General features: G+C 35.0%; 10 protein-coding genes across 18 annotated transcripts in view; 3 read left to right on the top strand and 7 right to left on the bottom strand.

The window, feature by feature from the left end:
* Positions 1–345: 345 nt before the first annotated feature.
* Positions 346–3,094, bottom strand: LOC122291790 (cysteine-rich receptor-like protein kinase 10). The gene is made up of 5 exons (XM_043099770.1): positions 2,820–3,094; positions 2,235–2,465; positions 1,839–2,076; positions 887–1,043; positions 346–787 (listed from the first exon to the last, which is right to left on the bottom strand). The coding sequence occupies exons 1-5, from the start codon at positions 2,962–2,964 to the stop codon at positions 455–457; spliced, it is 1,104 nt and encodes a 367-aa protein (XP_042955704.1). The 5' UTR covers positions 2,965–3,094; the 3' UTR covers positions 346–454.
* Positions 3,095–3,772: 678 nt separating this feature from the next.
* On the bottom strand, positions 3,773–4,561 carry LOC122301297 (cysteine-rich repeat secretory protein 38-like). Its single transcript, XM_043112537.1, has one exon. The coding sequence runs from the start codon at positions 4,559–4,561 to the stop codon at positions 3,773–3,775; it is 789 nt and encodes a 262-aa protein (XP_042968471.1).
* A 3,085-nt stretch (positions 4,562–7,646) lies between these two features.
* Positions 7,647–9,897, bottom strand: LOC122291777 (60S ribosomal protein L35a-1). 2 transcript variants are annotated; one of them, XM_043099754.1, is made up of 5 exons: positions 9,771–9,897; positions 9,604–9,639; positions 8,955–9,183; positions 8,822–8,864; positions 7,647–7,947 (listed from the first exon to the last, which is right to left on the bottom strand). In XM_043099754.1, exons 1-4 carry the CDS (start codon positions 9,800–9,802, stop codon positions 8,823–8,825), a joined length of 339 nt encoding a protein of 112 aa, XP_042955688.1. In that variant the 5' UTR covers positions 9,803–9,897; the 3' UTR covers positions 7,647–7,947; position 8,822. The 2 variants fall into 2 exon arrangements, with proteins under 2 accessions (XP_042955688.1, XP_042955697.1); XM_043099763.1 differs by lacking the exon at positions 7,647–7,947 and adding an exon at positions 8,427–8,734.
* On the bottom strand, positions 7,647–15,084 carry LOC122291757 (60S ribosomal protein L35a-1). 4 transcript variants are annotated; one of them, XR_006236757.1, is made up of 6 exons: positions 14,958–15,084; positions 14,792–14,827; positions 14,150–14,378; positions 14,017–14,059; positions 12,980–13,093; positions 11,687–11,931 (listed from the first exon to the last, which is right to left on the bottom strand). XR_006236757.1 is itself a non-coding variant. In XM_043099739.1 (5 exons), exons 1-4 carry the CDS (start codon positions 14,987–14,989, stop codon positions 14,018–14,020), a joined length of 339 nt encoding a protein of 112 aa, XP_042955673.1. In that variant the 5' UTR covers positions 14,990–15,084; the 3' UTR covers positions 7,647–7,947; position 14,017. The 4 variants fall into 4 exon arrangements, 2 of the variants coding, with proteins under 2 accessions (XP_042955673.1, XP_042955661.1); XR_006236760.1 differs by having other exon boundaries at positions 11,687–11,928; XM_043099739.1 differs by lacking the exons at positions 11,687–11,931; positions 12,980–13,093 and adding an exon at positions 7,647–7,947.
* Positions 15,085–17,993: 2,909 nt separating this feature from the next.
* Positions 17,994–21,270, top strand: LOC122291694 (immediate early response 3-interacting protein 1-like). 3 transcript variants are annotated; one of them, XM_043099595.1, is made up of 3 exons: positions 17,994–18,157; positions 19,652–19,900; positions 20,889–21,270. In XM_043099595.1, the coding sequence occupies exon 2, from the start codon at positions 19,656–19,658 to the stop codon at positions 19,887–19,889; it is 234 nt and encodes a 77-aa protein (XP_042955529.1). In that variant the 5' UTR covers positions 17,994–18,157; positions 19,652–19,655; the 3' UTR covers positions 19,890–19,900; positions 20,889–21,270. The 3 variants fall into 3 exon arrangements, with proteins under 3 accessions (XP_042955529.1, XP_042955513.1, XP_042955522.1); XM_043099579.1 differs by having other exon boundaries at positions 17,996–18,157; positions 20,855–21,270; XM_043099588.1 differs by having other exon boundaries at positions 17,997–18,157; positions 20,880–21,270.
* A 678-nt stretch (positions 21,271–21,948) lies between these two features.
* LOC122291687 (proline transporter 1) lies at positions 21,949–26,486 on the bottom strand. Of its 2 annotated transcripts, none has more exons than XM_043099567.1 (7): positions 26,091–26,486; positions 24,635–24,813; positions 24,442–24,536; positions 23,832–24,021; positions 23,213–23,337; positions 22,654–22,869; positions 21,949–22,559 (listed from the first exon to the last, which is right to left on the bottom strand). In XM_043099567.1, exons 2-7 carry the CDS (start codon positions 24,780–24,782, stop codon positions 22,182–22,184), a joined length of 1,152 nt encoding a protein of 383 aa, XP_042955501.1. In that variant the 5' UTR covers positions 24,783–24,813; positions 26,091–26,486; the 3' UTR covers positions 21,949–22,181. The 2 variants fall into 2 exon arrangements, with proteins under 2 accessions (XP_042955501.1, XP_042955491.1); XM_043099557.1 differs by having other exon boundaries at positions 24,635–24,859; positions 26,091–26,485.
* Positions 26,487–47,427: 20,941 nt separating this feature from the next.
* Positions 47,428–50,799, top strand: LOC122291679 (transcription factor MYB1-like). The gene is made up of 2 exons (XM_043099546.1): positions 47,428–47,861; positions 49,484–50,799. The coding sequence occupies exons 1-2, from the start codon at positions 47,546–47,548 to the stop codon at positions 50,488–50,490; spliced, it is 1,323 nt and encodes a 440-aa protein (XP_042955480.1). The 5' UTR covers positions 47,428–47,545; the 3' UTR covers positions 50,491–50,799.
* A 1,490-nt stretch (positions 50,800–52,289) lies between these two features.
* On the top strand, positions 52,290–55,500 carry LOC122291666. 2 transcript variants are annotated; one of them, XM_043099519.1, is made up of 2 exons: positions 52,290–53,010; positions 55,022–55,161. In XM_043099519.1, exons 1-2 carry the CDS (start codon positions 52,610–52,612, stop codon positions 55,086–55,088), a joined length of 468 nt encoding a protein of 155 aa, XP_042955453.1. In that variant the 5' UTR covers positions 52,290–52,609; the 3' UTR covers positions 55,089–55,161. The 2 variants fall into 2 exon arrangements, with proteins under 2 accessions (XP_042955453.1, XP_042955444.1); XM_043099510.1 differs by having other exon boundaries at positions 52,307–53,010; positions 55,027–55,500.
* A 714-nt stretch (positions 55,501–56,214) lies between these two features.
* LOC122291674 (17.8 kDa class I heat shock protein-like) lies at positions 56,215–57,027 on the bottom strand. Its single transcript, XM_043099534.1, has one exon. The coding sequence runs from the start codon at positions 56,903–56,905 to the stop codon at positions 56,429–56,431; it is 477 nt and encodes a 158-aa protein (XP_042955468.1). The 5' UTR covers positions 56,906–57,027; the 3' UTR covers positions 56,215–56,428.
* A 2,611-nt stretch (positions 57,028–59,638) lies between these two features.
* Positions 59,639–60,434, bottom strand: part of LOC122303737 (UDP-glycosyltransferase 76B1-like) — a 1,709-nt gene continuing 913 nt past the window's right edge. The window contains exon 2 of the mRNA XM_043115669.1: positions 59,639–60,434. This exon is cut by the window's right edge and continues 289 nt beyond it. Coding sequence (XP_042971603.1) covers positions 59,846–60,434 — 589 coding nt within the window. The 3' untranslated portion in view covers positions 59,639–59,845.

The following is a 60,434-nucleotide window of genomic DNA, read 5'->3' as shown; positions in this document are numbered from 1 at the left end:
GTGAGAAAACGCTGTAAATAATGGATTAGTTTCAGCGTTTTTGGTCTATCGCTGGATTAATTTATAAGTGAGTATACAATTGCGACTAACAGCCGGCATTGTAAAAAACGCTGCGAATAATTATTACCAGCGTTTTTTGGGGTTATTTGCGACTATACGTGGTGCTGGAAAAGACGTATTTTCTTGTAGTGAGTTGAGAAATGAAATTATCAAAATTCTCAAAATAATTTCATTTTCAAACATTATTTAAACACAAACATTAAATTTTTTGAACTTTTTATATTTTTATTGAATTCTATAATATCTAAAATCATTTTACTGCTATTCTGAAATGCTGTACAAATATAGATTCTCTCGATCAAACAATTACAAAAAACAGTATTAAACAACCAGTTAAGGTATGAAAACGTTACGAAAAACAGATCTTGATCAGCATGTAGCATGTTATTATTAATCAGACAGTGGACACGACCCTTCCTGCCTCGGCCCCAATAGTTGAAGATTGATCAGAACCGGAAATTCCTGCCTCGGCCCCCGTTGTTGTAGATTGATCAGAGAAGGTAAATCTAGCAATAGAGAATGGAGGTGCGGATGGCTGAGGTAGGTATATCGATCTGCTTGCAAGCATGAGAACTACCAATGACATGGTAGGTCTATCATTAGGGTCTTCCTGAACGCACAACAACGCGATATGAATCAATCTCAGAGCTTCACTCACAGGACAGTCGTCGACCAATGTTTGATCTATCAACTCCACTCGCTTGCCTTCATTCCAAAGTCGCCATGCCTGTTTGGTATTGATTTTCATTATCTCAACTTATATATATACATATCGTATATAAACTTTATATTTGAGCTCGAGAAACAAATAAGAGATCAGGCCTACCTGTGGCAGAAGACTTTGTGCACGCTCTGGAATTGGATGATACAAGCCACTGTTCTTTTTCCCACTTATGATTTCCAGCAACAGAACTCCGAAGCTATAAACATCGGACTTTATTGAGAATTGTCCCTCCATTGCGTACTCAGGCGCCATGTACCCGCTATTGTATAAAGTTTTTATAGCACAGGATGGATTCAATCAGTAAAAAGCTAAAAAAGACGAAACGTATCACTGTTCTAGATGTAATATACTATCGTTAGGGGCAAACGTGAAATAACTATGACTAATTGAAAGCGGGCTTCCCTCCTTTTTAAGTTCTGTTTATTGCAGTTTTCAAATCACCATTGGAAATGTAATTTCTAATGTGTTTAAAACAGGAATTGAAGAATAAATAGCAATAGGAATGAACTGTCCCTTCCTCGAAATCATGCACACAGAGGGCACTAAAATTCGTAATACAATTGTTCTCGTATATTCTCAAATATTTTATTTCTAAACATTATTCAAATATAAAATATTTTCATTTTTAAATATTTAATTTTTTCATTTAATTATTACAATTTTTCAAAACTCATAAACAAAACATAAAATGCACAGAATTCTCAAATCATTTCACTTCCCAAACGAGCCCTAAGGATTTATTTGAGTTTTTAACAACACAACTATTCTTAAATATTCTCAGATATTTCCTTCCAAAATATTAGTTTAACAATTAACATAGATCATTTTTAAATTTCAAATCTTCAAATAAAACACAAAAAATAATATTACTTTTTTAAATTTAAAACCAAATATAATATTAAAATTTTATATTCAAATAATTTTTTAAATTTATATAATATTTGTATTCAATTTTTCTTTTATTTTTCAAAATTCAAAAAGATTATCTTAACTTAAATTATTTTGTTATTATTCAGAGATATTCTAACATATATCCTAAATGGGTTGGACTTACTATGTACCCACGATTCTGTTAGTGTTGGCCTCGATTTGATTGCTACCAAAATTTCTAGCAGTACCAAAATCCGATATCTTTGGGTTCATCTCATCATCTAATAGTACATTACTTGCTTTCAAATCTCTATGGATGATTTTGAGACGGGAGTCCTCGTGTAAATATAGAACGCCCCTTGCGATCCCATTGACGATATTTGCTCGTTTAGCCCAGTCTAGGTCTCTACGTTTTGTTGGATCTGCATTGTAATAATAAGGCAAATTTCACTCGATAAGATATTTTTGCCTTGCATTAGAGAAATAATTGGCAAATGATGAACAGGTGCTAAATGTAGCGTGTGAGCCTGTGAGTGTGTGTGTGTGTCAGTCATGAGAGAGAGAGAGAGAGAGAGCAAACCAAACAGGAAGGCATCTAGACTAGTGTTGGCCATGTACTCGTAGACAAGAAGCTTTTCAGCTCCTTCCAGGCAGCATCCCAGGAGCCTCACCAGATTTTTGTGTTGAAGTTTCACAATGAACATCACTTCGTTCTTGAACTCTTCAATACCTTGTCTGGATCTGATTGAAAGCCTTTTTACTGCTATTTCCTTTCCATCTATTAGCTTGCCCTGGAAACATTTCGTTTTTGAGCCGAAGAAAAAAATTTATCGCTGAGTAATGGTAGATGTATGCGTAGAAGTTCTATATCTTACGACATTAAGAGTTGTGTGGAAATATAACTGCTCTCAGATATTTTTAAATTATTTTACTAGTATTTCATTGATATTCATAGATATTTTGAGATATTCTTAATATCCTAACGAGCCCTAAGGTTCAGTGGCAGAACATTTCTTTTCTAAAATCAAGTGATCGTAACAATTATTCAGATACCAGTGATCTCCAACAATTTCTAAAATTTCTATGTGTTATGTAATCATTTATTTTCAAATGTAAATGTTCAAATAAATTTCTGACAATGGATATGTAAAAAACTAGATGTTTTTCACCTTATAAACAGGGCCGAAGCCACCTTCTCCAAGCTTATTCGAGTCAGAAAAATTGTTTGTAGCAGTCTGTATGGTATTGAGATTGAAGTACTGCATTTCTCCACTCTTGTCATGATCCCCGACATGCATACTTATGTCCATTGATGGTGAACCTTCAAATTCTTGTAATGGAATTTCTTGTTCTGAGTAGCAAAATAGATTAATCGCTAAAGGCAGTCTAGAACTACAATTATGTTTTAATCGAGTAAATTCACTATAAATCTACCTCGACTCTTCCTCCTGCCATGGAATGAATAAAACCACAAACCACAGAGAGCTACAACTACTGCAATTGAGGATATAGTAATGATTACAATCATTGTTGTATTTTTTCCTGCAGTCTCGTCATACAACACAACTGTAAGTTTTCACAAATCAACGACAGATCAATAAAAATATATAGGGACATGTCCTGCTAGCTCAAAATATGATAAATAAGGCAATTCTATGCTCAAAAATCATTGCTATCATTTGAATAGAGAATAGTTTCAGTACCCATACTTAATTCACCCGAGGAGTGGAAATAATACAGTAAACCCAGGGGAGAACTGCCAACTACATTCATGGTTGTAATCTTTATTGAATGCTTAATCAGCCTGTTTGTCCCAATTACTCTCTGTTCTGAAGACTGTCATTTCCTACTCATCTTTATATCATCAGTTTAGATCTCTCCCTCCCCTCCAATCACACCCCTCATTTAACATATTTACTTAGATTTACCGAATCTTTGTCATTTGAAAATTTTAAAATATGATAAATTGTCTAATATTCGTACTTTTTAATAATTAGAAGGTCTTAGATAATTGTTTCGTTTTTAAATTAGTTAGGGAATGATCAGCAAATAGACCTATAAAAAGTCAAAATACGCAGGGGAAAGGTTGAACTCGTATCTGAATCCCAATTTTCAAATTTAGGGCGCCAGCTTACCATTGCCTGGTTGGGGCATGGGCGGTGGAGGCAGAGGTTGGGGCGACGGTACTGGTTGCGGCCGAAGGAAAGAGTAGTTCTCATACCTTATAGTGCAACTCGGGGAGTAGAGTCCCCACCCTACTTTCGATATGCAACAAGTTTTAGCTACGTTTATCAAATCCTCTAAACAATTGGCGCAAGACGTACTATTGAGATCTCTAGTGCACTGCACCATCCCATATCTGCTTCCAGTCCCATCATCCAACGGGTTGAAATTTGCCCCGAACAACTTATCATTTGTTTTTGCTTCGGCCACTAGTTTGTCCATTAGAGATAATGCTACAGAATTAGGGTCATCAGAATTCATGACATTCGTCTTTAAAAGCGCTGGCGTCGTCTCTACCTTTCCAAAAAAGTTGCTGCCCGAGTACCTTAACATGCATTCATCGAACCATATAAAGGCAGTTCCACTGGATGGACACATACGTGCGATTTCTTGAGAGGCAAAATTGACACAGTCTGGGCAGTTCTCAACAAGAACATCGCCTCGGCAGAGGGCGAGGCCGTAGATACCATCAGAGGTACCGTTGAAGAAGCCATTGTTTTGGTTAACTCCGGGGGCTAATTTAGACACAAGGGCGCTGATCGGGTTCCCTTGGTTAGAAGTTTCGTTAGATTGCTCGAAACAAGAATGCGTAAGATAGATCCACTCGCAGTTAACGAGGCTGATTCGCGCGCATACTATGAATGATAGGAAAACGAAGGCTCTGGAGTTGCGAAAGAAAATCATTTTTTTGTTGTTGTTGTTGTTGTTAAATTCAATCAAATATGTTATTGTAGCTGATTTATTATAATTACAAAGTGTTGAAGGAAGTCAACATTCAACCAGGGCTGGCTGGCCGACTTAATAGGTTGAGGGCATAAGGGAAATTTTGAGTCACGCCTTTTACATTAAAAATGTAAAATACAATCAATTTATTTTTATTTTTATGTTATATTTTTATTTAAAAATCACTCGTATCATAAATCCATTTTTATTTAATATTTTTACCACCTTCTCGAGAAGTTCAATAAAAATTAAGTTTGAAAAATATGATAATCTAGATAGAGAATAAATTACATAAAATCTATTTGATACTTTTGATATTTTTTTCGTTAATTTATTCAATTGTTTTTAATTATGACTTTTTTTTCTTTTAAAAAGTTCTATTTGAAATATTTTTAAGAAACTTTCTTACACTAGGGAGTTGCCTGACTGGCCTAATGAAAGAGCCGGTTCAGAACTCTTTCCGAAGAATTAATCATCCACGCCATGTTTGGAAAATTCAACATTGACAATTTATAATAGTTTCCCACGCAACGCACTACTGAATCCGAACCCCCCTCTCATTAGGATCTCTTTTAAAAAATTCTGTTTAAAATATTTTTAAGAAACTTTCTTGCACTAGGGAGTTGCCTGATTGGCCTGATGGAAGAGCCGGTCTAGAACTCTTTCCGAAGAATTAATCATCCACGCCATGTTTGGGAAATTCAACGTTAACCATTTATAATAGTTTCCCACGCAACGCACTACTGAACCTAAACTCCCCTCTCATTAGGATCTCTTTTAAAAAAATATTGTTTGAAATATTTTTAAGAAACTTTTTTTCACTAGGGAGTTGCCTGACTGACCAGATGAAGAGCCGGTCTAGAACTCTTTTCGAAGAATTAATCATCCACACCATGTGTGGAAAATTCAACTTTGACCATTTAGAATAGTTTCCCACGCAACGCACTACTGAATCTAGACTCCCATCTCATTAGGATCGAAATCGACGGCAGTGATTCAATGAAGTTTTCGTTTTCTCTTCATCAAAGAATTAGAAAATACTTGTTTACACATCAATCCTATAAAAAGAAAGAGAAATTTTAAGAATATCATTTGTTGAATGATATTCTTAAAATTTTAAGAGGAAAAAATATCATTTTAAGATAGATATTTTAGTAATTTAAAAAAATTTTAAAGATAAAATTACCTATATGTATATTGCAATCCTCAAATGAAGACTGTATGTAGCATTGAAAATATATAAACTATGTCTTTTGACCACGTACCCAACATTGCGGGATTTTTGTCTATACCTTTATTATACTTTCCAAACAAGTCAATTTGGTGGAATCCTTATGCCAATGGCAATGTCTAGCTTCGATACAAAAAGAAAACTACCAACAACTTTCACTTGACTTTTTCTTCAAAAACAATACGTAGCTTATATTCTGATAACAAGTTACTAAACTTGTTTGGTTGAATGGATCATGAATGTACGAAATTAATTATGAAAATGTTTGGGTGTCCTCCAAATGTGTCATCTAGAAGTGCCCCTAGTGTATTTTATTTTATTTTTCACTTTTTGCTTTTTTTTAAATGATTTAAAAAGTTATCATTAGTGAATTTGTATGTGTATTTTTTTAACATTAGAAAAAAAAAATGTGGGTATTCCTCACGAGTTTAACTTGTCTAAAGATATTCCTCACGAGTTTTCCTATTCATCATTCCCAAGTTCATCAGAAAGTCCTCCCTCTATTCTCCTCCTTACTCCATTAATAGAATCTTTCCTTCCTCTAGGTCTGATCAGTTTTTAACACGGCTCGTTTGCTAAGTTTTATTTTTTATGCATTTCATTGGCGTTTTCATTCGAGATCCCTCATCATCTCCTCTTTTATTCCTAATTTAATTAATCTATTGCTGATAGACCAAAATAACTTAAGTAAAAAATAAGAAACTCCAATGGATGGGAGGGTTCAGAATTTTATTTTTTGTTATTTTTTTATTTTGGAGGAAATATCAGGTCATATCAAGCATTCTTCCAGAAAGGCACTAACATTGTCAGTCTCTATATGTACTTAATAATTTATTTATAATAAGCAACCATGAGTTTACTTAATAAAACAATTGGCATCGCCCATAGGAGATATTTGTACATCTTAATCGTACACGTATGTATCATTCAAAAACATTTTATAAGCAACTTTATGTACGTGTATGTAATCCAAAAACGTATGTAACCAGAGCTTAGCTTTATATTTTTTGATCGAGAAGTACAGCAGACATGAATGTATTACCGACCAATATTGTATAATTTTTTGGGACAATGCTAGGGATTCGGGATCCCGTTCACTTGTCCCGTTGATATTTTTTTTTTTTTAATTTTTTTACAGAAAAATTTAAAAAATTATATTTAATTATATTGTAAATTTTATTCATTTTTTTAAAATATTTAAAAGTGTTAAAAAAATGATATGAAAAAAACAAAAACAAACACTTCTAAATATTTTTTTTAAATTATTTTTTTAACACTTTTAAATATTTTAAAAAAAATAATAAAATTCACAATATAATTAAATATAATTTTCTTAATCTTTCTGTAAAAATCAATTTCAGAAACAATACAAATAAAAAAATGCAGCGGGACAAGGGAACGGAATCCCCTACCGGATCCCTAGCATTTTCTAATTTTTTGTGATTAAAAAGTTCTGCTTTATGCATGGATGTTCATAACTTCATATCGGTGTAGATTTTATCTTTCACCTCATAGGGGCAATTCATGGACCTTTATCCACGAGCTGACGTGGCAATTTGACAGCCACAAAATAACTACACAGAAGAATTAATTATATTTGAAATCCTTTATACCACATTCCATCCAAAAGGTATAATTTAATTTTAAATATTAGTTTTAAATCTTACAAATCAAATAAACAGATTACTTAGCGCCAATATCAACCATAATTTTTCCCTCCCCTAAAGCAGCTATTTTATAATTTCAAAAAAACGTATTACATTAACATAATATGAAATGAGCAATCAAACAAGCATAACGCGAGTAAAAATATACTTTTTCGGAAAAAAGGAAAGCTAGCAAATTCATAAATATCTAGAAACAATGTTGCTAAATATCCATTTCTATGAAATACTGATAGTCTAAACTCTGAAAGCTTAAATCAATAAACAAACTGGTGGCAATTACTTCTTTACGAAACTAGAAAATTCAAACAGTATTCCATCCACCAACCTTAACAAACAAAAACGATTTGGCTTCAAAATATGACATAAATTTAGCTGATAAAAAGAAGTAACTGCATAATTCTCAGTCTCAGTCATCTCTACTCAATCTGGCATTCTACAAAATCTGAGAGCTGCAAGAAAAAAACAAAATGATGCATGAATGACAAGAGGAAGCCATTCCAACTATAAAACCATTTAATTGCCAATTATGGATGCACACGATAGTTACATGAGATGAAAACAAGAACATAAGAGCAAGCACACGCTTATGATATCCCTCATTATTCTGAGAATTTGTCACCAAAGGAGAACAAATTCTGGGATAGAGAGACAGATCCAAAGTCGTCCTTGTGGATACACCTAGTTTTGGTTATGTATGGTTAGTCCAAATCAAACACATCAGTTAATGGCAACAAAAACAGGATCTCTCATCATCTCAAATGGTTGCTACAAATAGTAGAGACACGGTGAAACAGTGCTAGAAAAAACAAAATCAATGTTCCACACATGGTTATTCTTCCCCCCTCAAAACTGATAAACGGATGCAAAACACTCTAATACCCATTCTAAGAAAAGGGGAGACTCGAAACACATTACAACTACATAACCCTTCAAAGCAAAATTAAGATGGAGAAAATAGAAATTTAGAATGATATGATCATTGACAAAGGATCTTAAGAAACAACAGGGTAAATACACATACTCGAAATCAGAGACACAAGCCTAAACCACATTAGTACAGCTCGTAGGATAATCATTGAAAATGCTTGTAAATCATTTATAATTTATATCTGCATTAATATGACCACGGAGACCATGATTTGGCTTCTTCTTCTTTTTTTTTTTCCAATAAGTACTTGAGGATTTGATTGATGGGGAATTTAGGTGTAGCCCACGTACACTGTCATAGCTGCCTACCTATTATAATATTGAACACAACAGAAAAATAAACAGAAGGGCGAAAATAAAAGAGGGAATTAAATGAAGAAAAGGGCCTACAAGTACCTCATATATTGCTGGGGTACATGAAAACCCTAACTCTAGCCCCCTGCACAAGAACCAAAGACAAAATAAACGAGGAATCTCCATATAGAAAGCCATTTGATAAACCATAGAAACATCTCTTCTTTTACAATACCATGGATTTCGGTGGAAGATTCGACTTGAACTTAGCACGAACAATACCGCTGTTACCATGAGGCCTGGTCACCTTACCCCAAATGCAGCGGTAGTGAGTTCCATTCTTCTTCACCTTGGCCTTGTAGATATAAGCCATGCGCTTACCAGCGTACCATGCAACCTCTTCCTTTGTGTTCACCCCCTCAACCTGGATGAGGGAAGTGTTCGGGTATTGGTTTGACTTGGACCTGGACCCATAATCCCCATCAAACATTTAAAGACCAGCTGAATAAATGCAAGTGAAAATAACAAAACTACAGAAACAATCTTAAGTCCACCGCTTTCACTCTTTCTGACTCTGGAATAAAATAAAAAATAAAAGAATCAACCCAGTAACCCCTCGTTCTCTTTTCCTATATTTCTCAGCATACAAACTGATGCTAAAATAAAGCAATTACCATCTACCTAACCCATCTATACAAGATCGTCCTCTCACGTTTATAGATTTGGGCACCGAGGAAACAGAAACTCCAACTAAAATCAAAGTAATAGTGATTTTCTCCCGGTTTTCTGAGTGGCCCAACAGAATCCAGAATAGACATGAAAACAATTCCCGTGAAAGAAATATAATCGAACACCATACCACAGAAGAAAATGAAGTCTAGTACCTCTTGTAGCCGAGGATTGTTCCTCTGACATAAAGCCTGATAAAAAAATACAGGGTCAAGATGGAAAATTAGAGAGAATCTATAGGCATGAAGTGAAAATAGGCGTTTGGAAGTTGGATCTAGGGATTTAAAAGATCAAATGAGTGCGGGAAAAATGGAAGACAGACCTGACTCGCTCTCCTTGGCGTCCCTTCACCATTTCCCTTCGCTTTGGAGGCGCTCGCTACAGAAAGTAGAATCCGGAGAGGCCGAGTAATTAGAAGAACCTAAAACCCTAATTGGTGGAAGACATCGATTCGAGTATATATATAAAAGAGATGGGCTGAGCTTATAGACTGAAAACCCTGGCTTAGAAAGCTTTTGGGTCATAAGATCCGGAGTCGAGGGCCCAGTATTGGTCACGACCCATGCGTCGCGTACAATGTAAAATAAAAAAGCTTTCTAATATAAAATAAAAACATGTTTCAGTGTCTCTGTACTTTCAAAATAAATTTTGTTAATGACCAAAATATACAAAACTTGGATTTAATCATTATTGCTGAAATCTTAATTATTACTAAAATATACAAAACTGTCGCTGTAATAATCTCAGAATTTATGTTTAAAATGATGGATATTTTTTAACGCAGCAAAATAGTGATGTTTTTGTTTATACCAAAATATGAAAAACTTTTGACTTAATAACCTCATTTCTCTCCTAGTGAGGTTGAAGATAATCTCTATGTTTTTATAATAGTCACTCTAAAGTCTCCAACTCGTCTTCCTCACATATCAGATTTTTTTTATTAGGACTCTATCAATAATAGGTGAGAAAATCAATTTTATATTATTAATCTTTTACGTGTCTAACTTGTCTTTTTCTCTCACATTTAGCTTTTTATTTTGTCACTTTCTTGTCTTTTTTCCTCTTACTTTTTTATGATGATCATTTGATAGGTTGAGCTAGTTATTTTTATCCCATTTCAATAGGAGTAGTAATTAAGTAACGCTAACTATAAATTTTAGGATATAGATGTCTTGCGCACTTCTATACAAGACATGCACATCTTAGAATTATAAATATTATTTCTCATAATTAATTATGACAAGTTAATAATTGGATTTTGTTTGTATAATTTTCACATTTATGGGAGATTTGGATAGTAAGTTGAGTTGAAATGATATGAGAGTTAAAAAATGAATAAAATATTGTTATAATATATTTTTTTTAATATAAATTTTATTTTGAGATTTGAAAAAAGTTAAATTTAAAAAAATAATAATGATTAGACGCAATGAAATGAGATGAATTGAAATGATTTTTTAATCGGAACGAAGATTAATCATTTGACAATTTTCTCTAAATATGACTTGAACTTGTCTAAAGATATGCCTCAAAACTCTCTTCCCAGAGCAAAATCCCAACCAATCTTCCCAGTCTTCCCCCTTGAGCCCACCAGAGACTCTTCCTCTATTCTCCTCTTTACTCCATTTATAGAATCTTTTCTTCCTCTAGGTCTCTTCAATTTTTAACACGACTTGTTTGATCATTTTTACGTTTTATGCATTTTATTGGAGTTTTCATTTGAGCTTCCCCATCACCTCCTTTTTTATTCCTAATTTAATTATCTATTGCTGGTTGGCCAAAAAAAATCCAAAAATTGAAATCGGCATTCAATTTTATTATTATTATTATTCTGGAGGAAATATATGATCATATAAAGCATTTTCCTCACACAGAATAGGATATTTAGTGTGAGCAGAAGAACCAACTGGGTGCTAAATACCATTTATTATCTTAATACTCGATCAATCCAACTAAAAAGTGAAAACATATACCACCATAAGTTCCCAGAAAGACACTAACAATGTCAGTCTATATATGGACTTCTTAATTTAATTTTAATAAGTAACCGTGAGTTTACTTTATAGGACAATAGGCATCGCTCATAGCATAAATATTTAGTTGTTAACATACATGTATGTATCATCAAAATATATTTTATAAGCAACGGTGATTAGAGTTTTGCCATATTTTCTCATGGAAAAGTGAACAGAAACCAAAAAAAAAAAAAAAATTATTTTAAAAAAATTATACAAAATGTAAACTCATAAAATAACTTCAATAAAAATAACGTAGCCGATCACGCAGAATTATGCATGTATGTTCATATCGGTATCTTTATCTCTTACGGGCCAATTCACGGATTTTTATCCACGCGCTGACATGGCAGTTTAACAGGCGCGATGACAAAACAATATCCAACACAGTTTCTCTCTAACAATGCAACTATTTTATAATTTCAAAAGAGCTATTCTCCTCATTATTTCTACACCACCGCACACCTGCTGAGTAAAAAAAAAAAAAGAAATATTTTTAAAAGTGCAGAGTGTGGAAATAATGAAGTAGCATTTTTCTTAAAAAAAAGTACTACAATTAATTAACATATTATGAAAACAGCAGTCGAACAAGCATAATAAAAGTCAAAATGCAAAAACTTTTTCGGAAAAAGGAAAGCTAGCAAATTCTTAAATACCTAGAACTAATATTGCTCGACATCCGTTTCTATGAAGTATCGACAGTCCGATTTCTTTAATCAAGAAACAAAGCCACTATTGAGATCCACTTGGGGAGATATATCTTGGTGCTCTTCTGGTCAAGCCATTGCAGTTCTCAAAGACACAATTTTCGGCAGTAGATGCATTGACAGTGTTTTAATGCCATTAATGGTTCTAAGGAGAAATGGAATTCAGTGGAGAAGTTTATCCGGCATGGTTTGGTTTCACAAATATTTAAAACCATTTCTTCTAATCTAATCTCATTTTATCTCATCACATCATCTAAACACTACTCAATCATTTTTTTAATTTCAAATTTTTAAATTTTAAACTTTTTCATCTAAGTATTACCTAATCATTACAACTTCTCCAAACTTCCAAACAAAACATAAAAATAATTCAACTTTTTCAAATTTTAAAACAAAAATTATATTAAAAAATTATATTCTACGATTCTTTTAACTTTATAATTTTTTTACTCAACTTTTTCTCCCTTTCCCAAAACTCCAAAAATATATTAACTCAAACTATTTCATTACTATTCACAAATGATCTCACTACTATTTACTTATTTCTCATCCCTTAACCAAACGGGAGACCTAAGAAATGTAACTAAACTGCTAGAAAAGGTGAACAATTGGTGTGTGTAAGGCATATTCCTAGAAATGTCAATAATGTTTCACATGTATTAGCAAAGAGTACACTAGGACTCTCTGAGGAGAGTATTCAGTTTATCCTCCTTCTATTCAAATAAGGATAGATTTTCTCAAAAAATAAATCAAGAAACAAACAGGTGTTTACGAAACTAGAAAATTCATACAATATTCCATCCACCAACCTTAATAAACAAAAACGATTTGGCTCCAAAACCTGACATAAATTTAGCTGATATAAAGAAGTATCTGCTTAACTCTCAGTCACCTGCTCATCTGGCATCTACACAACCTGAGAGCTGCAAGGAAAAAAAATACAGTGCATGAATGACCAGAGGAAGCCAGTCCAACCATAAAACCATTTAATTGCCACGTATGCATGCACACGGTAGTTACAAGAGATGAACACAAGAACATAAGAGCAAGCACACGCTTATGATATCCCTCATTATTTTGAAAATTTTTCACCAAAAAAGTTAACAAATTCTGGGATAGAAAGACAGAGACAGAGTCACCCTTGCGGTTACACCTAATTTTGGTTTATGTATGGTTAGTCTAAGTCAAACAGATCAGTTAATGGCAACAAACAGGATCTCTCATTATCTCAAATGGTTGTTACAAATAGTAGAGACAGAAACACTGCTAGAAAAGACAAAATCAATGTTCTACACATGGTTATTCTTCCCCCCTCAAACTGACAAACGGATGCAAAACACTCTAATACCCATTCTACGAGTGGGGAAACCCAAAACACATTATAACTACATAACCCTTCGAAGCAAAAGTAAGATGGAGAAAAAGAAATGTAGAATGATATGATCATTGATAAAGGATATTAAGAGACAACAGGGTATATAAACATTCTCCAAATATAGAGAGAGATAGAGAGAGAGAGAGAGAGAGGGGTGGGGGGGAGGGAGCACAAAGCCTAAACCCCATTAGTACAGCAAGTAGGATCATTCATATGATATGATAATCATTGAAAATGCTTGTAAATCATTATGATTTATATCAGCATTAATATGACCACGGCGCCCATGCTATGGCTTTTTTTTTTCAATAAGTAATTGAGGATTTTATTGGTGAGGAATTTAGGTGTAGCCCCCGTACAATGTCATAGCTGCCTACCTATTATAATATTGAACACAACAGAAAAATAAACACAAGGGCGAAAATAAAAGAGGGAATTAAATAAAGAAAAGGATCGGTAAGTACTAATTACCTCATATATTGCTGGGGTACATGAAAACCCTAACTCTAGCCCCCTGCAGAAGAACCAAAGACAAAATAAACGACGAATCTCCTTGTAGAAAGTCATTTTATAAACCATAGAAAAATCTCTTCTTTTACAATACCATGGATTTCGGTGGAAGATTCGACTTGAACTTAGCACGAACAATACCGCTGTTACCATGAGGCCTGGTCACCTTACCCCAAATGCAGCGGTAGTGAGTTCCATTCTTCTTCACCTTGGCCTTGTAGATATAAGCCATGCGCTTACCAGCGTACCATGCAACCTCCTCCTTGGTGTTCACCCCCTCAACCTGGATGAGGGAAGTGTTCGGGTATTGGTTGGACTTGGACCTGGACCCATAATCCCCATCAAACATTTAAAGACCAGCTGAGAAAATGCATGTGAAAATAACAAAACGACAGTAACAATCTTAAGTCCACCGCTTTCACTCTTTGTGACTCTGGAATAAAATAATAATAATCAACCCAGTAAGTCCTCGTTCTCTTTTCCTATATTTCTCAGCATACAAACTGATGCTAAAAGAAAGCAATTACCATCTACCTAACCCATCTATACAAGAAAATCCTCACTTCTACGTATTTCGGCACCGAGGAAACAGAAACTCCAACTAAAATCATAGTAATAGTGATTTTCTCCCGGTTTTCTGAGCAGTCCAACAGAATCCAGAAGAGCCATGAAAATCATTCCCGAGAAAGAAATAAAATTGAACAGCATACCACAGACGAAAATGAAGTCTAAGTACCTCTTGTAGCCGAGGATTGTTCCTCTGACATAAAGCCTGATAATAAATACAGGGTCAAGATGGAAAATTAGAGAAAATCTATAGGCATGAAGTGGAAATAGGCGTTTGGAAGTTAGATCTAGGAATTTAAAAGATCAAATGAGTCCGGGAAAGTAGGAAGGCAGACCTGACTCGCTCTCCTTGGCGTCCCTTCACCATTTCCCTTCGCTTTGGAGGCGCTCGCTTCAGAAAGTAGAATCCGGAGAGGCCAAAAGGCAAAAACCCTAATTGGTGGAAGACGGCGATTCGGGTATTTATAAAAGAGATGGGCTGTGCTTATAGACTGAAAACTCTGTCCTAAGAAAGCTTTTGGGTCATAAGAGCCCGAGTCGAGGGCCTGGTATTGGGCATGGCCCATGGGTATTATGGATATTTTTTAATGCACCGAAAAAGCGATGTTTTGTTTTTGTTTATACAAACGATGGATAAAAAAGATGTTTGTAAAGATACTTTTAACAAATTTAAATTATCTCAACTTATTTTATTATTATAATAATTTTTTAATTTAAAAATAAATATAATACTCAATTCAATTTTTTTAAATATCAAAATAATAATAATATTAAAAAATATTATTTTATTTAACTTTTATCTAAAACAATCTCATCTCCTATTATTATCCAAAACCTAATTTTCTTTCCTTCTAAGAAATAATGATTGCAAACATTTTCTGAGGTCTTGTTTAATTTCATAAATGAGATGAGATGAGTTGAATTGAAATGAAATTAAAATTGAAAGTTTAATAAAATATTGTTAAAATATTTTTTTAATATTATTTTTATTTTATGATTTAAAAAATTTGAATTATTTATTTTATTTTGTATTAAAATTTGATAAAATTATAATTATTCCCTTTTTGGTATATTAACCGTTAGAGTCATGCTAGGCCTTCCAACAATGCCTTTTGGGCGTACCGTCCAGCACAAATTTTAAAATTTTTATTTTTATATTTTTTTATTATATATTTTAATATTTTTAAAAAATAAAAATATATACCAATATTTTCTTAATTGAAATTGATGAGCGGAATTTGTTACGACAGACTATTATTTCTATTTTAGATTGGATTTAGGTAATGAGAAGTGTTGAGAAGTATTATGAATAATAGTAAAAAAATAATAAAAATGTAATAATAGAATATTGAATAGTAATGAAAAGTAATAATAAAGTAATGAATAGTAATTAAGTATTATAATAATATTTGAGATATTTTCAGTACCCAAACATAACTTTAAGGTGGGTTTGTATAGTGAAAAGTGTTGAAAAGAGTTCTAAATAGTAATAAAAAAATAATAAATAATAATAATAATTAAGTAAAAAGTAATAATAAACTAACCAATAATAATAGAAAATTATAGAAGAGCTTTGCTATGGATCAGCCACTGTTCACGGCTGATCCGGAACACACCTTACGTGTTAGTGTGTTTTTTTTCTTTTTCTTTTTCTTTTTTTAATAACAAAATCCCGTTTCCCCCTCCCCCACCCAGTTCCCTCTCCCTTCACCCAATTCCCTCTTAGCTCACAGCCTCACCCAGCCTCGCCATGCTTCACTTACAGTGCCACCGACCACCACCATTCGACTCCCCATCATGCCGGCCACCTCCAACCACCTTCAAACTTTCACGGAAGCCCTAACGCATAGCACCCTCTCTTAACTCGAAATGAGTTCTCCTCCACAGTTTGCCGCTACTACCGCCGCCATCGTCAGCCTCTAGCTCCACCGTCGAGCACTACCAAGCCCGCAGATTATGCCGCCACCCACGGCTTCCAGACTCGAAATGGGTTCTACCCCTTACCCCACCGTATGCCGCCACCCACGGCTTCCAACCTCCACCTAGAGCCTCCCTCAGCCACCACCAACTCCACCCCACCTCTCTTAGCCCCCTCCATGCTCAGTCATGTCTCTCATTTGGCCTAGATGGGCGATGGAGGTATGAGTGGGGGAGAGGACGGCATTGCAGGTTGCGGGTGGGGGAGAGAATGCCGACGCTGGGTGAGAGTGAGGGAGAGGATGCCGACACGGGTGGTGGGGGTGAGGGTAGAGGAGGGTAGGGGTGAAAACCGATCAATCGGTTTGGGTTTTGGTCCATTGAAAGATGATAAATTTTGACCAAAACCGGCCGTTTAAAAAGGAGCAAACCATCTACATTGGTCTCAGCGTCACTCCGGTCGATTAGTCGGCGTATTCGGTGGCAATGGAACCTATTTTCAGGCGATGATGCCGCAGTGACTGCCGACTGGATGAGACCGTGAGAGACGACGCTGAGAGCCAGGAGGTGCGACACTGCGATTTGAGAGTGAGAGAGAAAGGCCCTTCGCCCTGCCAATTGCCATGGCTGCGTGCACACAGAGAGAGAGAGAGAGAGAGAGAGAGAGAGAGAGAGAGAGAGAGAGAGAGAGAGAGAGAGAGAGAGAGAGAGAGAGAGAGAGAGAGAGAGAGAGAGAGAGAGAGAGAGAGAGAGAGAGAGGTACCTAAGGGACTTTGAACCCTAGAATGAAACTGTGCCGTTTGGCTTAACATTAAGTTTTTTTTTTTTTTTTAAACTTCAGATATTTGTTTAAGTAAGGTATATATCTTATTAAATCGGCCGGTTCAGCGGTTTGAACTAGGGTTAAACCGTTGCCGAACTGACGTTGATCAGTTTTGAAGAATATCTACCGTCTGCCGACCTGTTCACAAGCGGTTCTGGCCAGTTCCTAACGCGGCCAATCGGTTCATGTTGGAGGCGGCAAGTGGCGTCGGTTTCTGTATACCCCTAGAGGAGGGGTGGGGATCGGGGGGGCTTTGGCGACACATGAGATAGAGAGAATGAAAAAAAAGACTTAATTTTGTTATAGAGTATTTTTAATATTTTTACTCCATGACATGTAAGGCGTGTTTTGGCTGCCCCAAAACGGGACGAGAAATACTTTTTGCAGTTGGCAGATGCAGTTGGCGTGCAGTCAGCTGTAAAAAAAAATTAATACGGGACCTACATGAAAAAAAAAATTATTTTTATAACTTTTTATAATTCATGTAGGTTCCCTTGAATATAAGAGAATTTTTTTATAATTTTTTTTTATTAATTCCGTATAGCCGACTGCACGCCGATTACATCTGACGACCGTATGTAGCAAAGCACAAACGGGACTCATGCCAACACTTTTTCATTATAGAATAGCTTCTCGGTGCCCAAAGGTAGCCTAATCTCACGTTCTCACGTTGCGCGCACGAAGGGACGGCACGTACTTCCGCTCCTCTCCTCTTTTCGGTGAAGCCTCTGCTTCAGACCGACGTCGATCCTTCCCAAAGACCAAGCCTCTCCGGAGATCAGGTTCCACAATCAGGTCAGCGAGAACACAGTTTTTGTTGCGCCTCTGGCGGTTTCCAACAGTTTTCTATTCTGCCCCTAATCCTACACATCGCAGATTTACCTATCAATCTAACTTCGTAAATGTCTCAGATTTTAATACTTCTAAAATCGTCTCCATTATTTTCTTAAGGTTTTTATTTGGGTTTTCTTGAGCAGTCACATTTGCGTCTCTCAAAATTGGGTTATTGTTGAAATCCTGTTGCCAGCTTATAGTTAGTTGTATGAGAGGATCTTACTTCCCGTTGGGTTGTTGTCTTCCTTCCGTGGTAACATGAAAATTTAGGTCCTTCTTGTTGTGGGGGACTCGAGTAGGATTTTAACAAGAAGAGTGAGAAGGTCGATACCGTTTTGGTTAAGGATCTGTATTGTGCTCGAAAAAAGTACATATTTGGAACTGGTTTGTGAATCCTTAAACTGTTACTTTTGCGGCAGAACAGTGTATGCAAAACGTAATCCGCTACTACTTGAAGTCATGGAAAGGGATTACATTTTTAAACCTTATAAGCTCTAATAACATATGGATTAGTTATCTTTTTTTATTTTTTTGATAAGACATATGGATTAGTTATCTGATTGTTGAATGATGAACAGTCTGATTATAAGCATGGATACACTTGTTTCCTTAAAATTGTTGTGCAACGCAACAAGAAAAAGTTGGGTTTGTGGGTCATGTTTGTGTAATTCATAATTTTTTTTTCAGATAAAAAGAGGCTATACCCCAAATTTAATTCATGAGTGAGTTTGGTTCTTACAGCTCAAAAAAACCAGATACGTGAAGCTTAGGAAATTGAACCCCAACACTTAAGTTGCATTTGGTTGCTGAGGTTGTCTCAGATGATCTAAGTTAATCTGTGAATATTAGTATTTTGTGGATTCCATTGAGACGTGTTTGAATGTAAATAGGTTGAAATGTGTTTGAATGTATGAAGTAGGTTGAGATGTTTTTATTTTTATTTTTTGGAAGTTGAAAATATAGTGGGCCTCATCAATGATTGGTTTGAGATGGGTTGGGCTCACTTTGGCAAAGCACTTAACATGTGCCATGTGCATGACACCATGAAGAACACATGATTCTTTTTATCTCATATCAACAGCTTGTAGATCGACTGATTCATGGGTGGTGGGGGTTACAACTTCGCAGCGGCATTCAGACTGCTATGTCATAATAACTTTTGGCTAAAGTTGCATTTTGCTACTTGGAAATCATCTATTTGTATTTTTTTACCTATCAAAGAAAAAAGGAAAAGAAATCATCTGCCTGTGTTACTTTTAAAGATTGTTTCTTCAAGTAATCATGCTAGCATTTGTTTCCATTTGTCGTGTCTTTTCGATAGATGCAGAAAAGGTACTTTGGCAAGTCCTTTAGTAGTTTTATGTAAGGAAGAGGAGGGGGGGTGGGGTAGTTGTGAAAAATGCCTACAAATTGAAGTACGACAAGGTTTTCCATGATAAATTCTTCATTGCACAGGAGAATGGGTTTATGGACATTATTGGAGGGATGTCTGCTTCTTGCTAATGCATTGGCAATATTAAATGAGGACCGCTTCCTGGCACCTCGTGGATGGAGCTTCTCAGAATTCTCAGGGGGCAAGACAAAGTCATTTAAGGGGCAGCTTATAGGTCTTATCTATGCAACCCAGTACTTAAGAGTTCCCCTCATACTGCTAAATTTCATCTGCATTGTTGTGAAGTTGGTATCAGGATGATACCACACAAAGTAAGATATTTTTTTAGTAGTGGTTTGGACACTTTGTTTTTATAATTTAATTTAAGTATGACGAGAAAATTTCGCTCTTGCATTTCCATTGAAGTATCTAGGATATTTTACGTTTCATGAAAACAGAGAGTTTGTTGTTTTTTACATGCATATAAGATGTAAATTATTTTCTGATTTTGAGAAATGATGTCTCTTTAAGAAGCAAAGTGTACGAAATGATCTTTGGAAAATCCATCTTCCCCTTCCATATGGGTTGGTTCCATTTAAACCCTAATTTAACAGCCCAAAAATGTTGAAGCCAGTTACGAGCTTATACTGGAAAATGAGTCAATGTTACAACTAGAACCCCTTGGAATTCTTGATAAACTATTAAGCTTTTTTCTCCTGGTTGATGTGGGATCCCATTCACCACCCTTTTCCATACTAAAATTTGGATGTACATCTAGTAACAGTAGGATTTACAGTTTTTTTGCACAGCTTTGATTTTTTTAGCTTAGTTTTCCTTGCAAGACTATTCTATTGGGCTTGAGTGGTGTTTAAGACAAATGTAAGCAGGAAATGAAATTCCTCCATTGTGAATTTGTAGCATCAACGGTAATAGAACAAAAATATATATATATATATATATATATATATTGTTGAATGGCAACATCCATTTGTAAATCAGTGATTGAATCTTGCTGCTTTACCCCTTCCAAAAAAAGGGGTGAGAAGTGGAAAAAGAGAGAGAAAAAAAGACCCTCTCTCTACAATATAATGAGAAAGCACATGTTTTTACTCTTCTTGGATAGGAAGGTTCTTTAACCATGGGAAAAGTAGCTCTTTCGAGTCTTTTTTATATGATTTTGACCCCCATGAGTTTTGTTGTCGTCCTCTCACGTGTATGCTAACATGCTTGCTTGATGGTGATAAAAATGTTGACCTCTTATGATTTTCTCGTTCTGTGATGATTAGAGTATACCAATAATGGGCTTTACAGTATGTTCAGTTTATGAGTGGTCGTGGATATCATAAAGCTTCAAGACTGATGGGACTCTGCAAAAGAAAGTTCTTCTTTAGGGAGGCGGAAGAATTTAGCTGCTGCCTTTTCTTCTTCTTCGTTTAATGGGTATGATCCTGTTATGCGATTTTTTGATAAGTCTGTTATATGATTAGTCATTGTAACGTTGCATTTTTGTTTTGATGACATATCTCGGCGGGGGAAATGAGGATATTGTGAATTTTTTTTTTTTTTTTATAAAAATGGTTGAATGTTGCCGTTCTTGCAAATTATGATTCAAACGTATAGGTACTTGACCGTATGCTGTCTGTCAGCATGTAACTCTGAATGGAGCAGCACTTTCTTTTGCCTGTGTTGGTGGCGGCACTAATCCTCTCTCTACAATTCACGAACAACTCCCTGATTATATGCAGTATTTATTTATTTATTTACTGTGATCATGCTATCACCTTTATTGAAAAATAGCAAATAATGGAGGTTATAGTACATTGTCAGCAGTGACTACTTTGGAGGTAATTGAGCAATGGGTACGCCAGTTCCTCGTATGCAAAGCGCACACACCTGACACCTCGTTCGATCGAACGAAAAAAGCCTGGATCAAAGTATGATAAAAGAGCTATGCTACTCATAAGTCTATACACCACACACTACATAATTTTTTATTTTTTAAATTTATTTTTTAAATTTTATTTAGTTTTATTCTTTTTAAAATAATAGAATTCTTCTATTAATCATCCATATACTACACATTTGATAAGAGAAAAAAATTAAAAAAATAATAAAAAATGTGGTGTGTGGTGTATGAGACTTATGAATAAAATTTTTCATGATAAAATTGGACAATAATCATATTTGCAAAACGGCAGGCTATTATATATATATATATATGCTGAAAGCCTCAATTCAAAAAGATAACAAATACCCCTACTTGTACACACAGAAAAACAAATACCCAACTTGTCAATCAGGAACTGTGCATGAACAGTTTGGAAAAATTTTAAAACAACAATAATATAAAAATCTATGCTATTTATTACCCTTATCTCACTTCATCTTATTATACTGAGAGCACTTTCTATTAATCCGTGATTTTTTTCTTTAAAAGAATAAGAGTTGATTCAAAGATTATAAGCAATGTCACCAGGATAGAATATTAGTGAAATGAGAGTACTCTATATAACATTTTCTTTAAAAAAAAAATGTGGGAAGAAGACTAGAAGGGAAAACCATCATTTCCTTTTTTTTTTCTTCTTCTTCTTCTGATACTAGAAGAGAAAGCCATCATATATCCGCAAATACATGGTATGCTTTGGAATCTACGGAAATGAGCCTCAAGGCTGCAACTGCAGCTGCCACGGACATGCAGCCAAAGAAACAAACGTTGAGCCAATGCCAGAGCTTCTGTAATGAGCTGAGTTTGTTCTTCTTCGCCACTAGATACATGTGGTTTGCTAGGATAAACGTCAAAGGAAATGTGCTGATTGCCCCTGTGAGGCTCATGAAGTCTCCGAGGAACGGCAAAAGAGCTGAAACCAGCGTGTTAATAGCTAGGTAGCCGCCTCTTACCGCAATTCTGAATGACAAGTTGCGATATGACAATGCACTTCCTTTAATACCGTATTTGGTGTCCAAATACTCGTACATTGGACTTGCAAATATCTACAAGCAGCAGAGGAAGCTTATGGTTAGTGCAACAGCAAGAAATAGAAGACAATATTTTGGGAAACGAAGAGTGAGGAAGGAAGGCAAGTACATGCAAAGCAATGACTGTCTGCAGAAAGGCAGAAATATTGGCCATCGCCTTGACCCAAACCGGACCGGTGACATTGTTGAGCAAGTAAGAAGATGTAGAAGATCCATAAGCCCAGTATCCAACAAAAGTGACAAGATACATTGGTAAAACCCCCACTGTGAACTGGAAGTACAAAGCTTTTAACATGTTGTCAACAACAGGCTTCCTCACAGTTGCCTGTTAGAATTTAAAACAAAAAATGCAGAAAAAAAAGGTGAGTTTTGAAGACATGCAGGTGTAAAAAAAAAAAAAAAAAAGTGGAAAGAGAGTTACAAATGACATGCCTATTCTTATCGAGGAATGCAAATTTTATTGTTTTTTAAAAGCAGCAAGCGGATTCAAAGAGTTCAGTTTTCCCTAAGTATCAAAACTACTACGCTTCAATGCCTTCATTATCCTATGACCAGGAACAGGAAGGCGGAAAGTTTTCAAAAACTGTAAAACACCAATCATTCATGCAGATGAGACAAGAGGATTCCCTCGCTCATTAAAAACTCAAGGCCATGTACTCCTAGCCTACCTGTATCTCTGGAAGCATTCCGGTATTGAATGCAAAAACAAGATTAGCAGCTGCCCCTATTGTTGTGAAGATTTTGCTGCTTGTTGTTCCTGGAATGCCATAATCCCTGGCTGGGGCCTTGATTCCTAAAATAACGAAGAGAATATTGATGTAAACTCAACACTACAAGATTCTTAACTAGAAAATTTATTATTAGTTGCACTGGCATAGATGAAAGGCACCAATCAAAATCACAAGAAACTGAGAAAGAAATCACGAGCATTCTTTTCAGGAGAAACTCTAGCTAATGATTACTATCAAGGACATTCAAGGGAATTGCACTGAGTCAAGCCTTCAAAACCATGTAGTTAAAGCACCCGCATCCCACTTCCTTGCATATTTAGAATGTCACCTCAGGTAACCATGGTTTTGCAAACCAAACCACCTGATCACTGATCAAGCTAGCTAATGCCCCAATTGATCTCTAAGATGCCAGCCTAAGAACCTAGTCTTATGCCCTAGTGTGTTAATAATTTGACATTTTATCATCCATGCAACACAAGGAACAGGGTTTATATCATTACATGAATATGTTCAAATGGTAAGCACAATTCTGGAATAAAACACCAAGAGACCTTACCATCTTGAAGCGACAGCACGAATGCTATGATTATATAAACTAGGCTGAAGAATGTTGAAAATCCCAGCCAAATCCTTAGCGCTGATAAATGGGGTATACATATGGCAAACAAGGCACATACAAACCCAGCTATAACAATACAGTATGGGAGCTTCAAGGCCTGGTCATCCCTGAAAAGTACATAAACAGCCTGCAATAGAAAATGCACAGACCAAAAGGTTGAGAAATAATTCAGGTAACTTTAACTACTGCATTTATTGACTTGATGCAATTTACAGAGCAGAGTTCTTAACTGATAAAGCACACTTATGCTTTATCAAGTTGACATAACTTTAGCTAGTTCTTATTCAAATAGCTCAATGGTGACTGTCAGATGTAAAGCATGGAGTGAAATAGAATGAGGCACATATTATCAGACTATGACAGAGTATTAGCTAACGAAAAAAAGGGATCTTTTGCATATCTATTTTATGCACAATTCTGTTATAAGGGACGGAGAAGACAACCTTTTCCAGTTGCAAGAATAGTGAAGCACTAAGTGAACAACTTGATATCTAGGAATATGAAGGCAGTAAGAAAAGATAAGCCATTCTATTCTATTTGATCTTACCTTTAGGGCCGAACCAGCCAAAATGATAAACCCAGTGTTAATCATGAAAAGATTGACATATTGCAATCCCCATGTGAGAGAATAAGCTTTCCTACCTGCCATTGGAAAACCCCAAAAGATAAAGCTTAGGAAATTATAAAACAGAAAGGAGTACAATTAATTCTCATCTGTTATTTTCCTTTTTTGCTCATACCGTATATATATCCCGCCAGATCTCTGTATCTGATATGCCTCCTCCCCCCAAATTCATGAAGATTGGCAATAAGAGTATTTGCATACAAAGATATAGCGGTGGCTGCGATCAAACCAACTACACCAAATATCCAACCCAAAGGCACCATGATAGTCCCAGAGTATCCCAGTACATAAGCACTGTTGATACCAGTAGTCAGGACGAATCCCACTTGAAACCATGAATCTATGCATAAAGGGGAAAAAAAACAAAGCAAAATTGCACTCAAAGAAAGATAAAAATTCAATATCATTAACTTCTGACTGATGGAACCAGGATCTTACTATGATGAAAAGTGATAAATTGCGATCCACGTAGGGCTGGAACAAACCACAAGTTTTATATTCTTTCTGATCATTGAAAATAAACTAGACCCTAGTATGTATAGCCATGCACTCCTGACCATATATGGAAACCTACTCCTATTCTAACAAAAATAATAAGAGCGTTGCTACATCCCACCGAAGGATGTAGCCTGAATACTCACCGAATAAAGCCTTTTTTTTCATTCATTTGTTTATATTCTTAAAATAAAAAAATTCACAACATCACTAAAAAAAATATACTTAATCACTAAGTTAAAAAAAAAAAAAAAAGGGGGATTCGGTACACTTTTTGGGACCAAAGCATTTCTGAAATAACAATCCTACTCCTATTCTAATTACTAATTAGAATAACAATCCTAACTGACATGAACTAATTTAAAGCAATAAAACAACTACAGTCATAATAACTCTTCTTACTCTACTTAAATAATAAATATTCTAGAATAAAACATAACTTCAACCCACTTCGTGTCCTATTCCACTGCGGCTTCTCCAATTCGTAGTAGACTTCCAAGTTCTGTTTCCATCACTTATGGTAATTGAAATTCTTCATCCTTTAAAATTATCCATATGCAAGTCTTTTGGTGTTTACAAGGGATACAAGGTGGGGTGGAAAAAAATCGAAAGAGTGCATGGAGGATTATGTTGGAGACTACACTTTAAGAAGTGTTGATGGCAACTTTCAGTAGACTTTTATGGGTGTTTACGGTCGACATGGATGGTGATAGAAGATTATTGTGGGATGAATAATTGGCTGGATCAATTAGCTGGTGGACTAGACCATGGTACGTCAGGGTGATTTTAATGTTTTTCGATTTCCGATTAAGAGATCAAGTGTTTACCTGCAAATCATTCTGGCAATTAAAACACACAAAACGAGAAAAACCATCCATTGAAGACGGAAAATATAGAAGTATGCAATAAAAAATATGTATAAACGAATATATCCCGCACCAAACGAATCCTCCTCCGCTCCAAATGAAAACCACAAACTATTTAACCCACCCTCCCAGAATAAAAGAAATTTCACGACCCAGATACGATTTTTAACCAATAAGAAAATGGGAGAGAAAGAAAGACAATTATGAAACCTTTGCTAATCTGGTGAGCGGTTTCTGGGCTGTCCACGGACAACGGGTCCTCGTCGTGGATTTTCTGAGGACGAGAATCTTCGTCGCTGCATTCCATCATAAGCTCCTGGGTTGGTCCTCCTATCAGTGCTGTGCTCTCTTCCTCCTCCGCCTCAACTATGCAGGTCACAGCCAGCTTGAATTATCAGACGCTCTCTTTCCTTATTTATATAGTCCTAAAAAGGAGACAAGAATAAAGCAACTTCCCCAGATTTATTTACCGCCGCCGAATCCCAGAACGAGCATACATTCTATGAAACAAAATGAATTCACTTTTCATGTTTGCGACTGATGCGGGGCGTTTCATTGGAAAACTCTGTTTCCTATTAGCCTGTCGTCGGTGCGAATCCCAGACCAATTAATTGGTTGTTGTTGGGAATTTAGGATTTTCTTTTTCTTTTTCTTTCCTTTTTTTTTTTTCAAATAACAATAAGTGGTGGCGGCGCCACTTAACAGTTAAAAGACACAATTACTCCCGTATGGGGGTACAATACAGTCACAGAGGCGGTCCATTGGGCCTGAGATAAAAAAAAAAATAGCTCTTCAGGTTAGTCATAATAATTTAATAAATAATTACATTAAATATGAATGCTCACATTTTTTTGATAAATTATTAGAAGGCTACGTTCTTGGAGGCATTCTGAATAATAAATTGATATATTATTCGTAATATTATTTGAATTTTATTTCTTAATTAGATTTTTAATTTACTTTTTCTAAAGAGTCTTTATTTGGTGGGAGTTAGATAAATGCCTAACTTTTTTATCTTTTTTAAGGAAAATATCATCATTCATTTATTTATCAAGAAAAGCCCACATCCATAACTAGATACATACGAGTATGTTCACATGTCAACCATTTAGAACTTTAGTAATACACTATTGGACTTATTTGAATTTCACTGATACTGATATTCTCTACAAACAAATGTTTAAAAGACAGCACTCTGTCTAAACAGATACTCAACCTCACTATTTATAGAAAGGGAGTAACCGTCCAAGAGACGAACTATTTTTTTTATTTTTAATATACAATAAGAAAAAATGATAGATTACAACTTAGACCAACTTAGTAGACTTTAACGACACAAGAAGATAATAAATTTATCTCTTTTTAATCAGCAAAGTTAAATCTAAAAAAATCTGAAAGTAGCGATTCTTATGATTTTGTGCCTGTAGCTAGAAGAGCTGTCGAAAAGGACGGCATATGAAGATCAAGCACGGTAATTTTTACAAAATTGCTATTATCCTCTAAATATTTGCAACGTAAGAGTCTTATTGTGCTATACATATCTATTGAGAGTTGTTGAAAAACTGTAGTGAGAGAGAATTTCAAAAGGGCAGAAGACAATTGCCTAACTTGCGTGAGCTGCTCGTTACTATCGAAGCTTTCGTGCTATACTATGACATTATCTACCATTTTAATTTTCATTAATCTTTTAATCCAGTACATAATAAAAACAAGATATGATAGACCAAGCCAGAATTAGTATTTTTTTTTTTTCAAAAAGAAGGTTATTTAAGAAAATAAATATGAAAAATTAAGAAAATAAATATGAAAAGTCGTCACCGAAAAAATCGATGACATGCATATAATCTGGATTTGATAGATTTTGCAGGGCTGGGTTGCCTATATACATGCCTTTGTATGTTTGCGAGTAAATGTGGAGGTGGACAGACAAATATTTATTTATTTATGACTTGTATGTGTTGGTGGTCAATTCACATAAGTTTATATAGAAAAGCTCTAGGGACAACTGGCCTACTTCTCCGCTACGGCCTCAGCTCCTATGTAGCAAACTCTCTAGACGATATCGTTTTAATTTGAACGACAAAATGAACCTGAGCTATCCACTTCGTCTTCTCTCCATTTTTATATCTTCACCCAATTTCAAAATCCACCATCTTCGTTGTTCTCTTCACCTACCATCAATTCCTCCCCTACCGAATCACCAATCTTCTAGTTTCTAATACTTATTGTGAAATGAACGGAAAATCTATTATGTCCTAATGCATTTTTTTTCCTTTCTGGATTTCGTTTTGTGATTGGTTAATTTTTTGAAGTAAAAGCTTTTCTTTTTTGTCTAATTATCTTGAATTTATTCAAAAAGTTTAAGTATTGGATTTTGAGTTCTGAATTTGAGAGAGAGAGAGAGAGAGAGAAGGGATATAGAGTTGAAGTAAGGAAAAAAAAAAAAAAACTCAATTTTTTGTAGTCTACAAATGGAGAAAGTATTTAATTGCCTATCATTTAACCTGTCGAAGGCTCAATAAATAAGAACATTGGTGCTTTACTTTGATTGAGCAAGTTTGGTTATTGTTAAACTCACAATTTGGAATTTGCTATGGTTTGTTGGGCAATGGGTCTCTCTCTTTCCACATTCTTATCTACGCGGAATAAAATCACGAGGTACAAATTTTTTGATTTAATGGATGCAATTTAGACAGTTATTGTGCGGATCCCAAGATTTGATGAATATGATAGAGATAAGGCGCTGAGAACAAGTACCTTTCATAAAGAAGATGAAATCCTTAACAACTTTAACGAGTCTGATAAAATTATTGCAAAAAAATCAATGAGCTTTAGAAATGAGGAGTCCCAAAAGGTAGACCTTAATACCAACAGTTCTCATTTAATCTCTTCAATGGGTAAAAAACCACAGAAACATAAGTCAACACTTTTGCTCCCAAAATCAGCATTGATATTTTTTTCTCCAAAGCCTAAGCTTGATGTTGCTGCAACTACGTGTGTTTTGTTTTTATTATTATTATTTTTTAATAATAATATCGACTAGCCATATCTGCCGAGACCTCAGCAGGGACGCAGGACGGTCCAAGAAGGGTTGATATATATATATATATAACAATGTTACGTATAGTCGTAGAATTGTAGATATTGCACAATCGTTTTGAAAAAGAGTGAGATCCATGATTAAAAAATTATTTTTTTTTTTTTCATGTAAATTCTATATTAATTTATTTTTTTTAAAACGACTGTATACTATTTCCACAATCACGATTACAAATATCATTTCTCATATATATATATATATATATATATATATATATATATATATATATATATTTCAACCTTCCACTTGTCAATTGATATTAGAATCGGGCCAGAAAGCTCGTTGAAGATCTGTACTGATCGAACTTTTAAGTGGGACCGAGTCCCTTTCTTTATCATTTATATATTCTTAGCCAAATAGAAAAGAAAGACGATAATAACAATAAAAGTAGGAGAGTTTGTTCAAGTTGCTTTCAATGCTAAGCGAGGCTTTATCAAATAAATCAATAAAACGTGGTCTCTATAATCAATCTCTTGTTAGGAGAATATGCTGTTTCCTTAACCATTTTATTCAATTTAGAGTAATTTTAAGATATATAAATTTTGCATACTTCTGTAAAAAATCAAATCAAATCTATTATCAAAAAAATAAAATTTTTAATGTAATCATTCAAAATAATTATTAATAAAATTATATATTTTTTATTTTTTTCTTAATGATTAAAGATATTAAATTTTATTTTAAAAATAATAATAAAAATCTTCATATTTGTTCGGGCGGACCACTAGCACCATTTTCTTTTTAATAAATTAGAGATTAGTGGCAACTTTATGTTTTTTTAACTTGCTGTCGTTATTAGTTATAATAATCTCTACCCACACTCGTTGGTATCGAAAGCTGCTTTATTTTCTCAGCTTTTATTTTTATTTTTCAGTGGTTGGAAAGATTCTTTGCTTTTTATTAAAAAAAAAAAAAAAAAAAACCCAAAAGTTCAAACATAAAAACAAAAAACGTGGGGTTGGAAAAGATGGAACGTGATTATATAAATTTCAATATTGTATATTTATTTATTCTTTGTGTTTTTGTCTTTCTTTATCTTGATTTGTCGTTTTCAATCATATTAGTTTAAGTGACTTTTTATTTGAAGCCATCGATTTATAGAATTAGTTAAATTGTGTCTTATAAATTAATAAAAATAATAATAGTACGTGTATATGTTTTGAGTTATTCTATTCTTTTTTAATTTTTGATAAAAGAGTTATATTCTATTTTTAAAATTCAAATTCAAATTAATAATAAGATAATAAAAGATTTGAATAATAAAATTTAAATTTTAAATTAAATTATATCTTGCAAGTAATATATAACGTAGATTTCGTATCGTCTTTTTTTAACTGATGGGTTCATTTTAAACACCACCTCACCTTTTATCTCCAACTTTATCTCCACCGCCTGACCCTATGTTTCTCCCCGTAATTTTTGAACATCCAGGACGCGAGACCAAATTGGACGAGGCATCAATTCCATTTCAATCTTTAAGTTCAGAAAGTAAAGAAGGTTGCTTGCAAGTAGGGTGTCAAATTGTGTTTTTAGATGGTATTCGTGTCATATAAAATTACGAGCATTTGATTATATAAGTCAATCCGAAGCTAACCTATTAAGTTAAATATATCAAATTTTTAAACCATAACATAACTCATATAGATAAAAGGTTATGTCAACCATTTTGTTTCGTTTAATAATTAATTTAAAATATATATTTATTAGTACTCACAATATATTAAAAAATATATATTAATATTTTTAAAATTTTAACATATAATAAAACTAATATTATAAGCTATACAATAACAAATATGAGCATATGTCTAAAATTACAATCTCAACAATAAAAAAATGAAAATATAAGCATACTGAAAAATATTAATGTTATAACTTAATAATAATAAAATTTTAATTTTAAAATAAAATCTAAACGGATCAAAATATGTTGATTTTGCGTTAAGCATGTTGACCCATTAATAAATCGTATCTTAACGAAGCAATCTATTCTTACCCGAACCCTATTAACATCTAACTCAAACCCGTTAATTTTATATCGTATTCGTATTAGACCCATGTTGTATATTGTCACTCTTACATTTGCAAGGCCTATGAGATGGATCCGGGCTGGCTGAGTTGTCGGGTTTTTAGGGATTGGCTTTCAGGCTTGACCACCCCGATTGTTTGGTTGGGTATTTAGCCCTTCTCTTAATTTTCTGTTGAGACTAATCCTTAGAGCATTAGTATTGATTTCCATATGCATCTTTAAAATTATATCTTTTGAAAATTGATTTTGTATATAAAGAAAAACTCTTATATTGGATTATGCATCTTTGAATCAAATAATAATAAAATATTATTATTTTTTATTTTTTTCTTAAAATTATTATTATTTTATATATTTTACAATTAGCACCATGTGTTTAAAAATACAAATTTCATATATCTAAATATTATTAATTTTATATATCAAAATGATCAATTTTATCCATAAATATTAATATGTACTAAAAAACACTTTGTATTATCAACTTAATACAAATTTCATATATCAAAATCATCTTAATACAAATTTCACAAAATTGATTTTAATAGGTAGGAGAGAGAAAATATTAAAAATAATATTTGGAGAGTGAAAAATGATTATTCAAACTTGAAGAATTACTATTCATAGCTATGCAAAAAGTTAGAGATGCATAAATCAATATAGATGAATTTAAAGACATATTATTCAAATTTAAAGATAAAATAAATATGAATAAGTTAATGCAAGTGCTCTTAGATAACATTTGCATGGCTGGTAGTACCATTTGGAGAACTAGATCCTTTGTGTGAGGTTTATTTTAGACAAATATTTTAGTTACGAAGAGGTATTTATAAAAGTAAATCTATAATGTGATATATTAGATTGTAATATTATAAAGTAAATTTAATTATATAAAATTATATCAATTTATAAATTTATTTTTATAAAATTTCTTTGTGTCTATAGTACTACAATCCGTTTTTAATTTAGACTTCACGATTTGGATACAAAAATCCTCTTAACTTATCTCAACTCATTTTATTTAATCATTATAAATTTCTTAAATTTTTACACAAAATATAATAAAAAATTTAACTTTTTACAAATATAAAAATAACAATAATATCAAAAAGATAATATTTTATTAATCTTTTAACTTTTATTTTAATATATCTCATCTCATCTTAACTCATCTATAAAACCCTTCGTGTCCTTTTAACTCCAATATTTAAAAAGCCGTATTATATGCACCGATCCAAACACGGAAACGGAAACAATGAAGGCCAATAAAAGTTACTGTTCAGTGATTTGCTTTATCTGGACCCTTCCCCCCCAAGCATTTTCATATAAAAATAAATAAATAAATAACAAAGCACAGGCTGTCCGCTGGGGACTTCAGCTCCACACCAGAGCTGCCGGTGCAGCCCAAGCGTATCCAACTAGAAAGCGGTACCAAGATATGAGGGTACACGTAGGCCCGGCCAGCCCGGGTTATTTTTTTTACTGGGCCGAAAAATTATATATGAACCCAATAAACCTCTTGCTCAAGTAAATTCATCCCAAACCCAACTAGGTCATCAGGGCCCAAACTAAAAAAAAAAAATATTTTACCTCAAGTAGATGGGTGATTTTTACTAAACAATGAGATTTGAAGATGAATATTAAGATTCCTACTAAAGTAACATGGTTTCTTAAATCAATGTGTGTATTGATCACCTGGAAGTTCAGAATCCTGAGACTCTTCCAGTAAAAGGGAAAAAAAAAACATAAAATTGAGTTATTTTGGTCATTTTATGAATGTTAACCTCCCTAACGAAGATAATTAACTGTCTAACGTAACCCCCTTAATAAAAGTTCTACCTTCGTTCTTGATGTCGGACAGAATTATTTTGACGGCTAGTTTCATATATAATCAAAATAGAGAAGACGAGATTCGTCCAAAACACAGAGAAAACAACTCGGTTTTTAATTGAAAATTATTAAAACTCAAGAATCATTCAACCAATCCATAAGTCGGGCTAAAATAACCGTAAATCTGAAAATATCAAAATTGTACCAAAAATAGTAAAATTTCAATAAATACATTAATGCCATCACTAGGTGAAAACTCAACGACACTGAACATGATATGTCATCTCATGCAATCTAACGGGCATGGAGTATATGTTGTATGGCCAAGCTCGATACGAAAGTGGTTGCCGAGTAGACAAGACCTTGTGTCTGATATCTGCCGCAAGCAAAGTGTGCATACAAGGCGCGCATCTGGGTCCACGTTTTACAGGTTGAAAAATCATTTCCAACAACAGACTATTGGAACTATGTCACGATTTTCAGTGCTAGCTCTTGGATCGCAAAGACCTTGGAGACGAGATTTTGATTCCAATGCCATTATCTGATCGATCATGTTTTGGTGGGTTATAAACGTCTGCTGTATAAAAGGCGAGATTTGGTTTTTTTTTTCTTCCCATTTTTGTTTATAGCAAATATATTGTTTGCTCAAAGCATGTCACCTTTCAGAAAACATACACATCTATGGTTGTACGTCCTATATGCATGTCGAGCAATTCTAGTGGCCTACCTTCTTATTTGATCTCTTTTGACGTCGGCTTTGGTTTCCTTGGGTACGTAACTCCACCTCTGGCCATTTGTTTTGTCCATGGCCTTTTCATAATCATTGATATTCATTTGTATCTTTTGAGATTCAATATTATTTTTATTCGAAAATTATACCCTTTCTATTTGAAGATTACAAAAACGACGAAAAAAAGTTCAGTTTATAGAGCGGATTTGTAGAGTTATCAAACCGATTACCAGTACCACCCATCTAATTAACCCAATAAAACCTTGGCCCGATCGGCTAAGAAAAAGCATGCAAAAGTAAACTTTCAAGTTCCACCCTCCATTTTCACCCACTAAGGACTAACCTCAACAACTTCGATCGTGAAACTTTCGCACGCCACGTCTAATCCCCAGTACACTTGCGTTGCCACCTTAATGCCATCATTGCCAACCCACTGCTTGCTGCTACTGCAGCCAGCTCGAATGTTTTCATCGACAGTATATCTTGGTTTCTATCCTGAATAGTTTCATAGGTGTATAGCAGTAATTCGAAGATATTAAACCACCCGGCATAATATAATTGCAGCTGTAGCCCGTCCCATGTTCAAAACCGATGTCACTGCAACAGAACTATGTATGCTACAGATGTATTATTACCGAACCGTACGTAGCACAGTAACCTCAACTTATAGCATCACAAACCAACCCACGCCGATTATACGTCAAATTAACATCACTGTTTCATCGCGTATCATGGGATCAACTGCATGCCACTTTCATGTACATGTTGCATCCCTGTCTAGTGTGTCCTCACATATCATCAGTACGTTTGTACAATGTTGCTAGATATATTATTAATTAAGGTGCGTATATAAGTAACAGGGGGTGGCAAATTGTGTTTTCGGATCGAGTTAAGTCATAAATATTTGATTATATAGGTTAATCCAAACCTAATCAGTTAAACTAAACATGACCATAACCCAACTTATTTACATAACGGGTCATATTGTGTCATCCATTTTGATTTGTTTAATAATTAATTAGAAACATGGTAACATAACATGACTCGTTTGAACCCATTTATTTCATGTAAATGAGTTGAATTAAAACACATAACTAATTTAATCTGATTAGCATAATTTCACATAAAAATTAAAATTTATATTTATTAATAATCACAATATCTTAAGAAAATATATCAATATTTTTTTAAATTTTAACATATAATAAAACCAATATTACAAACCATATAATAAAAAATATGAGTATAAGTCTAAAATTATAATCTCAAAAATAAAAACATAAGTATACTAAGAAATTCTAATACTACAATTTAACAATAATAAAATTTTAATTTTGAAATAAATTCTAAATAGGTCAAAATGGGTTGATTTCGTATTAAGTAGATTAAACCGTTTATAAATCGTGTCTTAACGGGTTAACCCGTTTTAACCAAAATAAGTTAACATCAAACCTAAACTCGCTAATTTTGTGTCATGTGGGATTCACGAGTCGTGTTACATATTACCACTCATGTTAAATAACTAGTTAACCCATCACAAACCTGCATATACCGTTTGCAATTAATTAAGTAAAACAAAAACTAATTAAGCATCAAAGAGAATATAATGATTAAACCAGAACATTGGGATCACATAATTAGTATATGGAAAAGTTTTGAATTTCTAGAAACTATGAAGCTCATCCGAATCTCGGGTGATCTTACAGACATAATCATGCTAGGTGGGGTTATATTAACACGTCTCTGACCGTGGGCGTGACCGGAGTTGCTCCCACGTAATCCTCATCATTTCCCTTAAAGAAGATAGATTTGGTAGCTAAGTTGGTCAAAATACACTATAATGGTGCAGAGTACCCTATGTGGATTGTGTTTCACCTTCGGAGAAAAACTTGAAGACCGTACGCGTACGTGATCTCTTTCCCTTTGACAAAACGATGCACAATAAGAACTTTGGGATCCTTGTTACACCAACTTCCCAACATTTTGGCTGGCCCAGCCTGTATCTAGTTGAAAATCGTATTGCCATCGTGGTTCGACAATTCACCATGCTTCCCACTCCTGTTATGCCTTTGAATGATGAAAATCCAATCAGGAATTCTCAGGAATATATTGGGCATCGTGAGCTAATTTTTAGGATTTAATGCTGTTATTTATTTCAAACTTCTTATCTTAAAAACATGCCACACGGCACACATTATAAGTGAATCAAGTGATTGATACTTAAGTAATCATAAAAACAATCACTTGAAATATGTTACATTACTAACGGTTACAAAAGATGATAAGTTTTAAAAATTACAAGACATATTAAAAAAAAAAGAAAAGAAAAAAGAGCGGCGGTGGCAGGCCGAAAGGGAAGCCTTTCTTCTTTCGGGCCGTTGATGAGAAATTTGAAAATGGAGCCACCGCCCCAAGAGAAACTGATGAACATCGGTAAGGACGAGAAAAGGAAAACAACACAAAAGTTGCATATGCCTTAAAAGACTACACCAGAAAATGAGGGTTATGGCGTCGAGGGGGAAAAACTCTGGTAGGAGAGCGGGTGAAAGCCGAGGGGAAAGAAAACTAAAGAGCTAGTCGTGAAGTGTTCATGGGATCGTGAAGTGATTAAACTGAGCAGATCTGTCTTTGTGTAATGAACGTAAACGTAGCGGGAAACTTTTTACGTCTCGATCAAATCGTCTAGATCATGCGCCCCCATTAAAAGAAAAAAAAATATATACACTAAACATCCTTGAGATCCCCGGCCCATAAATGGCTGCAAAGTGACTTACAGCAAAAGAATGCAATTTTAGACACACCTAGAAGTGGATATGGAAGAGAAGGGAGGGGAAGTTGAATTGGGGTCAGTGGTTTTGTGTTCCCAAGTACGGGGCATGCAATCCTCTGATTCCTTTCGTGTACATGAAAAAGATAATATCTACGGTCTTCCTCTTGGCAGCTTGTGTCCTTCTGAAAACCTCTGTAGTTCAAGGGGGAGACATTTGGACGACAAATTTGACATTTGAAGAAAATCTTGTACGTTCTAGTGTCCAACAATTCTTCACTCTGAGCTTAGGACCCCATCTCCTTGTAGAATTTATTGTCCATGTAATTTCGTTGAAGAATTGAACTCGATCCACTTGAACAAGTGATCATGATGTTTTGCCTAATTTTCAATGTAATTGAAAGAGGCTTTCGATGTCGAGAAATTTCTCTACTTGCTTTCTTAATTAATTAATATTTGACAAGTTCTGCACGACATATTGATACAGTTTTTTTTGTACACAATTTTTGACTTTTTGTTCTTATTGAACGACCTGTATTTGTTTGACGTGATATTTTTATAGATCCCTGCAATCATTGTACGGCTAGAATGCAACATATTTTATATGTCTAGAAAATTCTAATAAATTTTACGCTCTCGTCGAGACTCTCCTTCGCAGCATCATTGAAGCTAGATTGCCGCAAGACATATATGAACTACAATAATTAAGTTTTGCCTTTGCGGTCTTAGCTAGCTTCAATCATGTCCTACGAGACGGAATTGAATTTTTCATGCTCTAATCCGGGAATAGCTACCTAGCTAGCCCGTCATAAATTAAACACGAGGGTAAGGGCAAGGGGCCGGGTACGTGCTTATACTCCATCGTACGACCCATTTAGCCCAGATAAAATAATAAAAAATAATTTTTTAATACGTAAAATATGTGGTGTGAGATGCGAATTGAATTTTAATCATTAAAAATAAAAAAAAAAGTGTGGGGAGGCCCTTTCGATGTTCTGTAATCTTCTATATATGTTGTACGTTTCATTGAATTTGAGGGTACCGATTTACTATTCATCAAATTAGAGGTATAAATCGATGATATATATCCCTACTAGAATAAGCAGAAAGCGAAAGGACAATACTGTAGAAGGTTGGTGTCATGTGAAAAAGAGGATATCATATGGGCGCGAGAGTTTTTAGATTGGGTTTCATTCATGTGCCAAGAGAGATAACTAAAAGAACCTTTATTTCAAAATTAGAGCATGTTTTAAAGGACTTTTTTTTAAGGGTCTCATCACATGTAAACGATTCCTTTGCCTTTGGGACACTCAATGCCAGGCCCAAAGTAGGAAAAAAGAAGTCCTTAAGTATCTTTCATCGCCTTGGATTCTAATTAAAGTCCCTAAAAGCATGTTATTTGGGGCTCTTGACTTAGGGCCCCTTCCTCCCCCCGCAGGTGTGGCAATGCGAGCCTGTTCTATAACTTTCATTTAAGTCCCTCGATAGATCCGGAAACTGTTTGGTCAACCAGAAAATAATGTCACCCTTCTGGGCGGGAAACTATAAAATTATTGTTGGGTAGTCAATCAATTGTTATGGTTAAATCATTTCCTGGAAAAAAAGTTACCATTCTAAAAGGTTGAAGCCTATATGTAATGATCAAAAAGTTACAAACAATGAAGTTGATTGTCAGTTAGATCATATCTAGAAATTGAAGTCTTTCTTATAATTAACCGGCACTGTTTTATTTGCAATGGTTGCTAATAGCTAGCTTCCACTTTGTTACCTGTATGTCATTATATCGTGAACAGAAGAAACATCATACAGGTTGTGAAAACCAAAGTGCAGAGAGAATATGTGCAAATTTTTATCCCCACCCCCACAATATATAATAAATATAAAAATAAAACCACTGACTTAATTACATAAATTGAGCATTAGTATTGTATTCTTTTCCCATCAACTAATATGTTTGCATACTGCATAGCTAGCTGCAGTCTGCGCGCAGAAGATCCCCAACACAGTTTAATTACCAAAGCTAATGCTGCAGTACAAACATATTCCCTGGAGATCTCTTGGTTCAACTACCAAAGTTATTGTCCCTTACACAAGTGCTTATCGATTCACTAAACTCGTAAACTGTGTACTGATCTATGGATTTAATCAACTGCGCTCGAAAGATCTCTAAGCTTCGACAGAGCTAGAGAGGTTACAGTTCTTTTTTTTTTTTACCAAATTCATATGATTTTTCTTTCATGTTATTTAATTGAAAACCATCAATATTTCTTTGTTTTTTTATAAATATTTTACTTGTGATAAAGAGAGAGAGATTACATCCACACCCATACCTGTACTTAAATATGTAAATTTTGCGTTTGTGACAACCGTACTAAACAACAATACTAAGAGGCAAGAGGTGGCCTCTTGGACATTGGAACGTTCTCGGAGCGGATCTCCGGTTTTAGGGCTTCCATATTCCTCTAAAACCAGATCCAATAATCCATTATCTCCATATATATAATAGATTTTGGGTTTTAAATGACGATTTTTATCATAAGGAAATAAATAATGAATGATGCTTTGTTGAAAAGAAGAAAGGATATTTAGCATTAGATGCAACAAGATTATTGGAGATTTTTAAGAATAAAGTGGCAAGAGTAAATAAAGATCTAGAAAACAAAGTTTCACATAGTAAAAATTGTGGAATTGATGAAAAGGTGAGCTCTTGGTGATTGGTACTAAGAAAGACAGACAGAAGGCTAATGTAAGCAAGTGGCCTGTAGAGTTATCGGTGACTTACTTGATTCGGAGAGGTTTGCATCTAATATTTGTCTTGAATTTGAATACATGGTGAGCTTTTCTCCATGGAGTTTTGCGAGGATACTACTGGCCGAATAGATAGGTCTACTACTCATGCATGACAAGAGGCTGTGCAGCACAGTGCACTGAACAAGTTAATTAGAAGCTACCAAAGGAGGAATCCAAAGGGATAGCATGATCCAAAATTCTGCGAGATCATTACCGCAAGCTTGGGATCAATGCGATCCCTTTGGATGCCTCCTCTAGTACTTGCAGTAGAAAACCCACAAACTTCCTTCAACCTCTCTCTCTCTCTCTCTCTCTCTCTCTCTCTCTCTCTCCTGATGTGTGTGTGTGTGTCTTGTAGGGGAAAGTGGCTTGAGGGAGCCTTCAATATAAAAGAGGCTCAAGTGCTCTAACAGTGACTAGCTAGCTAAAATTTCATCTTTATTTTTCTTTTTAAAGAAAATAAAATAAAATCCATAGAATTGTTTAAATTTACCAAATCATCACAAAATTTTCAAAATATATTTATTATATACATGTAGACCCCATTCTCTAACAAAACCAGGCACATGGAGAAGGTTTTAGGAGCAGCGGGTCAGCAATCGTTTCTTAGAATTTCCCAACAAGGTGGGTACCGATATTAATAGTTTTCTTTCTTATATGTTTTCCTTTTTTCTAATGAAGGCTTGTGGTCCAGTCCATGCCCCTCTTTGACACCAGGCTTACTTTCTATAATTTTTTAAGCTCGTTTCAAAAGGAATAAATTCTCATAGTATTAATATATAATCATATATATCATTTAATTTTATATTTAATTACATATATATATATATCTTAAATATTCATAATATTGGTCAATGATGCGACCATATGATTGGACCGGAAATACATATTATATATTGAGGATCCGAAGCTGCATATATATACAAGCTGTCTATCTATCTAGCTAGCTAGGAGGCTTATATATATATATATATATATATATATATATATATATATATGTTATGGGAATTAATTAAATTAAGGTGCATGTACATGATCAGTATGGCTCCCTAGTCCGGCGGAGTTTTTTTTTTAACATTAATAAAAGTACTCCGGTTCCACGGGAAAATGGAACCGGAGTACGGAGAGACTCTCTTGTCCAAATATTTATTTTAAAATCACCTTTTAATCTAAATATAAAATTTTAAAAAATTATCTCATTTCATCTTAATTGATCAATAATTTCATTACTATTTATAAACTATCTCAACTTATCTCATTTCTTAATTTAAACACACAAAATTTTCAAAAATTATATCATCTTATCTCAACTTAATAATTTTACTATTATTTACAAATCATTTCAACTCATTTTATCTCATCTCATCTCATCATCTAAACGAGCTTTAAATTTTCTACACATATATGAATTATGAAGAGTATTGCAGTATTAATTAGTACAACATGAGCTAGAATAAGTACATGCAGCTTGATCATAACGTACGTCTATTTATAACTTAATTAATTCCCACTTAAGCAGCAAGCTAGCTAGCTTATTGGTTCAGGGAAATTAATTCATAAAAATGCATGTTAATTTTACCTGCTAGCTAATTATTTCACCATAAAATATAATAATTAACCATGCATGCATGAGGACCATTTCCTTTCCCGGTAAGACCCTATAAATGATGCACATGGATAGGCATTAATTAATTAATAGGGTGCATTAGTCTTATAACCAACAAGCTAAGAATATCGTAGCTGTCCTTTCATCCAAATCAAAACATTCCCGTCTGCATACAAATAGCTTGAAAGTCTGGCGTCTAGACATGATCAAAATCCCAATAAAAAATTGAAGGTATAGGATCGGTTTTTATGAATTAATTTATATATGCGAAACGGCCATTTAAATGCCGATCAATAGAACGTACGTACGATCGAGTATTTGTACCCATTCTTCCAAATTAATAACCTTCTTATTGCAAGCTCCTATATATAGAAGCCTGCATATATATACGTTGGTATGAAAACTTCAGAAATCAGCTCCTTATAAAGTGTGATTAAAAGGGAATTAAAAAAAACCCTCTATATTATATGCAACTGCTGAAAAGCCAATATTGATGATTCTTGTGCAACGAAGTTAATTATTTACTTACATAAAATCCATTAATTAAAAAAGGTAGAGTGATTCACAAGGTAGATGCCATGATTCCATCACTTGATTGAGTTTCACTGTTCAAATCCCACTTCAATTATTATAAAATCCCATCGCACGAGAATTTGAAAAGTGGAGACTTCTGTCTCTCGACCAGAACAAACTTTTTCAGCCTTCTGGTTAGTTTCTAACAATCATGTGAGAGGGAAACTAGTTCCCTAAAGTGATCAGCATTGTCCACTTTGCATGTTAAATGACTCCAAATGAAACTCTTTGTCACATTCTAGTTCTTACCAAACGATATTCCAATAGTACTTGAAATTAGGAGAAAATTCAGTCTAGTGCTTAGCATCACCATTACTTCCTAGCTAACAAGTCATCTCAGCCATTGATAACCAAGGTCATCACTGGTTTCTTGAAATCAGATCGTGATGGGTGGTGCTAGATCTTGTCCACACTAGTGAAGCACAGATGGACCACAAGCACAGTGCATTCTTTTTCTCTGGTGCGCATAGACCCCACCACCATATGTATTTACTCTCTAGCACATAATGCATAGTGGGGTAATTTGTGGCTGGCTGATATTGTCTGATGTGATCTGAAACTGGGGTTGGGTTCACTCCTTGGACATAGATGTTCCTGATTTGTAGGACACAAATGTTATTTCCACCCAGGCCTTGTAACCCATCCAGTGGTGCACAAGGACCTTGGGTGAACCTGCCATTTGCTAGCTGCGATCTTCATCTTTCACAGATGAATTAATATTATTTCGCTAAGTGCCAGCTTTCAACTCACAGTTCGTTCTTGTTTGGACTCACTTTGAAGATTGGGATGGAATAGACCTATCAGTTTCTGTTGCTAATGTCATTGTGACAATAATTTCACACGTTTAATTTTTCCATTCAATTTTCATGATGCGCGCGCCCGCCCCGCCGGATGAAGTGACCACATGCTTGACCTAATTCATGTGTTGCCGACCCAATTGTTCCCACTCTTAAAGAAAGCAAGTAAATAAGTTATAAACATCCAAAGGCTCTTCTCTCTCTCTCTCTCTCTCTCTCTCTCTCTCTCTCTCTGTGTCTGTCTATATATATATATATATATATATATATATATATATATATCTATATGTGTGTGTGTGTGATTGTCGATATCCAATACTTCATTGGTGAAAGCGGTTCCCGAGTATATATAATTCGTTTCCATTTGCCGCACTCTGGGGGGGTAAACCTTTATATCTTTCTTTCCTTCCTTCCTCCACCCTTGAGACGTTTTTAAGTCATTTAAGATGATCAATTGGTGGTCCTAGCTAGAGTGGCTACCCTTACTTCTACACCTCTATATATTGAATGTTTGGAGTTTTGGACCACAATCGCTTGCCAAACATTTCAGTCTGTACATGTAAAATGAAAAGAATTTAGTGTGCATATCTAGCTAGATAAGCTAGTGACAGAAAGAAAGAAGAAAGTATTGCTATTAGTATTATCATCATTTCCACCCGCGTAGTCTTGGAGTCGCAGACCTTTTTCCCTGACCATGCCAGACCTTATCTTCCTGGTATTCTGAACCAAATGAATTTTCTTATGGTAAAAATGGTACGTACTGCATGTAGTAATATAAAGTGTGGTAGTCCTCACTCTTCAAATCAGGCCGTAGACCCGGATCCAGTTGAAAAGTTTTTTAAGCGATTTCTTGATTCGACATAGATAGCAGTTAATTTGTACGTGGCATATTATATATACGCAGTGCCAAATAATTAAAAATAAGATATTATTATAATACGGTACGCTACCAACCATGATCAGGTGTTGTTAAAAGGCCGCAATAGCGCCTAGCTAGCACTAAGCATGGTGATGTGAAGTATTGAGATCAGAATGACACTTGATATATAGGAGATCACATGTCGATCTAGAGAAGAAGAAAACATGCAGATAGTGAAAATCATAGTATTGGCCAGCAATTTGAAATATTTACAGTACTTCTGTGGTGACTCGCTAGCTAGCTAGCTAGTTTATAAATTGCGGGACTCGTAAACTTTGAAGTTTGAAAGAAAAATCCTTCATGATTTTCTTGGTTGATTGCCTCTACGGCATATCGATTAATGCGACGAATGGAAATATTCGTTCCTCAAAATATCAACGTTAGGATTTCAAAAAGTTCATACCGGCCCGTTGCTTCCTAACTAGTACATAATTTGCAATATCACGTGGAGTCAATTAGGAGGTTCTCCCATAAAGGACAATTCAATTAGTGCTAAGGACACCTACTGATACCCCACATACCGTCTCTACCCTACACCTATTTGTTTGGCATCAAAGTCTACAGCTTTGCAATCTGGTTTGTGTAAGAAGTGGGACACTGGGTGTCTGATAAGGAATTAGATGTTTGGACCCTCACATGCAGAGGATTATCATGTGTTTCATGTATTTTCTTTAACTTGTTTTGGTTCGTTGGGTTTTTTTTTTTTTTTTTTTTTTTCAACTCACCTGGCAACATGAATTACGACTTAATTTGTACGTGACTCTAGCTGTCACATTGGATCCCCTAGTACAGTTCAATGTTTTCGGTAATGGGCTCTGATTTCTGCAATATGTTTCTTTATGAAATAGGTCGACCAACGTTGACGTTTGGTGTTGAGTCTTTTCTCGATCGATATGGTAATCTAAGGCATCATTGAAATTCCATGGTCTCCTTGATCAGTAACTTGATGACAATAGACAACGATGATCTCGGATTTCTTTAGCAAGTAATCAATTATCTGATTTCTTTTTACTTCCAGCCTGATGGCCGCCTGCATCCTAGCTAGGCTGAGGAAAAGTTATATGATCTGAGCCATAATATTAAAATTACGTACAATCCATGCATCCTAGCTAACTCATATCTGTGAAATATTCCTCAGATATGGGTTAATCGTGCATATAATTTTAGCTATCATTTAAGTGGAGCAGTACCAGAGGCCACAATATTTTACCCACCATGGGAATTCAACTTCTCACGCACATCCAAACACTTTAATTTCCCACTTGGTCACATGAGCTCCATGTTACGTACGGAGCTTGTGTCGGAAATTAATTAAAAAAAAGAAGAAGGAATGATGGTTGCAGAATTTTCCATGATATGATAGGAAGAAAAAACATGACCATTTACATGGTTCCGAACCGGAAGGATATCATTATTAATGTAGCTAGGCTATTAATTAACTTGAAAAAATTCATACTTCTAACTCATTTCTTACAACCAGTTCAAAGAGATCATAGATTTGCTCAAACCTTGTAAATATGCTCAAGATTTTGTCCACATGAGGCAATGTGAGATTTATTCCTCAACATCATCCCTCATGTACAAGTCAGTACCTTTTTTTTTGTCTTTGTCATCGGGTAAGTAGCGTGGGCTCCTATTCGTCCTGTAACAAGCTTTGATACCATGAAAATTTTATGAGATTAATTCATCTCATAACCAACATGCATATATACAATGAAGTACATTAATCTCAAATGATCATATATATGATAAGAAAAATGATAATTAATTAGCTAGTTATTACTTAATCAACTTCATGATCACCAGATCAAACGTAATTACGTAGCTAGCCTTTGGTCTTTATAAAAAATAAACTGATATATATATATATATATATATTATAATAAGTGGCTTGCTAGCATATGGTATATGCAATATACTGTACGTTAATCATGGGTTTTTATGATTACGACTTTTAAAATTTTTATGGATATTTCACTAGGTTTACATGATTTAGGTTTCATATATATATATATGTGTGTGTGTGTGTATGTATGTATATGTATATATATGTTTGTGTTTTTATTCCCGTGCTTTCTCCATCTCAAATAAACAAACAAATAAATAATTGAGATGGCTCTTGGGACCCGTGAAAATATTGGGCATAAAGATTGTATATATGTGGCCTCGTCAAGACATTCTTCTAAGCCAATAGACACAATTGTGCAAATCCAAGTCACGTACGACGTCAGTGAGATCGCATGCCACAAATTCCAGCGCGCGAATCGTTATGAAATAGCTTCGCATTTGTGCCTGTCCAGTACTAAAGTTATTGGCCCTTAATTGGGCGCACCTACTTTGATCATGTGTGGTCCTTTTGAGTAGCAATATTCTGCAAACAAATTACTTTGGTCCATTCATGCACTTTGGTTGGTTGGCAAGCATGCATTTATATGAACATCTATCTCCTTTTAATTGCTGTTGTCACCTGCTTAATTCCTTCCTTCATTTCTGCTTAATTTTTCCCTTTTTATATATTATATAATTTAGTTTTACGAAGAAGAATATATATGCTCCTTTTTTTTTTTTTTTTTTTGCATTTTATATATGATCCTGCACAACATGTCAACATGTATTCGAGGAAGCTGGTCGAAATTAATTAACTCAATTAGAAGATAAGAAGCAATTATTTGAAAGCCTGGTCGATTAATAATAAGTTTATAATGCAAATAAATTCAGGAAGGGGACCATGATGTGAAGACTCCAGAGAGCAGAGATGATGTTTGTTCTTTTAATGCAAATGCATGTTTCATTACCTAATCTTATCTACAGTCATAAATATATATTATTGACATGATCAGATCATATTCCATTATGAAAAAGAATGATAGGAACACATGCTTCTTCAGCACCACGTACCTATCTAATTAATCAGACTTGCACTTTTTTCTAGCTATATATTAATTAGTTTTAAAATTCACGTCATATATTACGTACCAAACGCAATTTTATATAGAATTAATTCAGAAATTCTATTAATTATATATGATCATGACTAATATCTTTCGGACTTGATGATCATGATCAACATTTTACAGATGCAAGCTGTTCTTGATTTTCGTTTTATGTTATCTTGATCATCTTATATAATTTTTTTTTTTTTTTTAATTTTCCCCAGAATTTTAAACATAGGGTGCAAATTCGGTCGCAAGTATATATCAACCGTATCCACGTCCTTTTCCATGTGTTTTGCTTTCCGCTGTCACCGCAGCGATACGGGACTCGTGTGTTTCTTGAGTGGATTCCCTCTCACTATCGTCCTTAACTCTATATATGTATGTGTGTGTGTATCTTAATTACCGGGGATTCGATTTCTGTTTAATTTTGTAATTATATATATGTATGAAAATTACCAGCAAATTTCATTCACATGATGAATGGGCTTCATCTATATTACACACAAAAATGAATTGAGAATTTCGCCTGAAACGTGCTTGGGATAATCGGAACGAAGATGGGAAGACGAACCAACAACCTGCTTACCCTATTATTACAGGTTTAACAGTTTTTTACTTGTATTTTAATGACGTACGTCTTCCCTCACTAAATTGAAAGGGACTTGGAATTTTATGTCTGCCATGAAGACAAGTGACTTGAGCAAGTTGTAACTTGTATCATTGCTTATTACTGTGGAGAAAGCAGCCCAATTACCTAAAAGCTCTGGCCCGTTAATGATTTAATTGGGCCTCTCAACATGCAATTTAACAACGGTAAATAAGTCATACAGCGAATGGACTTGGGCCAAATTAGAAATGGATTTTTTTCAAAACTAAATACACACAGCATGGGACTTGGGCCTATCCATTTCACATACAGTAAGTTGGAGACTTAACTCAGGGGTAAATGAAATGATACTGCCACTAAAAAGTTATCGACTCTTGGGAAGTTCTTCGTTGGAGGCGGTTTCGTTGGCTTTTTGGTTTTTACCAAAAGCGTAGGCCCCTAAGAGTTTAAATTATGAAACACGTTTAAGGAGTCGATTGTTTATTCAATACAAATTATCTCGTCTCATCTTAACTAATTATTATAAATTTTTAAAATTTTTAAATAAAATATAATAAATAATTTAACTTTTTTAAATTTTTAAATAAAATTAATATTATAAAATTATATTTTAATAATATTTTATTCAACTTTCATCTCATCTTTATAAGTAAACAAACTATCTAAATCTTTCAACCATTAAACAGTCCATATTGCATCTTCCATAAAACGACGGCGTCTAGACCTTTCAACAATAGAACATTCCATATTGCCATAGGGTCATGCCTGTCATTCACACGAACCGCCTACGAAAAGTCGAAAACCGGAAAAAAAAAAAAAAAAACAAAAACAAAAAAGAAGAGAGAAAAGAGAATGTGGAACATTTGGGCCCTCAGAAAGTTTTTCGCGTGCCATTTTGTAGTTAAGAAGGTAGGTAAAGGTTAACTGCGACGCAACGAGAGAGACCAAAACTGACTAATAAGTACCAAATTCAAAACCGCCATGATCGAAGAACAACAAGGCACCGGCTCTCCCGCCGCCAATTGCGTCTCCGACTCCGGGGTCTGTGTTGCTGATGATGTCGAGTCCGTGGGACTCGCAGATGGAGAGGTTAGTAGGGATATTAGTGGTAGCAAGGGAAAAGTGAAGGGCCCGTGGTCTCCCGATGAGGACTCGGTGCTGAGTCGACTGGTGGGCCAGTTCGGGGCGAGGAACTGGAGCCTCATCGCCCGCGGAATTCCTGGGCGTTCCGGGAAGTCGTGCCGCCTCCGTTGGTGTAATCAGCTCGACCCCTGCCTCAAGCGCAAGCCCTTCACTGGTAACCGCCATTATTTCACCCCATCCGCACATATATGTTTATATATCTATGATTCCTTCTCTTTATTGTGGTATGCGGAATGGATTTCCATTTTGAATTGAGGGTTGTTTCTATTTTATTTTAAGTAGGCATCTCATTTAATCTGCGATTTTGTTACTTCATTGTTTTGATGGGAGAACCATGAAGTCGATTGAGTTACCATAGCTTTCCATTATATCTGTAAGTTGCTCAAAAGCACATAAGGCACAGCTTGTTGCCGAGAAAAACTAAATTAATGTCTTCTAAAGGCGTGATTTTTACAGAAACTAAATTGTATGGTGGTAACTAATATTAGAATAAAGAAACGATTTAGGCATTAGGATTTCACGTGGATTAGCTGATATAACGTTTTGGCGGGTGGGTCATGTAGCCGGGTTTACTCCCTAGGAGTGAGGTCGAAGAACATGCTTTGATAAGATTCCATATCATTGAAAAAGATATATTTCTTCCAGTTTTCAATGAATAGCTGGCATTCATTATAAAGAATTCCCATTCGTAATCGTGGGAAATGAGCCAGGTTATATTTTGTGCTCGGTGGCTTCAGCCGTGACTTGAACCTATGGTTTGGCAGGGGAAAGAAAAGTTCAGCCGAGCAGTATTTGCAATGTTCTTCTCTCTGTTAGTATATAACCAAATGACAGGTTTTTAGGTCGTAAGATTTCATGTCTGCTAAAAAAATTCGAATACATCTATAACTTGGTTCAGAGTAAACATGATTTTTTAATCTAAACAATGGCATTCTTCTTGGTTATTTCAGCCTCTACAGATTTTTTCTTCTGATGTTATAATCAACTGCACTTTGCTAGGCCTTATATGAAGACCCAAAGTTGGGCAAATTATATCCAGTTGCAAGGTGTTTTATCTGGGTGCTTGTGCAAAAAATGAGATTTTGGCAGCAGGGAGATTATAGTTTTGTATTGGTTCTTGATGTTTGAGGTCCTGTTGGGTCCGCTTACCCAACAGCCACAACCCCCGCCCCCAGGGTACTATTTTCTGGATGCAATTTGTTTTGTGCTGTTGTCACATTATGTTGCCATTGATAGAGGTTGTTTGAAGAATAAGCTATAGCCATGATATTTGCATAATGTTTTTCTTTCTTTTGTCATTTCCTTGTTATTACTAGGAAAACAAAAACTTGAATGACAAAGAGATCGACAGCTTGATACCTGTAGACTCTTTTGTTTTCTTGTTAGCTTTTAGGCAACAATACGCTCTCTACCTTCCATTTATCAGAAATTTCACACCTTGCACCTTGAACCACCCTGAACCAACAAAATAAATAACACACTCATCCAACTCTGACTAACAAGATAGATGAATATGAAGTGACTTGAAAAAAATTGACAGTTGGAGGGTGCAATGGATTAGTTTTAGTAATTTTGGGTGCAAAGGGTAAGAAGTGTAATTCCCTCTAGTTTTTCATGGTTTCATGTTTAATTAGTATGATTCACTTTATTTATACTGATTAAAGAAGTATGATTCACTTATAAAAGAAAATTAGTCTGACTCACGTGTCATTTTTATCATAAGGACAATGCATACTCTGCACTTCAATGAATTATTATTAAACTTGATGGCTGCAGATGAAGAGGACCGAATTATAGTTAAGGCCCATGCAATTCATGGGAACAAATGGGCGGCAATTGCTAAGCTCCTTCCTGGTAGAACAGATAATGCAATCAAGAACCACTGGAATTCCACACTGAAGCGCAGATGTACAGAGCTTGGAAGGTTAAAACTGACCAGTGCTGAGAAGATGGAAGATGGCAGCTTTGACAGAACAAGGGTATCTTCAGAAGAAACTCTGTCAGTGGGGGTTGTCGATTCATTCAATGCCCCAGAAGGAAGAGACATTCCAATGGTGGATAGACCTCGCCCTTGTGGTCAAACAAAGGAGGATCATTTTGTTGCTAAAGCAAGAGAGCATCATGGAATAGACGTTCCAATGGTGGACGGACCTCACCCATGTGGATATAAATTAGCGGAGGAAGGTCATTTTGTTGATGAAGGAAGAGAGAATCCTACTCTTTCTCGCCCAGTGGCTCGTGTTAGTGCATTCAGTATTTATAACCCTCCTAGTGGACCAAATAGTTCTGTACTTCCAAAGATAGTTCCGGCTCAAGGGCCTTTGATCCAAGCTTCTAAACCGGACTTTGGGATCTGCAAATTTCTTGAAGATGTTTATGGTGAGCCTATGGTGCCTTCACAATGTGGCCATGGTTGTTGTGCAGATTCTAGTGGGGGCCAATCTCGTAGTTCATTGCTGGGGCCTGAGTTCGTTGAATTCGCGGAGCCACCTTTCTCTAGTCACGAGTTGATCTCAATAGCTACAGATTTGAACAATATTGCATGGATCAAGAGTGACCATGAGAAGAATTGCGCACAAATACCAGAGAACGTGGGAAGGCAAAGAGTGGCGGGTGCGGCCTCCCTGATGGGAACATTTGAAGTGGAACAGAGTCTGAGGAATGAGCGCATCTGCGTTGAAGAGGGACATAACAGATTGATAGGCATGATGACAGAAATGGTATCTACCCAGATGCCTAGGCAAACCTTTGGTTTGCCAGCCGAAGTCAAGGGCTTGAGCTAAAAGTCATTCCCGGCTTTCTGTTTTGTTGCAGTACTGCAAAAGCAGGTGGTCAAATATTGAATCGAATGAGTGGGTCGTGAAAATTGTCTGCAAAATTATAGAAGGCATAAATTATATTGTGGAGAGTGGCTTTCGCATTCTAGGTGAATAGGTCGAAAGATTTTGGTTTACAAAAATGCTGACTTGTTTCTGAAAGTAAATATGTATTTTGTGGAGAGAATTTCCTCATTACAGCTGAACAGATTCAAGACATTTTGGTTTACAGTGATATGAACTTGTAATAATATATATGTTTTCATTGGCTGTGCAGTTGCGCGTAATTAAGAAGGTTCGCCTTGTAACCTTTAGGCTAATTACTTGATCAATCTTTTAGGCTAGAGTAATGCTAGTAGCTAGGTAGGTATATTACTATATCTTTATGCATTTATAACTTAAAAAATTCTATTTATTTATCGTCCATTATATTACATACCAATATGTATTTTGTCAATTTTATTTAAATTTATATATTAATATATATTTAAATAAAAAATATACGCTAGTAAAACTATTTAAATTAATAGTAAAACTCTTGTTTAATTATACGCTAGTCCCGAGCACTTGCGGATTCATTTTTCCCACGTGTTTTTGTCAAACGTGGGCGTTAATTGAAAAAGAAGTTGCGGACTGTCGGGCTGCTGTGGATCAGTCTCCGGATTATAATAATTACCAGAAAGTATATAATACGATGTAAGCTATTGTGTAATACAAGGTCAACTACTCATTGCACCTGAAAATTCATGCGTTGTAGCACTGAGCACTGAGAACAGCTACCAAGATGCGCACTTCTCTTAAGCAAGCCCTCCTATTCTCCAACGAATAAAATTAACAGGTCAAACTTACCCTTCGAATATATGTGTCGCGCAATCATTGCGAAGGTGCAAGAATAACCTTTCACAGATTGAAGTAGGGCTAACCTTAGCAGCAACATCAGCTTTTTGGAACCAAAAGGCAATAAAGAAGACAGAGAATAATGAACAATCTGCTTTTTTACACCTAATTTATTGCTGAGCTGTCTGAGTCCTGAGAAACCAGAACAGTCTTATTGGGTCATCTGAATCAAATAGTTTATTAAACATTTTCGTTTTACTCTCTATAAAAATTTTTATAATTTAATTAAAAAACATATCTTTTAATTTTTTTTAAAAATTTTATTGATCTTTTAAAAGTCTCCTACATCTTATTTTTTATTATTTATCTATTATATTAAAATAATATTTCTTTATTATTTTTTCTTACTTTTATTTATAAACTTAATTATTCAATATTTTTTTTATATTTTAAACTATTACTCTAGTGAATATTTAAAAAAAATTAAAATATTTTTGTGGATATGATAATATTTTTAAAATTAATTTTTTTATATTTTCGTAATTAATTAATTTTTTTTAAAATATTATTTAAAACTATAACAAATATAAATATGAGAGAAAGTATAGATTTTTAGAAGAATAATTTATTTCATATATTAAAATAAAATATTGATAAAAAATAATTTAAAAAATGAATAATGATTTTTTTTATTTAAAAAAATATAATACTACTTATTTTTTAAATATTTTTCTTAAAATAGAAATTAGATTTAGAGATATTTTGATCAAAACTGTAAAATAAACTTTAAATTATAGAAAAAGTGGTGCTTTGCACGCCGAATGTGAATATTCTAATACCCACATTCTTTTTTCTTCTTTTAATAACGAGTAATCATCCCCATCAATCATCCATTCCCCAAAAGAAGAGAAAATCAAGTGATAAAGAAAACTTAAAAATAAAGAGCAGCCCACGTTCTACTTAATTGTAAAAACAAATAAAAATAAAAAACAAGGAATGGCATGAAAAAAAACATTAGATCTTTCAGTTTCTCGATCTTTATCTCTCTTAATTCTTCCAGGTTCTGTTCAGGAATTGACACACGACAGAAAGATCTGAGAGGTCACCCACCACATACAATACCCAGTTGTCAATTTGGTTTTGGTGAGGTTGACAGAAACCAAAAGAGAACTCCTTCAACCTTTGTGGGCTTTGATGAGCTCGACCTCACAGACCCATTACATGAAGATCCTCTTTCTGGGTCTTGACGATGACAACCATAGAGAAATCCCATGTTGTCGATGTGGAGGTAACTGCTAGCCGGAGCTCCGGAGCCGGACGGCGTGACGTGTACTTCGATACGGGAGACCGTTCAGATAATGAGCAGAGGTGTTCAAGCGGGTCTGGGACTGAAATTATGGGGGTGTCTGACAAGGAGACGGGGTCCTCTGCATCGGAATGTTCTGCGGAGATGGATCTGGAACGTGGGCTGCCCGAGATTAAGGTACATTTGGCCAAAGTGGAGAGGGATTGTAGGATTTGTCATTTGAGTTTGGATGCCTCCAATCTCGAATCTGGGATTCCCATAGAGTTGGGGTGTTCCTGTAAGGATGATCTGGCTGCTGCCCACAAGCAGTGTGCTGAGGCATGGTTCAAGATTAAGGGAAACAAGTAAGCTCCTTAATTATTATTTAAAAAATAAATAAATAAATAAAGGAAATAAAGAAAGAACGATGTCCCAGGTTTGGAGAAGATCCATATTAGTCCTTGGCAACTTGCAAATTCTAGTGCCTTTTTTTTTTTTTTTTTTTGTGTAGTTGGAAAATGTGCTATAAGCTTCGGAAATGATATGTGCACGCGCTTATGGTGAAATGTTAAATTTGCTATTCTTTCTATTTTTATTTTCCGTGGATATTTGCATATCGGGATGCATACTCACGTTGGAGAGACTTGTTTATATAAAGCTGCCATCTTTTGGTTAAGCTATCATCAAATTTGAATACACGTTAAAGACTACTGCAGATAGAAAAAGATTATATAAAGTAAACTTATAAATTGATATAATTTCATAGAATCTGTTAAATCTACTTTATAATAAAAGTAACTTTATAATCTAACGAATAACATCAAATCACATCAATATTTTTTTTTATAATTCTTTTGTAGTTAAAGTATTTTCCATAAATATTTGGTTAGAATGCAGGCCAAAGGACCATGCTTAATGAAGGAACATGTTAGTGCGAACTAAATAAGAGTGAAATCTCTACTTGATAAGAATAAAGGAAAATTAACAGCAGCTGCTAATTCTTCTTCCCTCTCCCCATGGCATTTCATTACGTTACCAGACATTGCATCTCTCTCACCTTTTCCCGATGTATCTTGATATGAATTGGGCAAGTTGAGTTTCGACTCTTGATGGTTTAGACATATTCTTTGTTAGTGTTTTGCACTTGTTTTTCTTGATATCCTACGTTGACTAGAGATTCTCCTTCCTGGTTTTCCGCTTTTCAAACTTGAAACATGTACCCTGCACTCAGTATTTTCATGATACATGCATTTGTTGGCAGTCTGGTTGTATCCTTCTTTTTTTTTTTTTTGGTTGCCTAATGTGGACAAGCATCATCATTTGTCCGCCTCTTAAATGACGTTCGTTAAGTCCAATGAAGAAGGATCAACCCAACAAATTAGGTTGTCCACTCGGTGACAAAAGTAGTCGAAAGGAGAAGAGTTCTCGATTGATAACCCGGGCTAGTTGTGGCATTTCAGTTTGGAAATGCTAGGTAGTCAGCCTATATGATGCAGTCTCTCCATAATATTGCTTATTTCACCTTTTAGAAATAGTAAGCTTACCTTCTAGCCTGGTAGCATTAGTAAACTATACTGCACTCAAACTACTCTGCATCCGATTTTGGAAACTCAAAATAGGAATAAGGACCGGGAATTTCCCCCCACTGCATCAACAGTTGAAATAGCTAAATGTCCTGCATCAAAACCTGCACGAGCTACCTTAGGGCAAAAGAAACATACGGATTAAATCCATATACAATCATTGGCTTTCACATGTTTATCCCACCGGGTTTCCAATTGGAAATTCAGATTTGGTAAGATCAAGAATCAGATAACTCACATTTTCTTTTTGCAATATAAAAGATTTAAGCACCTTGCATGATCTTTTGAACTTTTCATTTTTAAATGGGAGCTATGAAATCCTATCTATCGCATCTTATCGAGATCTCATTTACTGCTATTCTGGTGTCAGTGTGTGTGTTTTTTTTCAAAAACTATATAATATACAATCTGACTGAGTTGGTAAAACACAAACATGATAATATGTCGAGGTGTTTGCTGCTCAATTAAAAGAAAAGTTTTTTAATGTGTTCACATTACCCTTGTGATTGCAAGATTATTTCTACCTTTAGTTGTTATAGAAGCATTAATTGTGGAATATATACATATATATGAGCATTCTCATCGAGATTGGACATATGTCTCTTTATATTGTTTCCCCCAAAAGGACAAAGGGGTGGTGGTGCTTGCTTGTGTGAGTGGGAGGGGGGATTCACCATGTCAAGAGGTCTTTTGAAACGGTTGGCTTTAGGGAGGGTTACCACGCTTTACAGAAAATAGCAAGCTTATGGCATCATGTTTTGAAACAAAATGTGTAACTTTCTTTTACACATAGTACAGGACCTGTGAGATTTGTGGATCTATTGCACACAATGTTGCTGGTGCAAATGAGGCCGAGGTGACGGAGCAGTGGAATGAGACAAATGATGCAACAGCAACCGCACCCATGCACTCAACAGAGACTCCAGGCTTCTGGCAGGGTCACCGATTCCTCAATTTCCTGCTTGCTTGTATGGTCTTTGCATTTGTCATCTCTTGGCTCTTTCACTTCAATGTACCCTCATAAAAACCTGTGACAGAAAAATATGACATTTCTCTTGCGTCGATAATTGAGAAGCAGCAACAAGGTTTATGGCCCTTAGTTAGTACCCCCATCTCTCCCGTCTTTGCTTGGAGGTGGTATTTGTGTATCTTCTTGATGTTTATATACCAGTAGAGCAGAGCTTCCTCAAGACTGCTGTGTAATCTATGTTGTGTTCCCCAAAATTGTTATCACGTCATTTCATTTAATGCAAACCTTATTTGCTTTGTTAAGCTTATAAAATTTATATATACATATACCAATAAAGATTTAAGTAACATACATAATATTAAAACCATAATTTTCTCTTAAACTAATCTTGTCGAATGGTCTTTGTTAATTAACCCTAGTTTCATCGAATTTCTAGCCTTTCATTTTCGATTTGGAGGAATCGGTAATGAGTCGATTTGCAGGGACTTTTTTAATCTTCAGAACCACCTTGGGGCCCATCAATTTACAAGGGACTTACTTAAAGAGTATTTCCTTTGTATTAGTTGCCGTATAAAAGCAGATAAACCAGTAGGATATGGTCAATTCTATTTCTGTTCACGGATAATTGAGTGGTCAAATCTATTAGTTTATCGTGAAAAACCGTCGGAAAGAAAATCTAGTTCTGCATTATATAGAACACAAATGTTGCAGCCTTGGGTTAACTAGGCTATACTTTTAGCATCTGGATGCAGTTGGGATCCTCGAGGGTTCAAAATTATGTAGGCGAAAATCTCTGAATTTCGATTCTTATGGCTACTTCTCCCTGCGTCAATGAGACGGAATCTTGCATCGACTTGGAAAATGGAGGGCACTTCTGGTGGCCCGATTTGTAATGCTTCAGCTTCCAGCATTGTTTCACTACATGAATGATTGCCTCGGGTTAGTAAAGCGATTAACCTAAAATGTCCTGAATTTTCAGACGTTTTATCACTTTCCAATCTTTTACAAGACCCCCCTGCCGCTCAAGCAGAAACCATCGACATATATTTATATACTAACAAAAACCAATACAATACCGAGAGGAAACAGACTAGACTTCGGGATACATACGGCAAGACTCGATACACGCGACGTTTGCTTCAGAAACAAAACACAGCTAGATTCCCGTACTAGTCTTTTATTTGACACACTGAACCAGAGGCACCAGAAAGGATCAAGTTCGTAGTTTAATTAGCCCGATATCTGAACAGGCTTGACCTCGGGCTTCTTCTCCTCCTCTTTGGGAACGATAATGGTAAGCACTCCATTCTCCATGGTAGCCTTCACCTGATCCATTTTCGCATTCTCTGGCAACCTGAACCTCCTCAAGAACTTGCCCGTCACCCTCTCAACCCTATGCCACTTGTCGTTCTTTTCCTCGTGCTCTCTGTTTTTCTCCCCGCTTATCTGCAGCACCCTACCGTCCTCGATCTCCAACTTCACCTCTTCCTTGTTCAGCCCCGGAAGATCGGCCCTGATAACGTGAGCCTCCGGGTTTTCTTTCCAGTCGATCCGAGGGTTGACAATAGCAGTTTCGCGGCCACCAGAGGAAGGAACGTTAGCGACAGAGCTCGAGACCATAGGGAAGCCCTCAAATGGGTCCCAGATGTCAAGAGAGAAGGGATCGAAGACATTGCTTCTTCGGCCACCGAAAAGGCTGAGGGCCATGATCTCTTGCTTGGTTAACTGAAGGGCTTTAGAGTTGATGAGATTTGGTGGGTAATTTAGAGAGACTTGAGCTGTGAATGCTAGCACAAAGTTTTATACTGTTTTGGATGACGTTGATGGACAACAAAGTGGGCTCTATATATAGCACTTGGAGGAAAACTCTGGTAAACGGGATACATATATCCATATGAGGGCAAAAATAAAAAAGAATGTAGTAGAAAACGGAGATTTTGGCACGTGGCTCTTCTAGGATAGAAGAGGGAGTTCTATAAGCTTCTAAGATATTCTCCATGCACCGACATTATTGAATAATCGATTGGTCTCTTTAAGCATATTTTTATCCGAATCTACGCGTCGCGTCCCGCTACCCAGTCACCCCAAGCTGTCAAACAAATCATAATAACACGTGTGTATGTCCAATAGCCCAATTGTCTACTGGGGCTCAGGCCGAGAAGGGCCTATCGATGGGGAATAAAGGTCAATAAAGATGCAACATTGGGCTGTGCTAATGTGGAGCTCGGCCCAAAGGCAGCCTGGCTAAAAATAACGCTACTAATTTTTCTATAATTTTTCTGGCATTCTTAGTAATTGTGATGTTGTAAATTTGCACAAGCACAACCAGCATGTGCGATTCACCTACTTGGGTTTTATACAATATTTCTTCTTTTATTAAAAAAATCTTTCTAGTCCTCAATCAAAGAAAATGGTTCTTGTTTCATGTTAATATAATTAACCTGACACCAAAGTTTGATTATTACGACAGGTTGTATAGCCATGTAAAAACTTTCAAAAGTGTGTGCAAAGCTTGCTAACGGGCTTTGGCGAGATTTGATTGTTGACACTCGATTAGATGATGACGGGTTTTGCTACATATCATCCTACACCATATACTAGTTATGTTTTAATTTTTTTAAATTTTTTTCATTTTATTCTTATTAAACTAATTGAATTCTTCTATTTATCATCCTTACACCATATATTTGTTAAGAGGAAAAAAAATATACAAGAAAAAGAAGAAAAATCATCTGCAGTATGTTTTATAAAGATGATGAGTGAAATTATTCATCTCAATATCTGTGTTTCTTACATCGGCCAACAACCGCCTAGACGCCTACATTGCAAAGTCTCAAGTATGGCATTAGGCACCTCTAGCTTTTTAGATCATTCGATCTTTACAATGTACCAATTTTAATCAAACATATTAAATATTTAATTAAATAGGTAGCGTATAGAGTCAAGATTCAAAACTCAATATTTTTATTTTAATGCCATATAAATTCACTATTTATTCTATAAGTTTAAGCTAATAGTAAGAGATAAACTTAATTATTTGTATCATATTCTTAACATGATGTTAATTTAATATTTGCGATTATATATTTATATTATTTAATGTTAATTCATCCTAGCTCCGTTCCATTAATGTTAAATGAAATGGCTGTTTCTATATGATTAACTAAGTCATGGAAAATACCACTCATCACGTCGGAAAATATTAATTAACCTCAGTTTGATGTGCTTGCAAATAAACAGCAAGTTATAGATTAAAAAGGACGGATTGAGAGGGATTCCTAGCTAGTTACTGCTTTGTAGAATGGAAGATGACCGTCCCAAATTAGGGTTGAATATTGATGACAATTAACAATGAAAAGATCAATGGTTAAAACATGTCCAATTTTTTTGATATGGCATCCTAAAACTGTTGTATGTAAATTATTTTCATATTGGTAATCACACATTCTATATATCAAATCTTGGACTATGGTATATACTTATGTGTATATATATGTTTACATATATGCATGTATGTGTGTGTGTGTGTATATATATATCAATGTAGGGGAGGGGGGAAAAAGGATTTAGGGCTTGTTTGTATATGAAAGTTTGTAACATTCGGCTGAGAAGATAATGATAATAAATAAATAAATTTAGTACAATAAAAGAAAAAATTTGAATTTAGTTTGGTATTATTTATTTATTAGACATTTTTAATTCCAAGTAATATTTTTATTAATGGATAGAATTTTCGTCTTTTAAATTATTGTTTTAGATTCTACTTAGTTTGGATTTAAATATATTGATTGAACTCTTCCTAAAGTTTACAATCAACTTTTATTTAAAACTCTTCGGTTTCTTAAAATCTTAACCGTTCATTTGATAAAGTCTACACGTTTAACTCACTCCAAAATTTCACAACTATCGTATTAGAGCATTAGTAGTGGCCTCAACAAACTTTAGTTAAAATTTAGCTAAAAAATTCACTTTTATAAATTTTAGCTAGCTACTTTTTACAACATTAAATAATAGGCTCAACAAATCTTTCACTATTCTATTAAAATATTGATTTTGAACTTTGGCTAGTCCATTTCACTCAATAAATTTGGCTAGCCATATAACCAAAGGTTAAATTTACTATTCATTTGTTAAGCCTATTGTAATATTTTATTTTACACTTTGGTTATTCTTTGGCTAAAATTTAACTTTGTTGAGCCCACTACTAGTGCTCTTATATGATTATATAGATTTATAAGAGTTCTCCTAGTCCTCGCACGCTTTCAGGACAAACCCCCTATCTCTGTCATATAATGCAATAGTTGTGCCAGGTTTAGTAGATAAGAATTATCTCAAATTCAAAATTCTTATTTCATTATTACAATTTTTTTATATCTCCACACAAAATATAATAAATAATTTAATTTTTTCAAATCTCAATACAACTTTTTCAAATCTCAAAACAATAATAATACTAAAAATAATATTTTAAACTCTTATTTCAAATTCAAAATTCTCATCTCTACCCCCAAACCCCCCTTAGTGGTTGTGATTGGCTCTTCATCCTACAGAAGTGGTTGACTTTGAGTAGAAGAAGCTCAACAAATTTCTTCTATCTATATATCTCTTCCCCTGCAATCTGGAAACACACTTGATTATAAATAAAGGCTAGAACGAAGATATGTGACTGATCAAGCTGTCTAGGGCTTGATACGAAGAACCCCCATGCCTTAGAGAAAGATGAACTTTTTCTTTCAGATCCATAATCCTGTCTCTCATCTCCCTACCTTCAGTCCCCAGCAGGAGCCTTCTAATTGCCTTCTCTATCTCTCCTCTCTCTAGCCTATTCTCTAAATGGATCCCGATTTTCCAAACATGGCTCACGTATCTGGCATTTACCAGTTGGTCACCACAATTAGGCAAACAAATCATGGGAACCCCTTCACATATACTCTCCAATGTCGAATTCCATCCATTGTGACTCCAAAATCCTCCCGTGGCAGGATGAGCCAGCACTTCCTGTTGTGGAGCCCATGTCACAATGTGTCCCCTCCCATTGATCGCCTCTAGGAACCCAGTGGGCAATGCTTCAAGCCACTCTGAGCCACGGACTAACCCCGGTCGAACCACCCACAGGAAGGGTTGCTTGCTGTTGGCTAGCCCCCAAGCTATCTCCGCAAATTGGGATCCATCAAAGGCCGCAAGACTCCCAAAGCTCGCATAGAGTACTGATCTGCGTGCTTGTGTGTTTAGCCAG

The sequence above is a fragment of the Carya illinoinensis genome, chromosome 1 (assembly GCF_018687715.1).
Source record: "Carya illinoinensis cultivar Pawnee chromosome 1, C.illinoinensisPawnee_v1, whole genome shotgun sequence".
Classification (NCBI taxonomy): Eukaryota; Viridiplantae; Streptophyta; class Magnoliopsida; order Fagales; family Juglandaceae; genus Carya; species Carya illinoinensis.
This window is presented reverse-complemented; position numbering and strand designations above follow the sequence as displayed.

What these genes read in the sequence shown, in the direction of transcription:
- LOC122291757 (XM_043099739.1), bottom strand. Translation starts at nt 14,989, where the DNA reads ATGGTGAAGGGACGCCAAGGAGAGCGAGTCAG. An exon ending in CGCCAAGGAGAGCGAGTCAG is followed by an intron (nt 14,828 to 14,957) that starts GTCTGCCTTCCT and finishes ATTTATTATCAG; the next exon opens with GCTTTATGTCAGAGGAACAA. An exon ending in ACAATCCTCGGCTACAAGAG is followed by an intron (nt 14,379 to 14,791) that starts GTACTTAGACTT and finishes TTATGGGTCCAG; the next exon opens with GTCCAAGTCCAACCAATACC.
- LOC122291777 (XM_043099754.1), bottom strand. Translation starts at nt 9,802, where the DNA reads ATGGTGAAGGGACGCCAAGGAGAGCGAGTCAG. An exon ending in CGCCAAGGAGAGCGAGTCAG is followed by an intron (nt 9,640 to 9,770) that starts GTCTGTCTTCCA and finishes TTTTTTTATCAG; the next exon opens with GCTTTATGTCAGAGGAACAA. An exon ending in ACAATCCTCGGCTACAAGAG is followed by an intron (nt 9,184 to 9,603) that starts GTACTAGACTTC and finishes TTATGGGTCCAG; the next exon opens with GTCCAAGTCAAACCAATACC.
- LOC122291790 (XM_043099770.1), bottom strand. Translation starts at nt 2,964, where the DNA reads ATGGACATAAGTATGCATGTCGGGGATCATGACAAGAGTGGAGAAATG. An exon ending in AACAGAATCGTGGGTACATA is followed by an intron (nt 1,044 to 1,838) that starts GTAAGTCCAACC and finishes TTTATACAATAG; the next exon opens with CGGGTACATGGCGCCTGAGT. An exon ending in CACAAAGTCTTCTGCCACAG is followed by an intron (nt 788 to 886) that starts GTAGGCCTGATC and finishes AATACCAAACAG; the next exon opens with GCATGGCGACTTTGGAATGA.
- LOC122291694 (XM_043099595.1), top strand. Translation starts at nt 19,656, where the DNA reads ATGGGTTTATGGACATTATTGGAGGGATGTCTGCTTCTTGCTAATGCA.
- LOC122291666 (XM_043099510.1), top strand. Translation starts at nt 52,610, where the DNA reads ATGACAACCATAGAGAAATCCCATGTTGTCGATGTGGAGGTAACTGCT. An exon ending in TTCAAGATTAAGGGAAACAA is followed by an intron (nt 53,011 to 55,026) that starts GTAAGCTCCTTA and finishes CACATAGTACAG; the next exon opens with GACCTGTGAGATTTGTGGAT.
- LOC122291687 (XM_043099557.1), bottom strand. Translation starts at nt 26,190, where the DNA reads ATGATGGAATGCAGCGACGAAGATTCTCGTCCTCAGAAAATCCACGAC. An exon ending in CGCTCACCAGATTAGCAAAG is followed by an intron (nt 24,860 to 26,090) that starts GTTTCATAATTG and finishes CTTTATGCATAG; the next exon opens with ATTCATGGTTTCAAGTGGGA. An exon ending in AGACAGTCATTGCTTTGCAT is followed by an intron (nt 22,560 to 22,653) that starts GTACTTGCCTTC and finishes TGCTGCTTGTAG; the next exon opens with ATATTTGCAAGTCCAATGTA.
- LOC122301297 (XM_043112537.1), bottom strand. Translation starts at nt 4,561, where the DNA reads ATGATTTTCTTTCGCAACTCCAGAGCCTTCGTTTTCCTATCATTCATA.
- LOC122291679 (XM_043099546.1), top strand. Translation starts at nt 47,546, where the DNA reads ATGATCGAAGAACAACAAGGCACCGGCTCTCCCGCCGCCAATTGCGTC. An exon ending in CAAGCGCAAGCCCTTCACTG is followed by an intron (nt 47,862 to 49,483) that starts GTAACCGCCATT and finishes TGATGGCTGCAG; the next exon opens with ATGAAGAGGACCGAATTATA.
- LOC122291674 (XM_043099534.1), bottom strand. Translation starts at nt 56,905, where the DNA reads ATGGCCCTCAGCCTTTTCGGTGGCCGAAGAAGCAATGTCTTCGATCCC.